This window comes from Polypterus senegalus, chromosome 15, assembly GCF_016835505.1.
Source record: "Polypterus senegalus isolate Bchr_013 chromosome 15, ASM1683550v1, whole genome shotgun sequence".
Lineage (NCBI taxonomy): Eukaryota > Metazoa > Chordata > Cladistia > Polypteriformes > Polypteridae > Polypterus > Polypterus senegalus.
This window is the reverse complement of record NC_053168.1, coordinates 70,700,490-70,772,578: the sequence shown is the minus strand read 5'-3', so window position 1 is coordinate 70,772,578 and position 72,089 is coordinate 70,700,490.

Sequence of the window (72,089 nt, the reverse complement as noted above, 5' to 3'; positions counted from 1 at the left end):
GTTCTTTTTTATTTAATTTTAATATATGTACATTTGTACACTGTTATCAATGTTTCAGTTATTGTTTTTTTTTGACAGAGCATTATTATTTATTATTTATTTACTGGTTTGCTCCCTTAATGAAAATGTTGATGCTATCTTTGTGGCATTCATTATTGGACGTTCGCATGAAAGACAAGCACTTTAGTACTGTACTTTTTTCAGATATTATAGTACTATCTGAAATACTACAGTTACTGCAATAATTACTAGAGAATTATTTATATAAGGATCAGAGAATACACTTCACTTTGTTTTATATTTGGCTTTGGGGCAAAATTATTAGAGTACCTCTCAAATTGCTTCTACAGAAGTACATTCTCAGCATTCTTTAAAAGTGTTACATTAATTTAAAGTACATATGCTCTTCAGAAACACATTTAGCCAATAAGAGGTAAAACAATAAATCTTAATGAGAGAGTAAATAGATAGATAGATAGATATAAGTTCATAGATAAATAAACACACACTATGGCCTAAACACGCACTAGAATGACTAAAAAGAAAAATAAATGAAAGAAAACTCCTGACTTGGCAGTCCCAGTCCTAGTGAGGCATTATTCAGGCATATTGCTGTTTATATAAAAGAGCCCCAGTAGCCTTTCTTGCCACACTTCTGCTGAATAATTCTTTAGCCGAAAGTCCTGTGTGTTAGTGTGTCAGAGAGAGGATGTGCAGCATTGTTTTTAATGGCGCTTAGTTTTGTTTTTATTCTCCTCTTTGCTACTACCTCCATAACTGAGCCTGCCCTTTTAATTGGCTTGTTAATTTGGTGGGCATCTCTTGAACAGATGGTACCAGCCCAGCACACCACAGTGTACAAAATCACACAGGCTACTTTCCACATTAGAGAAATGCAGTTTCCTAAGAAAAGGAGTCTGCTCTACCCTTGCTTATATAGTTCCTCTGTTTTCAGAGACCAGTCCAACCAGTCATTGATATGGACCCCGAAACACTTTAGGAGTAGACCACCTCTACATCCACACCTTGAATATTCACCAGACATAGATACTCTTTGTTGCAGTGAAATTCAATAACCAGTTCTTTGGTTTTACTGATGTTAAGATGCAGACAATTCTATTTGCACCAAGAAACACATTTTTCACTGGACTCCTATACTTTGTCTCATCCCCTTTATCAATACACCCCATAAGTACAAATTCATCTGAGAATTTCTACACATCCGTTCATATAAACATACTGTATCTAATCATTGACAGCTAAGTCAAACATCAGTAATGTGTAACACTAGTTAGGGTTGAATTTAAAAGATATGTAAAAAACAAGAAAGACCAACAGATTTCTTGAAACTTGGCTAATTAAAGCATTTGTTTGAGCAAAAAACAGATAATGTAGACTTTTAAAAGAAGAGAGATATTATTTACTTATATTTTTATAATTTGGTTGATACAGAGGTTTCTAGTTAAACTAAAAGCAGTGGGGATTCTATTTAATATGAAATCATGGCTCTGCAAATGAATAAAAGACAGAAACTTGTAAGTGATTATTGTGTGGGTAGCTTTGTCCTGGGGTGATGGTGCCTTTAGTCATGTTCCTGTTAGGCTTCCTACTGTTCCTTATTCATATAAATGAATAAGAGATGGTTATTGCTAAATAAAATTTTCTGTTTTTTGCTTTGTGTTTAGGACCCTCTACTTTCTTGTGTATAATGAATGCTGCAAATAAATATAGTCAAATGTATTTCCTTTATTTATTTCCTAAGGTAGCGTTGGCCTTTTGAACTTTAGCCTTGTGTGATGGGAAAAAAAAATAATATGTAAACTGCACTATTTCGTAGGGGCTGTAAATAATGAATGCTCTTATTAATTAAAGAATATATGAATTTATTTATTATTTATTTCCATCTGAACCTAATGTGCCCCCTGAGTATATAATAGCTCTGATCTCAGCTCAGTTCAAATCTCTTTTTTAGTTTGCAGATAGTTTTGAAGCTTGGTTACATTAATTGTGAATCAAAATGTAACTACCTCCTGCTTAATGATAGAAAGAATGTAATAAATGATCTGTGTAAAATATGCCTGAAATTTTTCCATGAATCAGTAATTGAATTATTTTGTTGTGCCACCAGATATCCAACACATTATTAGATGTTTATGCTAGACTAAAATCAGTGTTAAAACATGATTTTATATAGCATATAAATCACTTCATAAAATCGAGAGAAATGTATTTATTTGATTAACTGTGGTTAATAAAAACACATACTGTATATGTATTTTTTGCATTAAAAGCTTAATCAGTTTTTTTTCACATTCTGTGAAAGTGTTCTCTCTCTCTTTTTTTTGCTAATTAGTACTTTACTTTCCAACATCATGAGGAGCTAATGCCTGTCCTTCAGCATTAGGTGCAAAAATCAAACTGAAAGGTTCATCACATGCCACACATATGCAAACAACCACGTTAAAAAAAAAGCTAGAGAAGAACAGGCCATTCAGCCAAACAAATCTTGCCAGTCCAATCCATTTAATTCCTCTAAATAAACATCAAGTAGAGTTTTGAAAACCCCTAAAGTCCTATTGTCAGGTAGATCACTGGGTCTGTGTCTGTGGTTCTCTGCGTAAAGAAAAACGTCCTAATGTTTGTGTGAAATTTATCCTTAATAAGTTTCCAACTGTGTTCCCGTGTTCTTGTTGAACTCATTTTAAAGTAACAGTCTTGATCCACTGAACTAATTCACTTCATAATTTTAAACACTTCAATCATGTCTCCTTTTAATCTTCTTTTGTTTAAACTGTAAAGGCTCAGCTCTTTTAATCTTTCCTCAAAATTCATCCCCTGTAGCCCTGGAATCAGCTTATAATAATAATTAATAAATAATAGTTTAACATCCTCATGGCTCATAACGATTTGTTGGTCTCACAACTCACTTGGACTGTCATCGATGATGTTTCAGGTCTAACACAAGTCCTCAGTTGATCCCTGTGATATCTACAAATGGTGAAAACGGTCTTCTCTGCCTTGTAATAGTTGCTTGGGAGGTTATTTGAGACATTAAGAAAAACCTCTAACCATTTAAAATATTCATCAACTACTATCATAAATAAGTTACCTTGAAAAGGAGCTGCAAAATCTATGTGTATTCCTTTCCAGGATTCGCCAGGAAAATCTCAAGAATGCGAGGGTACTTGTCATGGAGATTTCTGTTCTACTTGGCATGCGTCACACACCTTACAAATTTATTCTAATTCAGAGTCAAGCTTTGGCCACCAAACCTATTTCTGAATGAGTGGTTTTATTCTCACTATGACTTGATGACCTGTGTGGACTTCTTTTAATACTCCTCTCCTCGGTTTGGCTGGAGCTATCACTCGCTGTTCAGATTTTCTTCAGTTTGTCCAGGCCAGCCTTCCATGATATACTAATATACTTTAGATAGCTCGCTGTCAGTGCAAGTCACTCAGGGTGCTCAGACAATACAATAGTTTGATAACATAATATCCAAACATTGGATACGTTATTGTCGGAAGGCATTTATGTTTAGCAAATAAGGTCAGCAATGGTCTATGGTCCATCACTGAAGGTCCTACCCCACAAATATTTATTATTTTTTTACACCATAAATTAGCCCTAAAGCTTCCTTTTGAATTTGAGAATGCTTTGTCTGTGCTGGAGAGAGTATCTGGGATGTAATAAGCTTAATTACGGCCCTGATTCCATATGCTCTTGCATCACATGCTGCGGAAAGTAGTAACTTGGGATCATAATGCATTAGTGCTGCATTACTTTTTAAAAGTTCCTTACGTCTTTCAAAAGCATGTTTTTCAGCACTACTCCAATGCCAAGTAGCTTTGTCTTTCAATATAACATACAGTTATGCGAGCACTGTGCTTTGATTTGGCATAAAATGTCTGTAGCAGTTTACAAGACTCATAAACGCTCTGCATTCCCTAACATTTTTTGGTTCTGGAGCCTCCAGGTTGGCTTTTACCTTGTCTTTGGAAGGGTGTTCTCCATTTCCATACAGTACATGTCCCAGGTGCTCTATCTGTACCTTTCCAACTCACATTTGGATCTTTTAACTCAAAGACCAAAGTCATGTAAACATTATAGGACATTGTTTAATTTTCATCTTTACCTCAAATTTACAAATCATCTAAACAGACTACAGCATCCTAGTCTTTCCATAATTCCCTGAAAAATGTAAAGTGCCACACTGATGCCATATGGCTGTCTACTGTAAACAATCAAGCCTCTATGTGTGCTATTATGGTGCGACTCAAACCACCTACACCTGAACACTAGCAAAACCAAGGAGCTGGCGGTGGATTTTAGGAGGCCCAAGCCTCTCATGGACCCTGTGATCATCAGAGGAGACTGTGCAGAGGGTGCAGACCTATAAATACCTGGGAGTGCAGCTGGATGATAAATTGGACTGGACTGCCAATACCGATGCTCTGTGCAAGAGAGGACAGAGCCTACTATACTTCCTTAGAAGGCTGGCGTTCTTCAACATCTGCAATAAGATGCTGCAGATGTTCTATCAGACGGTTGTGGTGAGCGCCCTCTTCTATGCGGTGGTGTGCTGGAGAGGCAGCATAAAGAAGAGGGACACCTCATGCCTGGACAATGGTGAGGAAGGCAGGCTCTATTGTAGGCACAGAGCTGGACAGTTTCACATCTGTGGCGAAGTGACGGGCGCTGAGCAGGCTCCTGTCAATCATGGAGAATCCACTGCATCCACTGAACAGTATCATCTCCAGACAGAGGAGCAGCTTCAGCAACAGACTGCTGTCTCTGTCCTGCTCCACTGACAGTCTGAGGAGATCATTCCTCCCCCACACTATGCGACTCTTCAATTCCACCCCTAGGGGTAAACATTAACATTATGCAAGATTATAGACTGCTACATCTGCCTCTCACTCTCCACCTTGCATTTTTTAACTTGCACTGCATTTTTATCACTATTTAATTAATATTGTTTTTATCATTATGCTGCTGCTGGAGTATGTGATTTTCCCCTTGGGGATTAATAAAGTATCTATCTATCTATTGTGGTGGGTTGCCGGCATTTTACTCCGGCCCTCACCCCCAGGCCGCCAGGAGGAGCTCTCCCGAGAGCATATACGGGCCCCGAATTCCAGCAGGGCTTCATGGACTATGTAGTTTTTATACACAGCCCTGCTGGATACCTTGGGGGCCACTGGGAGTCGCTGTCGGGAAACCAATGGACTCATTTGTGCACCATGACCCGGAAGTTCGTCACAGGAAGAGCGACGGGCTTCCAGGGTGAAGAAAAGTACTGTTTACCCTGACCCGGAAGGAATAAGGACTTGTGGAACTGTTGGGCAGAAACACTTCCGGGTCAGGAGGAATAAAAAGACTCTGGGAACTCCCAGACAACGAGCTGAGCTGGGTGGTAGGAGGGCAACGCGTCTGGGAGTGGAGGATTGTGATTATTGATTTGTTATTGTGCATTGATTTATGAATAGTGTGGAGTGGAGGGTGCTTGGTGCATGTAATTCTTATAATAAAACAAAGAATTGTAGCACTTTTACCAGGTGTTTGGCATGGTACCTGAGGGTTCAAGGGAGCACTACTGCCCCCTACTGCGACACTATCTATCTATCTACAGTATACTTTGGAGTCATTCTCTAACAGCACTTGATGGCATGCTGATGCCAAATCTATTTTAGAACATATCTTATCTCCACACAGTGTAGCTAATATTTCTTCAGTATGCAGTAAAGGGCATATTTCAACATTTGCAACTTTATTAATAGTCACTTTATAATCTCCACACAAACAAATGGACTTGTCTTTTTAACCACTATGCTTCAAAGAATCTTGCTTGAAGCTGTCTAGCTCTTTTGCAACAAGCTCCTTCATAGCAAACGGTAATGGTCTACTTCATTGAAACTTAGGGGGTGCGTCAGAGTTCACCAAAATCATAGCTTTAGCACCTTTTAGTCATCTCTGAACACCTCTGGAAACATGTTGAGCACTTCACCCAAACATAAACTCCTCTGACTTCCTACCAGACTTGAACTTTTAATTTGTTCCTAATTATGCACAATAAAAAAGCAAACTAATATACACAGTGTCTTGACTTGTTGTGATATGAAACTGAAAAAGTGGTAACAAATTGATTGTGTTTCAACACATACACGAAAAATATCAGCAACTCAGCATTTGGAAAAAGCAATTCATCCAGCAACCTTTCTCTTCTCGTACTAAAGTGCCAGGAATTAATAAAAAATGGTTTTGTAAAACCTCACCCATCCTTCCGTGTTAGTGCATTGCAAGTCACTCCAACCACTTGACTCCAAACGTTCAATGTATGCTGACCACAACTCACTGTTGGGTTTAAATTCATCCATCCTTCCTATTATGGCCATGCTGCATGTTATACGATGCTGAATTTTATTTTTGACGGCAGTTATTCTGTGGTATATTAATGAGACAAGCACACATGTACCTTGCTTAGCCAACTCTTTATTATATTCAACCCGGGAAAATGCTTCTCTTCACTTTACACATTGTCACACACGTGCGATTAGGAGGCAGCTGAAGGGCTTAAGTTACTGTAATACTACGCCAGACCAGTGGGTGGAGGTGTGTGCTGTCTCTCTCAGTCTCCTGAAGACCATTCCTGGGAATTCTCACCAGGTTCCTGCATCATTGATGATGTCACTTTCAGTTCCGGAGTCACCGATGGTGTCACTTTCGGTGCCGTCAATGATGTCACTTCCTGTCCCCAGAGACATCACTTCCAGTTCCGCCGTGTATGATATAATTTTCTCTTCTAGCCCTTAAAAACGCCATCTTACCTCCACTTAATCGGTTCTGTTTTCGGCTGTCTTATAAAGAACTCACTTCTCCAAATCTTTTGCAGCCAGGATCATATTATACGGGTGGCTGCCCCAAACCTTTGTGACTGTCTGGAGTCAATTTGTTACAACATGCACACCTGTGGAACATTCTATCTACCGCAAGCATTTTAGTACAATATCCACATGGCCAAACACCATAATAAAATGCCATTAAACAATACACTTCTTCTTCTTCTTTCAGCTACTCCCATTAGGGGTTGTCACAGCGGATCATCTTCTTCCATATCTTCCTGTTCTCAGCATCTTCCATTAAACAATATACTATAATAATATAATCTGCTTGATAGATATTTCATAAAGTTAAAGATAAAGCAATAGGTCAAATCAGAGTTTACAAATAACGTGGTTGTTGCTAAAGTACTTTAGGTTAAAATTAACCTGTCTGCTCCCCTACCTGCATTATCGAAGAACTGTGATTTTCTGGTATTCTCATTTATGGTTACTAAGGGTCTAGCAAGAAGCTGGCACCATTATATAACACAGTCAAGGCCAAAGCTGCAATGGAAATTTATGAGATAGTTCTCTAAAACAAATGATGCCATAACATGTCAGCACTAAGCTTTAATGTGCAGCTGGCAAAGCTGGCTTGTCAGCCTTAGACATACAGAAATGGGGTGAGAAAGGACAGCAGTAAGTGTGATATTTAAGCTTTTAAATGACAGCAGTTAGGAACATAAAAAGGAAAATGGGCTTCTTGACTAAATGTTGGGTGGATGTGGGAAACATAGGTTGAAAAAAGAAAATATTTCACCAGGAAGTACTAATCAGAAAGAATTATGTGGAGCAAAAAGAATGAGAAGAAAAAGCCTTGTTCAAACTTAATATTAGTTATGTTTTTCATCTTTTATTTTATCCCATTGTGTCATTTTTCTTTTGTTACATGTTTGCTTATATGTGCAATTTACACCAGTTTGCAGTTAGCATATATTTGCTTTGAGTTTTCAAGCTGATACAAAGGACACCTGCTACAACTTTTTAAAATGCAATCTATCCAGTATCCTCGACTTTGCCTGACGTGCTGTGCCATTCATTAGCTGAAATTAGAATCTGTAACTTTTTATCGGTCTTCATTCTCCATCTGAGTTATGGCAAGTGGAATATTATTAAGGCTCTAAAACAGTTGGTTATGTGTTGATACTAAATGTAAAAAATCCTTCTATTCATTTGCTGTAATTGCCACTATGCAGATTATTTTCTGTGAAAACATGTTATTCAACATTTCATTGAGAATGTTTGCTCTTTAAAATGAGTTGAAGGAAATGGAAAAATAAAGCAGAGAATGTGCAAAGATGTTCTAGAGAAAAACAGACAAATATCCCTGTATTTAGGCTTAGACTCATGATCTCTATGGGATCAGTCAAAAGATAGAATGGAACAATCGCTGACTCACAGAGACCACTGTATTAACAGAAAAATAAAGCAAAATAAGTTAAAAAGCCAACAGTTTTAAGTTATCACTAGATATATTTAGTGATAAACAAAGTCAACAACACTGCCTTGATGAAGGGATTGACACAACTCCCAAAAGCACAGATTGTATTCTACAGTATATCTGATCATGTATTTGTTTGCAGTTGTCATGTTTTCCCCATGTCCAAGTGAATTTTCTTCAGAATCTCCTACCACATTTTAAAAATTTAAATGATAACGTAATTGTTTTTTCTAAATTGAGCTGCCATTTATCAGTGGAAGCATGTATCTTAATGAGCTTTGCTATGCATTGGCATCCTACTTGGGTCTGCTTTCTCACTTATGGTTCTCCACAATCTTTTACCTGAAAAAATAAAGCTGCACCTTTCCTTCAAGAAGCTCTTCAATCGCAGAATAAATTATGCAGTGCTAAAGGAGGTGAAAAAGAACCCTACAGTAACAGTAAATGATATGTATACATTTCATTAACTTTCCCAAGTCTCAGTTCATGTGTCCACTGTAAGAAAAACATAAAACAATTGGTGAGAATGATATTCATAGCAAGGCCACTATGAAGGAAATCAAAGCCTAATACCCCAACCTCTAAATTAAGCTTTGTACATCATTTGCAAAAGAACAATTGGGTGTGGCAAAATACTTATTGAATAATGTTTTGCAAATGAATAACATAAAAGAATAAGTCTTTGGTGGAAACATGCAATGTCTATCCACTAGGGAAACAAACATCCCTGTAACTTATGGGCCACTTCATTAGATCAATACAAACCCAGCCACAAAAATATACTTTTAATTGTTGAAAGCAGAGGAAAACAAATTTAGGCTGAATAAAACAGTAAGAAACTGGTGGATCGCATTACGTGACACTGTAGGGCACCATATGGGTTTGAATGGTATCATCTGAAATCTGTAAAAGTAAGCTGGTAAACAGAGTTACGTCATAATAAGAAATGCTTCTTGTTTAAAACCAAACAATTGGCACAACAATCCTATGCCAAAGTATACCAAAGATGACATTAATTCTTAAATCATCAGTGGAAGAGGGAATTGGCAAAATGCTGCCTGGTTCATACACGTAGTAGATTATTGTACATTAAGGTTAATCGAGCATCACAGCAAGCTGAATAGAAAAGACTTCTTCTCTTTGTTCTTCTGGCTCACCTTTTCCCCTTGCACAAAATCATTAGCTTATTAATAAAGATATAAAGAGCAACCTAACAGTCCCAGACCCATGCAGAAATAATAATATGCAGTCTTTGAATAGAAATAAATAAATCATAACATTGGGGAATCAAAATGTTTCATTATTATTATGTTAACAGCATAGCATTTTCTCCCAAATTGCAGCAAATTGGCCAGGCACAGTGCTGGTTTAATTTACTTTGCTAAATGAGAAAATAGTTTTTGACTCTAGCAGAGAGGAAGGCAAGTTTCATTTATGGCAGAATACCCATGTACCATTTTTCTAGGTGCTGATAATAAAAAACGTTAACTGCTAGAAACTGTTGATGATTTGACAGGATCGCATCAGTATAGGATCAGGTTCACTATCCTGACCAAATCAGTGTCCTTTTAGCTGCGTGGAGGCTAAAGGGAAAAATGAAGGCAGTGTGGCTTAGTGGTAAGTATTTGGGCTTCATCCCCTGAGGCCATGGGTTCAAGTCTGACACTGTAAGACCATGAGCAAGTCACTCCACCTGTCTATTCTCCATTTAGAAAAACAAAATAAAACAAATGTAACCAATTGTATCTGAAATGTAAGTTGCCTTGGAAAATGGTGTCAACTTAGTCAGTAAAAGTGAAATAGTCATTCCACAAATTAAATAGAACAAATCAGGACAATGATTTGGTCTAATTCATTGGAAGAATGATTATTTTCATTTTTTTTGTTTCAGCCTATTACTACATTTCATGAACAAAGCTGTGTTGCTGCTAACAACTGCACCACTGTTAAACCTCTGGAGTCTGACACCTGAATGCAGTCCACTGCTTACAACCTTTTGATTTTCAAAACAAAAATAACGGCTATATTCGCACTGCAGCTCCATTCCCATTTTTTATTCATATGTGAGTATGTTTAGCGCAGAGCAAAAAGGAATCAAAACTTTTCAGAAAGGTTTTACACTACTCTCGTAGCAACTGTTTAGCATCCAAACTCACCAGTAATGGTCTCACCAGTCCTACCTGATGTCACAATTTGTGAAGCAAGGGTAGCTCTTTCTGGCGAGTAACTTTAGTGATTAAAGCAGGCCTGACCCATCACTTTCAGGCAGAGACTATGTGTAACTAGAGCAGATGCATTGTTCACAGATAGTGGCAAGACTGTGCTATATTGGGCGCTTAAAACAGCCCAGCATAGATACAAATAGCTCAATAGCAACGTGTGGGTGTTTAAGGCCATACCTGGTACTGATCACAAATTGCTCACTGAATATATGAAATATGTGGCTATTTAAAGCTTGTCAGGAAACATCTAGCCAGAAGCCTTAAGAATGAATCCTGCACCCCACCAAAATAGAGCTGTAGGTACTGTTCCAATTGCTTCTTTTTGACCCGAATTTGTATGTATAAATGATTATACTACAATGTATACTGGAAGCAAAAGCTGCATTTTAAAGCAAGTTAAATATATAAATAAACACATCCTTTGTACCATATTTCTCTTGTCTTAGTATTTCCGTCATGATTACTGAAGGGGGATATATGGATGTTCAAGTATGTGTGTCATTCTTAAAAGAAGGAACACGTTCCCAGAGACACAGAGGCAAAAATTAGGATATAGTCTCTTTTAGCTGCAGTGTGAACACGCTTGTCCCGAGAAGAGTTTTTTATGTTCAACAACAGCATCTAAGTAAACATTAAATGTATGAAAATGCTAACTATGGAAATGTTAAATTATTTTTGCAATGAAAATGCTTTTTCAAGGTTACTGTAGTACCCCTCGGCATGTCGTGTTTGACAATAACTCGGGTACATGGGTGGTTGTGAGGACAAGACAAAACCTTTAATTCTGCTGGAATCCAGGCACTTCCAGGCAGGTGGCACAAGTCAATCAATCAATGAACATTTATTTATATAGCACATTTTCATACAAAAAAATGTAGCTCAAAGTGCTTTACAAAATGAATAGAAAAATAGAAGACGCAATAAAAAATAAACACAAGTGGACTGAGAAGGGTGGAGACTACATGGAGAAATTACCTTATCAGTTTTGTTACGGTTTGTTCCATTTTCTGATAAATCTAATTTTCTAACTTTAGCTCGACTCCCCCTTGTACATAAAATACACATATTATCTTGATACATGACACAAAAGGCAATAACTTGCAAGGAAAGGTAAGGAAACTGTAAGAATGTTTTGCTTTTCTTACACTATCCTCATTTTTCAATCCATGAAAGTATTTGGGTTCAGTTATAGCTGATACAGTTAGAGTAGCAAAGAATCTTTGCTTCATTGTGTACTGTTTTATTTGAGCACAAAATGACCCAAATCCTTATTAGTATGATTTAAAAACTTTAGAGGTTTTTACACAAAATAACTTGTAGATTTTAAAGTGCATGTCATATACCATTAGTATTTTTCCTGTAGATTACAACAGATACCAACCTCCAATCAAGAACATAATAGGCAACCACCATTGCTGCTTTATATTACTTCAGTTCAATAACGCATGATGGGTTAAAGCTGCATTGAATCCTCCTGCTATACTTTCATGTTTAGCCTGCCTTTCCTGAACACTCTGGTTTTATCTGATTTTATGACTCTCGCTCTGTTACTTTGAGCCAAAAACTAGCCTCAGGAGACCATAAAAAACTTTATTACAAACGAATACTGTTACTCAGACTGTTCAGGAATTTAATTTCCCATTCTTCAGCCGCGCTAAAAATAAATCAAGATCCAATATTTTTGGTGCCCACAAACCTGCGTAGTTAAAGGATTTTTTGTGGGTCTGTAGAAATAAAGGTAATCTATCATAAAGTAGGTCAAGGACATAGATTAATATTGTCTGCAGTTAAAAGTCATTTGTATGAAAATAATGAGTGAAAGTTTTTAAAATATTAGCTTAATTGGTGTTTGATTTTATCACATATGTCTAAAATTAAGAGCTGGGTGAATTAAATATTCATTGAAAATCCAAACATGCCATAAATGTGGTGGTGAAAATATGAGAAATATACTAAGACAATTAAACAACAAAAGTGTTATAAAATTGCACAAACCCAGAAATATTACTTTAAAGCTGAATCGTTACGTATAAAGTGACCTATGTCAGTACATAATAAATACCAATATTTAATACCAGTCATGAACACAGCCTCCAGGCACAATTTGAAATGGACCTCAAATTTTCACTCCACTATTTACTGCTGTCAAATGAAATAAGTGTCCTTGGGAAAAAATAAAATAAATAATTGTAAGAACACCAAGTAGTAGAATGTACTAAATAATGTATTAGCTAAAATTTAGATGCTGGGTCACATACACAGAGTGACACAAAGCAAAAAATAAATTAAACATTCACATTGCTTAGTGGTCAATTACCTGGGAAAATGTAATCATAAATAATTGATCTAACAAAATGGCATGTAAATTGGCATTTAAATTTCAAAAGCACCAATGATATTTTCTTATTAATGAATATTGTCCTTAGGTTTAACCCCTGTCTTCCAAAATGAAACAGCCAATTAATGGCTATTTGAATTTCAACAATCTTCTTAGACTCGTTTTGATCATTAATCAAAAGTAGTCCCAGCCAAGGTGAAAACTTTTGCTGTACACTGTATTGCGCGTTATATGCATGGATCTTGAAATGCAGGGAGGACTAATGTTCAACTGCATTACTGAGTGTAATGCCAAAAGAGTTTAATCATCATTTAATCACTTTTTAAAAGTAGTGTATAATAGTTACACAAAGCATTGTGGGCCCAATATAAACATTCCCAAAGAGTTTAAACTGCCTGCTTCTGGCTCTGAGTCAAAAGTAACAGACAAAATAAAGGAAAAACTTAAGTAAAAGAGAATACAAACTTACTGACAGCAAATGCATCTAAACAGGAGTGATTATTGAGATAATTAAGCAATAATAATTGAACTTATAATGTACAAATGCTTGACAGAATCACAGCTAATGATGTTGACTTACAAACTGTAAGATGGCGGAAAAAAAACAAGATGAAAACAGATAAATTTGTTGACATTTTACAATAATCAGTGGTGAAGGTGTTCTTCAGGTGGAAAAAATCATCAGCTAAGAAAGATGGTGGAGAAAAGCTCCTTAACAGAGATGCCAGTGCAGTAATTCAAACAGAAAGTTTAGCCAAGAACAGCCCATAAAGAACAGGACAGACAGGATGCATTGTACATCTTCTTACTGTGTTATTAGAATCCATAAATGGAAGGCGTATGACTGTTATTGAAAAGAAGGATGGCTATGTTGGTCACCGATTTTTTTTTTTTTTTGAAATGTAAGAAATGTTTATTTGTAAATTCTGAGTTGTTTATTATTCTCACTTTAACAGATGAAAACAAACAAGTGAGATGGGAAAAATTTCATTTTTCCGTTAGTTGTGTAATAATTCTGCACACTAATAGTTGCCTAATAATTGTGCCCACATATGCATTCCCGAGAAAGTTCACAATCATATTTCCTTTGTAAAACATTCAAGTTACAGGTTTATTAACATTTTGGATTGACTGATAGCACTGTACAGTACTGGGAATTACAAAATTTTCCCTAATGAAAGTAATAGCTCATTATTTAGATATAATGTAGGCAAATCACTAAAAGGAATGGAATGTGCACTGTTACAGCTACAGCTACTAAAGTGGTATTATGCTCTATGTGGTAACAAAATCCTTCGATAATTCTTCTCATGGATAGAGGTTGTAATAACCTTATATGAAACACTTGGCTAGGTTATATCCTGATGCAAACATCATAGAGTAATGTAAAATTTTCAATATCCTGAGTCATGTTCTATCAAATTTGATTTTCAGGGAATTCAGTAGTCTGGGTGTTGCCAGTGGAGTCCTGGCCAGCAGAGCCATAAGCCTAAAGCATGGCAGGGAGTTGTGGGTCTCAGGCTTTCTGATGCTCTGCCATTAAAATGGAGAACTGGATGATCTCTACAAGACCATAGCTCTGAGGGTGTTGATGAGTGGTTTGAGTCTTGTAGATTCTGAGGAGCTACCATAGCTTCTTTGTCAGCTCTGACTTGAATATTTGACCTTCATTACTATGCAGGTTTTCCATTGCTCTAAAATAGCAGAACATCTCTCTGGACAGTGACTTTGCACAGATAAATGCACTCTGATCATTTTCAACCTGATACAGTTTGTAAAATAATCCATGGCCACAAGGACATACTGATTCCAGAGAAGCCAAGTGGAACAGCACTTGTTGAAGTGTTTATCACAAGTAGCAAATATATCTAACGATTCCTCTTGAAGACAGTGAAGCAGTATCTGTTGGTGTTTTGCCAAACTAACTATGCTGCTCTGTTACAAAAATAAGACAGCCATGCTGAAAGTTGCAAATGGGGATGTGTTGGTGGGCATTCAGGTGTCAGAGTATGCCCGACAGTAGTGCTGTTCTTTAACCTTCCTGAACCACATGATGATTGATGTTGAAAAGACACTTTGCTAAAAGACACAGACCTGGTAGGGGCTGGGATGCTGATAGTATGAAGACTGTGCAAATGGCTTGATCCTAGCAAGAGACATTCCTCTCCATTGCAGGCACAATATTCCCGTTTTGAAATCCAGAACCTTTCTATATGTTGATCTGAGCTATGCCCATACCTCCTGATCCATTTCATTCTTTAACTGTGCAAAAAATTCATTATACGAAAAAACACTCATAATCAATGAGCATTTATGTTTTAGTATAAAATTCTTAAAGCTAGTAGAACTCCACGGTTCCAGTTCCCTAGTGACTCAATTTATTTTCAAAATTATTTTCCTGAAAATCGAAGTTGGGAACATGCTATGGAAATCAAAAATGTGAGATCAAATTACAGTTTGGAATTATGAAGTGTACAAATTCAGTACCGGTGGAACCACCATCAATGAGGAAGACCCATGGTTTGAATTTAAGAGGCATTTTCTTAATACTTAAGTATGAGTGCAGAACTAATATAACTTTCTGAATCCATTAGAACTGAGTAGGGAATCCATTCCCGGGCTCCTGGGGATTCCCGGACATTTTTCATTCCTGCATTCCTGGGAATGAAACTGCTGTAATTCCAGGGAAACCGGGAACGGCCAAGCTTGCATATATAGCGTGTAAAAGTGTAAAACTCGATCAAGAAATAACAGAGTACAGTTGAAAATAATTAAGTTGCACGGTTTTTTGGCCCACGGTGTAGTGTGTTGCCGATTAATTCAGTCAACAACTAACCAGCAGCAGTCAATCTCCAGGCTTCCAGTAAGACTGAGCACAGTGGACTAGGAGGAGTCTGCACTCTGCCGCTCACGAATGCTGGGACGGGGCAGACTTCATTAACGTCTGTCAGACAACAGCTTTGAACAGCAACTTGAAATTGCAATGCGTCAGTCTGTTGCATTCGCATTATCTGTGCCAAGAAACTTGCCATCAAAGAACGATGATAAGAAACTGGATGCATCAGTAAAAGCTGAAATGGCGGTGTTTCAGAGCAACGGCAAGCGCGGGCATTGTTTAGAACAAGTGTATCAGTATCTGATGACTGTGCCGCCTACTTCAGTGGTGACAGACCGGTACGCTGGACACATTGTGCTTTCTACGCTCTTATCACAACTAACTAGATACATGTACTTATGTGACACATGAACTGCTTGTAGATAAAGTTAGTCTTTTATGGGTGTCAACATATTGCAGTAGTTTTATTAAAAATAAGTGTCGGCCGTTCTAAAACCGTTCACATGTGAGATGCCCATGTACTGTGTTATCCCCTGGGAGCCTGGGAATGACATGCGGGATTCCTAGATTCCCAGGAATGGATTCCCTAGAGCTGAGGTCTCAAGCTGATCATTTATTTTAATTGGTACCAAAAGTTAATGTTTATCTGATTATTTGATTGGTAAAAGGGTTGAACAGTTCTCCAAAGTTCATCCAGAGCTGCACTGTCAATTCTTGTACATAATCTTGAATTTTAAATTTATCTGAAAAATGACCAAAATTGCCACACTATAAACACAACCCTTATAAAATGCTTCTGTTTCTCTCATTTACTTAATTTGTTGCCTCTAGGTCAATTCAAGGTGTCTTTTTCATACTTGGAAGCCATGACTTTTTCTGTATTACCAGAGCGTGCTACAATTGTGTAAAACAATACACACAATGGAGACACTGACAATAAACAAAATGACACTGTGAAAATAAATAAAACTAATGATAAAAATAAACAAGTCTAAATTAGACAAATATGTGCAAAAATAAAAGGAATAAAATCTCCGAAATACAAAACCACTAAATGACAGCATATATCACACTTATGATTAAGCTGTAGTTGCTATTTTTGTGTATTTAAAAATTACTTATAGAATTCTCTGAAATCACATTTTTTGTCTAGTGCCTCCTGACTTACCGGTACAAGAAAATCTCTGCAAACAATAAGCTGTTTGACTCGTCTTGATGTGTAGTTTTGCAAGGCATAAAGCTTTTTGAAAAGCATTTTTTCCCTCTAAACATGAAAATTCCTTCTTTTTAGGTCATCTTTAGACCATATCTTGAGCAGGAAATTACACCCTTATGATAAAAAATAAACCAACAGATGTCATCAGCAGAAATGATAAGAAGGACTTGAAGTTGTGCATGTCACATTAACCGACCCCAATGGTTCACTCCCTAATAGCATACAAGATATAAAAGTTACTTCACTTTTGATATTAGATTTTTTATTGATTGTCCTAGGCTCCTAGAAAGTTAAAAAAGACAAATTTCAAAATCAAGTATGTATTGTTTTAGACTATATCAATGTCAGTCATTATGAATCTGAAATTACTTTTAATACTTTATTACAGGCCTATTCAAATGGCAGCCAGCGGACCACATATGGCCCAGAAGCAACCTCCGAGTGGCCCAGCCCGTGGTCCCAACAAGGCTCCAGATTGCAAGTAAACTGGTCTGAAATGCAACCAAAAGTAGGTTTTGACGATTATCATTTCTACTTAATTTGACAGTTGCAAATTAAATCATTTAAACTTTAAACTAATTATATTATAGGCCATTTTTTTATTGTTAAGCGGATGTGCCGTTAACATGTGTCAGTACAGGCTCCCCCTTGCATATCTCTGAGCCGCACAAAGGCATTTATATCCCATACTGGATGCGAGGGAGTCAGGGCAAAAATTGCTTCAGATTTGGAGATGCATGTGGGAAAATATTTCCATTTTCACAGTGCTGCTGATGGGACAGCCGTGTATTCCAAATGGTGAATTTCAATGAGAGGCTGGTTACGCTTGTGCCAGAATAATAAACGAAGGGCTGAATATGATGCAACTGGTCATCAAAACAAAAGGTAGGCATGCAAAACATTTGAAATTTCTCTGCCCATCATACAGATCCCCTGATATAAATATATCTGTGCACTGTGGAATTTAGTTGTACAGTACATTCTGATTTGGCACAACACGCTAAGGTGTGATTGTCACTGATCTCCGTGTGTTCATGCATCTTTGCATGCTGTTTCTCTTTTGAATTAACACATACTCCATGGAAAATGCCAACCTGTCCTTCAGTAAACATGTACGAGCAGTTACCTGCCCACTGTTAGTAAAAAAAAATAATAGTAATAATTATTATCAATTCATTACTTGACAACCAGGACCTCTGTACAAAGACATTTTAAAGACAGATCATTAAAATAAATGTACTAGTCCACTTTCACGTCATACGTGGTGCTTTGCTCATAATCATTGACACAGATAATTTTATTTTCGGGTTGGGGAAACAATTTCAACAGGAAAGGATTTTAACCTCTGAGTGGTTACAACCTTGTGAATGAAATAGTTTAAGGTCTATGAAAAAAAATTTTTTGCCTGTCATGTCCACCCATTTAAATTAGGGAAGGATCTCATATTTCTAAAGGGAAACAAATATTACTGCTAATACTGTGTACTTTTTGATGCCTGGGTCAGATGTGAGCAGTTATAGCTCTGTTACAGCTTTTTTGTTGTTCTTGTTATACACTTTTGATGTGCATGTGTCAAATGTAATCAAATGTAAAAAGGAAACAATGAATAAACATTACTTGTTTTTAAATACTTTAATTGGTGTTGATTTAAAAGTTATCATTACCTGCTGCTTACCAGCTGCTGAAAATGTCTGGCCCAGCTAAATTTCTTGGTATTGGTTTCTAGCCCAACTGAAATTGTAACTGAATAGCCCTGCTTTATTGGGTCTCCAGGCCATTGAGGACCTCTATCAGATGGTGAAAAAATACACATTTCTATTACAATTTAGAATATTTAGACTTTAAACATTTAAATTGAAGCAAACAGTTTAATATTTCAAAAATCTGACACTAGTTCAGTTTATTATGTATGTCTGCCTTATTAAATAAATCATTACTTTCCTTATAAACACTCTGAATTGGAGTGGAGGGGTGCATACGCTAATTCAGACTTTTCATATTGCATTTGGTGCGGTCTTTTTTTTTTTTGGATGGACTGCTGTTGTAGTGTTATTGCTAGATTATCCCAGGTCTTTTCTATTGTTTATCTCTTTCCCATCTTCTGAAATGATAGTTGATTTCAGTTACTTTGATAAGGTTAACACACCTAGCCTTGGAACTGGAAATGCATAAAATATTAAAGCATTACATTTACATTTATTTTCTTGGCAAAGATTTTATCCAAAGCAACTTACAAAAGAGGCAAACATAATCAAATAACATTAGGCTCGGGCCTGTTTCTTCGCAGATGACACCACAGTGATTGGACGCATCACTGGTGGGGATGAGGTGTCCTACAGGAGGGAGTTGGACAGTCTATCGTCATGGTGTGAGGACAACAACCTCACCCTCAACGAAGGAGATGACAGTGGACATGAGGAAGGAGGGGAGATCTCACTGGCCACTCTTCATCCGAGGGCTTGAAGTGGAGTGGGTGAGCAGCATTAAATACCTGGGTGTCTACATCAGTGAGGACCACACTTGGACACTTAACACCACACAGCTGGCCAAGAGGGCTCAACAGCGGCTGTGCTTTCTGAGGAGGTTGAGGAAGTTTGGTATGTCGACTAAGATCCTCGGCAACATTTACAGCTGCATTGTTGAGAGCATCTTGACCAGCTGCATCACCATGTGGTACGGCAACACTACTGCTATGGAACACAAACGCCTGCAGAGGGTGGTAAAGACTGCTGAGAAGATCACCAGGACCCCACTGCCCTCTCTGCAGAGCATCTACAACTGCAGAGTCCGAAAGAGAACTGCCTTGATCCTCAGGGAAACCCCCAACACGAACTGTTCACACTTCTACCCTCAGGCAGGAGGTATAGAAGTATGAAATGCAGGACTTTCAGGCTAAAGAACTCTTTCTTTCCCAAGGCCATTAGACTCCTAAATAACTGACTGGAGTTTATAACAATGGTTCACCTCATTCTATCTACCTCTCACAACTGTATTTGACTTGTCCATCACACACCTACCTGCACATTACACTTTATACTTCTATTCTGTTTTTATATTTTATGCTGTCTCTGTTACTTATTATCTATCTGCTGCTTATTATTTATGTTTATATTTATACATTGATTTTGTCATTTGGTGTGGACAGCAAAGAAAGAATTTCATTGTACAGGGAAACACGTTTCCTTACTGTGCACATGACAATAAACTGAATTGGAACTTGACAGGTAACAAAAGTTGATTGCCACATGGGAAAAGATGCAAAAACTAATACATTTACAATTACTGATTACAAATCAATAAAGTCATTAAACTTAATTAAGCAACAATATAAAATTTTACAAAGCAAAGTTTTTTTTTTCTCTATCAGTTAGATATTTACAGAACAAATGGATTTTCAATTGCTTCTTAAATACAATGATGGAGTTAGTGGTTCAGATGGCGGTTCCATCAACTTGGAACTACACAGGAAAACAGTCTGGATTGAGACTTAATACCATGCATAGGCAGCATCACCAGACGCTGTTCACAGAAAGACATGAGTGGGCAGGAAGGAGTACAGGACTTAACCAGCATCTCCATATCCTCAGGGGCTGACCCATTGTTTACTCTGTAGGCAAGCATCAGGAATTTGAAGTCAATGCATGCTCACATTTTGGCATATTCCAGTGACTGAATATTTTGTGATTTAAGGAACATCACATGGAATTTTCCATGTCATGGTATAGTTAATAATAATAATAATAATAATAATAATCTATAAAACACATTCCCTATGCTTAAAGCACTTGTAGAGTTCAAAGAAAGGGGAAAGTTGGTAATTATTTTTTTAAATAGATTTTGACAGGTGGCTTTTCCTATGGATTGCCATCTGCTGGAATTTTTTTTTATGTGCTATCTTTAGGATCCTGTAATAACAATTACAATGCAACTTTATTAATCTGTTATTGTCTATACACATATGCTGCTTGTTTATATGCATATAAAATACATTTCTGTACTGTTCTGCATTTTCTGACTACTGTTTTATTCTTATAAATCTGGGACGTGCTCTGGGTCTGCCTACAGAGATGTGTGTTATTAAAAAATAAATTAAGATTTATTATCTTGTGAATGTTTTTTTCAACTACATTACTGTGATTCTGACACATCTTTTTTCTTGCTATTGAATTCAAATTAGTAATCTAGGGAAATATGATGAACATGATGTAGGATTTTTAATGCCTTAATTAAAATCCCCTTTTTGTATGCTTCTTCAGACTCTAGGGACCTGCTGTAATTCTTTTAACTAGTCCTCACAGCTTACAACATTTATCCCTGGCTTTATCAGAACTGGCAATCTTTGCTCTCCTTGTATTAGTTTTGCATAAAAAAGACATAACTTTTAATGTAGGCAGCCTTGTTAAGATGTCAAAAATTGTTTAAAATGATATCCATATATTTTTGATTAAATGCAAAAACACAGGTACTAATTTGTAAGTTAAATGTACTATAAAATGTTTTTGTGGAATAAATGAAGGCAAATTCAGAGAATCAGATCACAAATGTCTTAAGAAACAATACATTTTTTTATTAGACAGTATTAAGAACCTTATAATTTTGAAATGTTTGAAGTAGAATGGGACTACAATTAAAAAATAATGCTAAATTGCAACAATGTGCATGTGCACACACCACTAACTGACGTGAAAATCGCTGGTCAGTTGGTGTAACTGCTATTTAAAATTGAGGGGTTGCAGATGCATTCCGTCTGACCTATTATTAAAGTTGAAAGGACAGATCCATATTCAGAAAAGAATTAAAAGTAATCACTTAATTATTTCCATGTTTCTTTTTTAATTGTAACACTTTTTAATACTGTATTATGCAGAACATTTGAACACACCTGAAGTAATTGAATGAAGTAATTAAATTCAGTTTCAACAGCATACCTACTCATCATCAGGAGAGCTATGAGATCTGATAACCTCTAGATATTTCACTATCCTTGAGTGACAACAGAGGCCAAGCATTCTTATTTCAGATCAACATCAATTGATTCTTGCCGTGATAAATAATATTTAGTTTGGTTTTACTCTGTTAAAATTTAAAAAGCAGCTTTTAATGTATGAGAGTTTTAAATAGTGTTGTTTGGTTATTGTGTTATTAATTCTTAATTTGTAAAGAACCTAAGGATGACTATGTTACTTTAGCCGGCTAAATCATTGTTTTTTTTACTTAGTTATTATTGTTATCTTTTATATTTTAAGCAAGCCTTAGACAGTTACTTGATTAAAAAATGTTATTTTAAGAAGAATGAGGAATTTTTTGCTGCATGGTATAGCTCAGAAATTTTCAACCTGTTTTTCTCATGGCACATATAATCTACTTACTAAAATTCCGCGATACACTTAGTAATCTGACAAAAAACAAAAAATAGGTATCATTTTGATTGGTTTATAATAATAATAATAATATAATAATAATAATTACCTACCCGTTTTGCTCCAAAAGTTGCTTTTTTAAAAAAATAATTTTGAAACTATTTATGATACTTAAAATAATTCTTAAAATTATTTAAAACAATTTTTACTTATTATTTTCCCTAATTTATTTTCATTTTAAAATATTTAATGAGATATCTGAGTTTGAGGTTGTTTTACAACAAGAGTTCCCAAACTTTTTTTCGGCCGCAGACCCCTTTACCAAAACCTTTTAAAACCGTCGACCCCCTAGTCATTAACTTTACTTACTCAAAATAATAAATCTAAAGAAACTTTTTACTATTTTACTACTTGACATGGATTTTTACACTCCGAGTATCGCCTATCCAAGTAGTCAGCTTAAAGCACTGAGAAGAAATGCTTATGCCAGTGTGGTTCCGTATTTATCTGACGAGGTAAGAAGACGATATCGGGGCAGCCGAGCCGGCGCAAAGATAAAAGATAAGATTAAATCGAGACAACTTGAGAGAAAATGGCGTTATAAACCGTCGGTGCCTTCTGTGATCCTGGTAAATGTGAACTCACTACCAAATAAGATCGAAGAACTGGCTGTGCTGGTGAAAAATGTCAGAACCTACAGAGAATGCAGCTTGCTGTGTTTTAGTGAAACGTGGCTAACTTTTGTCACTGTCCTGCTCCACTGACAGACTGAGGAGATCATTTCTCCCCCACACTATGCGACTCTTCAATTCCACCCGGGGGAGTAAATGCTAACATTACTCAAGTTATTGTCTGCTTTTTTTTTTTTTTTCATTTTTATTATTATTTAACTTAATATTGTTTCTTTGTATCGGTATACTGCTGCTGGATTATGTGAATTTCCCCTTGGGATTAATAAAGTATCTATCTATCTATCTATCTAATAAAAACTTTTATTAAAAAACAATTTCGACAGCCCCTTTGATAAAAAAAAACTCAATAAAGTATGTACTTACTTAAAACAGAAGACTTTTGTTCAAACTCAAATAAATAAACTGTGTCCTCTGATTTTCTTTTTCATAGTACTGCTCCTCAATAAATAATTATATTCAAAGTTCAAATCACAAATAAGTACATGTCACATCAAACGAACCAATTTATAGTGTTTTATGAAAGCATGACCGTACAAGCCTGATAGATTCTGCTAATATCAAACATCCATCGTCTCGTCCCATTGTGAGCAAGTGCGGACATGCAACGGTTTTTCATGTCTGCACTTGCTTTGATACGTTCGATAAGACAATGCACAGAAAATGTTTGTGCTACATGTATTTTAATACATTCTTATGTGTGACTCTTTTAATGACACAATTTACCTTTTCGTTCATAAGTTTGGTATGTAATATGTTTTTATCAAAAAAGAGTCTTTTTGAATTATTTTACTTCTTAATTAGGTACCTATTGGAATCATAGATATTTTGAAGTAACAAATAGCAGTAGCAAGGGGGTCTATTTTTGCTGTTGTCGACCCCCAAATTTTTTTATTGAAACTATTGACCCCTAGAAAGTTCGAATCGACCCCAGGGAGTCAATATCAACCACTTTGGGAACTCTTGTTTTAGAATGTCTTTTGTGCTACGCCGAATTTTGGACAGGCATACTCTTAAACCTTCCAGGGTTTCCAGCTGCAGTCTATTTTTGTTCTTAATATTATTCTTGCAAAAAAGCTTGATTCACCGAAATATGACATGAAGAAAGGAAGAAGTCTTTTATTGCTTTTATTGTAATATTGGGAAATTCATATTTAACCAGAATGTAGTAGTATCTGTTTTTGAATGTATTAACTTTTAATCCTGTCTTTTCTTATCTCTGTTAACTCCTCCTCTTCTCTAGTCTTTGTATTTATCACACGCACTTAAGGCAAACAAATCTCTTATTCAATCCAAGGATGATATGTCAAGTGAGGGAAAATATTTTTCAACATTTGCACTAAGTATCTTAAAGTATGTAAAATCAGATCTATAAGATTTCCATCCTATTTGCACCTTTTCTTTAGCTCAAACATTTCTACAGCATTTTCTCTTCCAATTCTTTCTTCCCCAAGCATTAGATTTTTTTTAAAGCATTAATTGTGTTAGTGGAAGTAAGAATATTTTCATAGTCTTTTTGCATAGTTTTAAGTGTGTTCAAAGACTGAAGCAAGTCAACAAGAAATGCAACCTTATTGCATCAAAGCACATCACTGAAAAAATCAACTAACTCAGGTTGCTGAGTTGTCAAAAAAGAACTTTGTCTTTTAGGATTGACCACGAGATAACCACCTAACTTCTGTATGTAATAATAACTGTGTGTGAGAAGCTTCCATTGAGGAACAGAGTGCAGCAAACAAATTTGATAGCAATGGCCTGCTATTTATATAATTGACAATTTTGACAGTCTCATCTAGTAATTTTTTTACAGCTTATGGACCAATTATTTTGTAGCAGGCAGGCACATCGATCCTACAGGATTCTCAAAGCAGCTTTCTGCCACATGTAGATAGTAACCAGAGACTCTGTGACATCACTTTCCAACTTTGATCGCACTGCGTCCCCCGACTTTTTGCTGGTGTATGGCAACTCGTGGACACGTCGCGTTAATTTCTGAGGACGTGCTCAGAGGACGTGTCAAATGAATGCTGGGAACGCGAAGCAGCCATTATGTGTGCACATATGCGTTCTGAGTGTGAAGTATAAATGAGCCCTAATGCCACAAAAATTCCATATATTGTAAACTTTGAAAATTTAAAGATTGGAAAAAGATGATTGCCATGAGCAGGTGTAACTGATAGTAAAATGTCAAACTTTATGTGTCTTCAACACTGGTGCCACATTCTGAGTGAGTCTTGAAATACAGAATTCCTGCTTATCTGATGTTAGTAGCATTAAATTCATGAACGATAAAGTATAAACAGGAGTTTAAAAAAAAAACTTTTCCAAAGCAAGCCAAGCTCGTTCAATTTAAGTTTCTGTCTGCTTTCTTATTTAGTGTTAAAAATGTATTTATTTATAGCCCAGCATTAGAATTTTAAGTTAAGTAGTGTCATGCCCCACTCTCCTTTACGTCTTTGTAGAATTAATTTTTATATCTGTAAGATCTTTGCACTCCAAATAAACAGAATTATAATACTGCCTGCTATTTTAAATGAAGTTAATATAATAATAGTTTAAATCTTCCAAATAGGTTTCAAAAATTTGATTCTAAAGTATTTGAACTGTTAGAGAAAACCAATTCAATATAAGCTATAAGTTAAAGAGCATTGACTAGTATATATTCTATTTCCAAGTTCATAAACCTAATGAATTTTATGAAGTTTCTCCAATATGCTTAAAGCACTTCATAATGATGAATATAAGGGGTGATAAAAAGTACCATGTCATCTGCACAAAGAACTTGTTCAAGTTCCTTTTTTACAATCTGCAGAATATGTGATTGCTTATGAATATGAATTGTGAGAGGTTCAAAGAAATGTCAAAAAGAATTGGAGGCAGATGGCAGCTCTCTCTGGATTTACTCTTTACAGTTAAATAACTTGAAGCCTCTGTTATTCACATAAGCAGATGCAAGTGCTGGCCTAAATTATAGTAATCTATGGGCATGAGTTGGGTCCATATCTAGCTAATACAGCAATGTACAGTGTGACGAACGGATGGCTGGGACCCATGCCTGGCCGGGACGCCCATTTGGCACTGAATCCGGGGGAACAGCCATGGGCTGCACACTACATACTCTTGTTGGCAGCCCCCCTGGGTTGTATCGGGGCCAAAATCTAATTATAATCATTTCCAATCACATTTTTGGGGGCAGTCCCTCCCCTTTTTCCAAATAGCTTATTAACTCAGATGTCGGTTTTGTCCATGGTATGCAAAAGTCATCTGTCCAGCTGTTACCAGTGGTGCCAGAGTCTACTCCACCTCTACTAATATACGAACAACATGAACTTGACAAAGACAGTTCAGAGATGGTTTGAATAACCACAAGGATGGGGTTATTCACCTTTAAAAACATGAAAAAGGTTAACTGACATAGCCATCAAAGGCATTTACAAAGATTAAAAAAGATACAGAATTTTATTTTTTTTATAACTTTGGTACAATGTGTTAGGTATTGGCTCAAAGGGTACAGTGGGAAAAGGATCTCTCACTCAACATCTCAGAAAAGGAGTGGAAAGTAGCAATGCACAGAATTCACTTGAGCTCTATATGTGCAAAGCATACAATTATTCAACTCAAAATTATATATCGAGCACATCTCTCTCGTTTAAAACATGTCCAAAATGTTTCCAGGACAAGATCCAACCTGCGAACGCTGCAATCAAGTTCCAGCCTCACTGGGTCACATGTTTTGGGTCACATGTTCTGGGCCTGCACCAAATTAACATTATTCTGGACCAAAATTTTTAATGACCTCTCAGACAGCCTTGGACTCACAATCCCTCCTAACCCATTGACAGCTGTGTTTGGGGTTCTTCCAGAGGGGCTTAAAGTGGAGAAAGACAAACAAATTGTGATTGCATTCACTACACTGTTGGCACGCAGACTCATTCTGATAAACTGGAAGAACACAAACTCTCCTCTTTTAAGTCAGTGGGAAACCGATGTGTTATATTATTTGAAATTGGAAAAAATCAAATACTCAGTTAGAGGATCTGTACAGACCTTTTTCAAAACATGGCAGGATCTAATCAGTAATATTTTAAAATAAGTTTATAAAGCACAGAGAATTTATTAACTTAGGTATGTTTACAAGCCTTAAATCTTACGCCGTTTGGCTTGCTCTCTCTCTCTCAGGGGTGGGGATCGATCTGTTCTTAACATAATTCTTTTTTTTGTAAAAACTTGATTTCTATGTATGGATTGTAATAAAATTAATAAAATAAAAAAAAACCTTTTTTTTGGTATTTATATGGAATGCTATTTGATTTTAATAAAATAAAAAAAACTGCACTGACAAATATAAACATTACTAATAAAATCAGAATGTACTGCAATTACCCAAAGTTAACAAAGTTCTGCAGCTTTAGTTTGCTTCATGGGATTCTGGCAATAGCTTGACACGTTGAAATGATTCCACAAACAAAATATCGTTTTTAAAAGCTTTAGTAAAATTTCAAAATAAAACAGTTCACAAAGAAATAGAGAAAAGTCGATATAGCAAACAAAAGAAAAGTTCCTGTTCAAGAAAAGTTCTGTTTAAAGCTTTCATATCTTGTTTCATTCTTTAAATTTGCTCATACATTTGAACCATTTCTAAATGGACAGAAAACTGTATGTCTATCATATTTACAAACTGTAAATGGGTCTTTCAGTCCATGTTAGCAATGGGAATATTCCAAACACACATCACAGATATAGCTAAGAAGGTTCTATCTCATGTCAACTTTACAGGGGGTAAAAAGCTATACCGGGGTCCTCAATCACGGTCCTGGAGGGCCGCAGGTTTTTGCTCCAACCCAGTTGCTTAATAAGAAGCACTTATTGCTCAAGTAACACTTCTGCTTCACTTTAGTTGTCTCGCTCGTAAAGATTTTGAACCCTTATTGCGTATACATACATATATTGCAGCTGTACTCTTGGTTTTTAATTGCTCCTAATTAGCAGTAACATGCAAATAACCAAATAGACCAGCATTTCTCCATTTAGCTTGTTACCATTTACACCTGTGTCTATGTATCATGCACTATTGAGTTTAATTAAATACTTGGAAGGAAAGTGAAGGACTGAGAATTACTCATCCATTTTAGCCTTCAGATCATTTGGATATCATTAAAAAGTGGAAGAAAATCCAGGATATGAGAATGACTTGACATAGCGGAGTTAAAGCACTAACAAGCCACAAAATTAAATTATTGTCAAGAATTGCTCTCTAATTAAGCAACTGGGTTAGAACAAAACCTGCAGCCACTGCGGCCCTCCAGGACTGTGATTGAGTACCCCTGAGCTATACCATAATCTATAGCTATGAGAGAAAAGTTAAGCAAACACTAATATGAGTTTAACTTAAACCATTAACTTTCTATGATTGGCTCTTACAGAGAGTGAAATATGACATCCAAGAATTGCCCAAACAAAGATTACCATGAATAGAATCTACCACAAAAGAGGAATAATACTCACTTATAACTAAATTGCTAGAAATCACCTTCCGTACTTGAACTGCTGAACAGTTCTTCCTCTTTTATGTACTTGACATCTTCTGCATGCTGTACTCCCATATCCAGAATCTTCTCTACAATAACTTTTAAATCATCATTACTCAAACTTGGGAAAACTGATATGATAAAAGCATGCAACTGGGTGCAATTTCTGTTCCATTCTATATTTGTAACTTTAAAGAAAGGTATGTTTGGTAATCTGTCAAAAAATCCATTGACAAAAAGTATAAACAGTACATTATATATCCCAGGTGTGGTTTTAAACAGACATCAAACTGAAAGTGGCATGTGTTTTAGGTAATGATAGAAATTCTATAACTTCTGTAAAGTGTAAAAGTCACCAAGATACTCAAACAGGACAGATTGTGTACACTTTGAGTCTGAATATATCTGAAACAGGCCAAGATGTAGTAAAATGACAGAGTAATATTTTCTAACAAGGAAATGCATGTTCTTACTATCTTTGATTTCCATTTATCAATGAACATTGCAAAAAATGAAAATCAGTGTAGGCTAATTGAAATGAAAGTAATAAGCAAGAAACTTAACTTTTGCTCACAAAAAGCCCTGCATTATGAAAGTCTCATTTTAACGTTGAATCTTAACTCCTTTATCTTTATATTTTTTCAAAGTGTGTTATGCAAGCATGACTGAATATTTTTGGGAGAATGTAAGTTAGAAGCTTAGGACCAGGACCTGAAAGGTTGAAAAAATAAATGGGTAAACTAAAAATGCTGTCAATGAACACAAGAATACACAGTCACTGACAAAAAAGAAAACCTCATTAAAATAACAAAGTAAAGTCCCTATGACTGTTTACTAATCTTTTCCTAACATAATATAGTAAATGTGATTGCTTTAGGATTTTGAAATACAAAATCTTGGAAGCCATGAGTTGTAAATTGAAGCTTTGTTAGTATTATTTTATTGCCAGTTGTTTTGAGGAGATATGTACGTAAGAATTTCATTGTATTGACTGTGTATATTGACTCAGCAGAGACATATAATAAAAACAAATTATGACTGGAAGATGTGGAGGTCAGGGTCAGGCCAAGGTCAATACCAAAAGTGACAGTCGATCTCTCACCAAAATTGGAGCGTGACCAAGAAAAAGTTAAAGTTCAAAGCAAGGCTTTATTAACCAAGTGTAATCAATAAGATTCTTTTAGCAAAGTGGTTACTAGATTTATGCGTTAGCTCAAATACTGAAGGAACACTGTATGTGATTTTTATACCACATTCTGAATCACATCACAGAGAATTTTGGGAATAGTTTCCAAGTCAGTGAGTAAAACAGCTTATCTCAAACTGGTGTTGTGGCAAAAGTAACAACAAAGTTAAACTTTTGATACAAGCAGTATATGTCAAAATAGACTTCAAATTCACAGTTCTGGTATTTAAAAACCCCATATTTTATTGTTAAAAGGTACAAATGTATACAAATCATAACAGAGTGCACATCACAGTTATCTCGACTTGACTTGATAAACCACAGTCACGTTACTGGCAACAGATGTTGTCAATGATAACAAAATGGTGGAAATCAGATGAAGATTATCCAAAAATTTGATGCCTATGAGAAAAACAATCAACAAAATATAATGATGAGGACAGTATAAATGAAATAATACATTTTATTAACATGAGAAAAAAAAATCTAAATTAAAAGTAATTATCAAAAATGATTAATAATCAAGATGAACAAGACTGATGACAGGGAAGTGGTCTGCAAGATAAGAGTTATCGTATCTAAGCAAAGTTAAATTTAAATCACTGAAAATTTTAGTCTTTGTTTTATTGTGTTGTTACTTGTTATATGAACATTTTAGTCATTGTTTTATCGTGCTAATTATCTGTGATATGCACATAACAGGAAAGGTACCAGCTAACCTTTTAGTATTTTTCTTGAAGAGGGGTCGGAAGAAATGTCAAAACAATCTGTATGTCTGTTACCTGTAATCTCTTACCTGTGTCACTGTCCGTGCTGCACTCCATATGTTTCACCTTAGAGACCTTTATGGCTCGTTGAATAGGACTGTCTTTACTTTCAAAACTTATTTCAGCCTTGTTTACCAACAGCAAAAGACTTCAAAAAGGCATCCAATTGTGCTCTAAAAGGGTCACATATAGACAAAGATTGAGCAATCTAACCTCCTGGTCCATAATATGACAGTGAAATTGGCTTTAAGGTTTCACTCACCAACTATATTTATTTGCATCAAAACCAATAACAGCAAGTATAAAATCACACAACCTAGGTCATTTAAATCTTCATGTAGACCAGTTTGCAACAACAAGATTCTGGTGAATTTTCGCAGACAGGTCCCTTTCTTGGTTGCTGATTATATCTTCTTTATCAAAAATAAAGCAAAAAAATTCCTTCTGAGTAAGACTGAGAGAGAGAGGTGAGGCTCATCGAAAAGTGTTTGTTTTTAAAAGACATGCAGATCCCCCTCCCTTCATGCCCAATGGGCTATTAAAATAAGACATCCTGGCTCACTTAGCAGCAGGTTCTCTTAATGGCTAGAAGAGTATGCTAACATCGTACAGTTTCTTAAAACACATTGAAAGTAGGCCACAAAAAATACAAATAAATTGCAGAAAATGTTACAGTACTTCTCTGGCTTAGGCTAAATGCCTATTATCAGATATTTAGCATTATTTAGTTGAAAAGTTTCAAATATCCCCTATAGATTCTTTTATACTTACTTAGTTTTAATAGTATACTATCTGACATCTGTGCTCCCAAATAAGCTTCCTAACTGCTAGGGAAGGAAATGGTTTAAAAAAAAAAACACTACAGAGCAGTCTGTTAGGCTTGCATTTTGACATAGTGACTTGTATCCAATATTCCATGCTCTGCTCCTTTTAATTTATATTGATTGTTTTCCACCTCTGACTTTCTTTTAACAATACTTCAAAACTTAGTCTCTTTGCCAACCAACCAGTCTCTGTTACTGAGCTGGATTCTCTTTTAAATCCACTTTCACATCTGACTTGGCAAAGGCTGTCCCTTAATTCCATGCAGCCTTTGACACATGCTGTTTCTGCTACATCAGTGTTATCGAACTGCCTGCCATTACATTATCTTCAAGGACAAAGGGTTATTGTGGATCACTGGCTGAGATAAAGGACTTCAAAATGCAAATCAAGGAATGTTGGATTTGAATGTTAGTACACATAAGAAATCAAACGTAACACAGAATTTATGGTAACAAGTGAGTAAGTCCCCTTAAGTATAATAATAGGGTGACCTTAACTGCTCTGTGAACAAATTATTATAATGTTTAATGTCATAATATCTCATTTAATAACTCACAAGCTAGCAAAATATCTTATTTTAATTAACTTTCATCTGTAAAAATTCTAACATTTTAGAATTCCACACCATCCTTAACCCAAACTAATTAAAATAGGTGCTGATTACACTGAGCAACAGTAACCTCTCCTGCCATCTTATCAACCTGTGATTATTAGAGCACTTTATTTGCTTTTTACACTTTTAAGGGTGGATATGGCTGATCTGAATGACAAAACTTTGTATGAACATTCATTTTAAACATATGTGGGGCTCTGTTTAAATAATTGGTTACTAAAGAAATATCCAATTGTACTGTTTATGTTTTTTTTCTCTTAGCATGGCTTGAGTAGAAGAAAGCCATCCTGGCTCTTTATTGTAGCCTGGAGCCTTTCAAGTTAAAGTGGAGCTACTGTGGAAACCTACCAAAGTCATGTTAGTATACCAATGTGGGTGTTACTTGAAACTTGTGAAATGTATGTCAGTACAATTTTCTGATTTGAGAAAAATACATCCACAAATATTACAATTACTTCCTTTATTTTAATATTTTATCATTCAATTGTGTAAAATATGTGCAGGTACAAAATTTGTCATTTCCTTATGGCATTTATACATCTGTTTCTCACATAGTTTCCATGTGTACCTCTTAAAGACAGTTTTGTTGGTAAAAGGCAGGGATGTCCCAGCGAGACTTCCATTTTTCCATCAATAGTCTTCACCTAAATCTGAGAATGTAAATTGAAAGGACATCAACATCATCATTATCATGTGGCCCAATAAGTGTAGTATAGTTACTATTGCACCTGACTGTTAATAAAGCTTCACCTCCTCGCCCACTGTTGGTGTTGGTTAACTGTTATAATAGGAAGAGCCAGTGAATCCATTAAGTGAATTAGGCCTGGGGCACCATCATCTGAGGGGAGCCATTTATGAAAATTAAGTTGACACAGAGGGGGACGTCCAGTCACCCCTCCTAGGGCTCCAATTGGGCTTTGACCAGCACTGATTATAAGCTCTGAAAATATTGAATTAATCCTCTATTAGCCTACAATGCAAAAGACTTGAATAGCCTCTATTCAGATTCTAATGTCCCAAACCTTAAATAGAGATGACTGTTAGACATTTCTCAGACACCCAGAGTATCTATTTGTTTTCCAGATCTGTTCAGTCCATAAACGCCAAACATCTTAATTTGAACAAACACTAGTTGTGTAGCATCCAGTTGCTGACTTTTATCACTGCAAACTGCTGAAGGATCTCAGGTTCCACAACAGAACAAATAAAGGCCTAAAATTCACAGGCAAAAGTCCTTCTCTAAAAAGCAGGCACAGGCCAAAGACAGTGAGAAGGGAAATCTTTAGTAAAAAAACAAAGGACAAAGGAAATAGTCAAGAACCTGAAACAGATCAACTGTCTTTAGTTTTCGTCTTTCTAACTCATGAAAGGCTTTTTGAATGTGTCATTTTGAACTAACAACAGTGGGTACAGCCATTTTATAGAGAAAGCCTGTTGCTGTACAATCCTGGCCACAAAAAAGGCAACTTAAACATAATTATGAAATGTTTAAGCATCACCAAATAGTCTTCACCAGGATAGATTTACCTGATTTACATAAAATAATCTTGCAAGTGAAACTCTCCACCTGTGTCCTTGACCCAATACCAACAAGTTTCTTCAAAGAAATATCGGGCGTGCTAATTGATAATATTCTTGACATTGTAAACTCGTCATTAGATATGGGGGTCTTCCCAGACTGTCTTAAGACTGCTGTAGTTAAACCCCTACTCAAGAAAAATAATCTTGACCCCTCTGCTTTTGAAAAATTTAGACCCATCTCTAACCTGCCCTTCTTAAGTAAAATTCCAGAGAAGGCAGTCATTTTGCAATTAAATGACCACCTCAATAAACATGCTATTCTTGATAAATTTCAGTCAGGTTTTAGAACAAATCACAGCACAGAAACTGCACTTGTTAAAGTAGTAAATGACTTGCGGGTAAATGCAGACAGAGGCCATTTATCTGTTCTGATCCTCCTAGATCTGAGTGCTGCATTTGACACCATTGATCACAATATTCTTAGAAATCACCTTAGTCAATGGGTGGACCTCTCTGGCAGTGTCTTAAATTGGTTTGAATTCTACCTGGCAGGGAGAAAATTCTTTATTAGTTGTGGTAATTATAACTCAAAGACGCATGGTATTCTATACGGTGTTCCACAAGGCTCTATCCTGGGTCCGCTGCTCTTCTCAATCTATATGTTTCCGTTAGATAGATAGATAGATAGATAGATAGATAGATAGATAGATAGATACTTTATTAATCCCAAAGGGGAAATTCACATAATCCAGCAGCAGTATACTGATACAAAAAATATATATATATTAAATTAAAGAGTAATAAAAAATGCATGTAAAAGCAGACAAAATCACTTTGAGTAATGTTAGCATTTACTCCCCTGGGTGGAACTGAAGAGTCGCATAGTTTGGGGTAGGAACGATCTCCTCAGTCTGTCAGTGAAGCAAGACAGTGACAAAAGTCTGTCACTGAAGCTACTCCTCTGCCTGGAGATGACACAGTTAAGTGGATGCAGTGGATTCTTCATGATTGACAGGAGTTTGCTTAATGCCCGTCGCTCTGGTCAGATTATCTCAGGGCACAACGTTAGCTACCACAGCTATGCTGATGACACATAGCTTTACTTATCAATAGCACCTGATGACACCGACTCTCTCGATTCACTAACACAATGTCTTACTTGTATTTCTGAATGGATGAATAGTAATTTTCTCAAGCTAAATAAAGAGAAAACTGAAATTTTATTGATTGGCAATAAAGGATTCATTAAGGTTATCAGAAATAAACTTGATGCATTAGGATTAAAAGTCAAGACGGAAGTAAAAAACTTAGGGGTAACTGTTGACTGTAACCTAAATTTTAAATTGCATATTCATCAGACCACTTGGACAGCATTTTTTCACTTAAGAAGCATTGAAAGATGCTGAGAAATTAATTCACGCTTTTGTTTTCAGTTGACTAGATTACTGTAACACACTCCTCTTAGGACTACCCAAAAAAGACGTAAATCGTTTGCAACTAGTGCAGAATGCAGCTGCTAGAATCCTAACTAGGAAAAGAAAATCCGAACACATTTCTCCAGTTCTGATGTCACTACACTGGTTACCTGTGTTATTCAGAATTGACTTTAAAATTCTGTTTATGGTTTATAAAGCCTTAAATAATCTCGCCCCATCTTATATATCGGAATGCCTGACACGTTATATTCCAAATCGTAACCTTAGATCCTCAAATGAGTGTCTCCTTAGAATTCCAAAAGCAAAAGTTAAAAGAAGTGGTGAGGCGGCCTTCTGCTGTTATGCACCTAAAATCTGGAATAGCCTGCCAATAGGAATTCACCAGGCAAATACAGTAGAGCACTTTAAAACACTGCTGAAAACACATCACTTTAACATGGCCTTTTCATAACCTCACTTTAATTTAATCCTGATACTAGAGTAACTATTCATGGTGGCTCTAAAATCTGTACTAACCACAACTCTCCTGTTTCTTTTTCCGGTTTCTTTGTGGTGGCGGCCTGCCCCACCACCATCTACTCAAAGGATCATGATGCTCCAACATTGATGGACTAAAAGCTAGAAGTCTACATGACCATCATCATCAAAGTCCTTCCGTGAGAACACTAAATACAAAGAGGACTGTTTCATTCATGTGAAGTAGAATGCCCAGAGGGGACTGAGCGGTCTCATGTTCTGGAATCCCTGCAGATTTTATTTTTTTCTTCAGCCGTCTGGAGTTTTTTTTTGTTTTTTCTGTCCTCCCAGGCCATCGGACCTTAGTCTTATTCTATGTTAATTAATGTTGACTTATTTTATTTTCTTACTGTGTCTTTTATTGTTTTATTCTTCATTATGTAAAGCACTTTGAGCTACGTTTTCTGTATGAAAATGTGCTATATAAATAAATGATGTTGTTGTTGTTGTTGTTTTGAACTAACAACTCTGAATACTGCCATTTTACAGAGAAAGCCTCTTATTGTAGGCGGACCACAAAATGACAGCCTAAACATAATTATAATATACTAGCAAAATACCCGCGCTTCGCAGCGGAGAAGTAGTGTGTTAAAGAAGCAATGAAAAAGAAAAGGAAACATTTTGAAAATAACGTAACATGAATGTCAATGTAATTTTTTTGTCACTGTTGTGAGTGATGAGTGTTGTTGTCATATATATATATATATATACATATATATATATATACACATATATATACACATATATATATTTATTTATTTACACACACACAAACATATATATATATATACATATCTATACATATACACATATATACATACACATATATATATATCTACATATATACACATACATATGCATACACACATACATACATACACACATATATACACACAAATACATATATATACATATACATACACACACACATATATAAACATATATATACATATACATACATATCTACATATATACACACACAGCTGTTTCGTATCAGTGCAATACGCTGCTTGTTAAAACGGATAACTCCCGCTCTTACGTGCAAGTCTGCGTGGATATTATGAACTATCGTATTTGTTCAAGTTCTTTTTAAATTTTAAATAGAAGGAATTTTTATTTAGTCGACAGAAATATCTTTGGTAGTAATGGTAAAAACAGACAGGAATATTATTCGTGAATAAATCAACTCAAACCTTAAACAACTTATAATATTTTGCTCTCCATAAAAATATACCCTGTCTAAATTATCCATCCATCCATTTTCTAACCCGCTGAATCCGAATACAGGGTCACGGGGGTCTGCTGGAGCCAATCCCAGCCAACACAGGGCACAAGGCAGGAACCAATCCTGGGCAGGGTGCCAACCCACCGCAGGACTGTCTAAATTATACAAGTTAGAAATAAAGTAAACGTTAAAAGAACAAACATTCAAATTTCTTTTCTCTTATGTAATTTAATATAAAAAATAAACTTAGATTTTAAATATCCCAAAAGATTTTGCTCTCCATAAAAATATATCCTGTCAAAATTATACAAATTCAAATATGAACATGCTGCATAACAAAACCTGGAAATATAAATAAAATGTGTTCCTTTCAGCAATAACAAATCAAATCATTCAGTTGTCTTTGCTCATATGTCATTTTAGAGCTGGACGCCTGGCATCTTTTTTTGGCAACAAGTTCGTTTATGTTTGGTGTGAAGTTCTGTGTTGTGGAGATTCTCAGGATGGACTGCAGGTGCTCATCAGTGAGGCGACTCCTGTGTGCTGTTTTGTTAGTCTTTATCACTGAGAAGAGCTTCTCACACAGATATGTGCTACCAAACATGCACAAGGTTCGAGCTGCATGTAGACGGACTTTTTTTGTTCTTCAAAGTCACCAAAGCGCCATGCAAACTCAGTGCGCAGTGCGCTCAGTTTATCAGCAAAGTGCGTATTTGGGAACACCGTAGTGACGACTTGGTTTAACATTACTTGGCAACAGGGAAAGTGGGGCAAATTGCACTGCTGCATTTGTGTCTCCCATAAAAGCAGCTTCACTTGAAATCACTTTGTGATTGTGCACGGTAAAACGTCCGCTGAAGTGTCAGATTCTTATTTAATTCTTCTGCTTTCTGTATCTTCTGCATTGCATTCAGGTTACCCTGTATTTTGTCTCATAGTGCCGTCTTAGATTAAATTCTGTAATTACAGCCACATTAGCTCCACAAATGAGACACACGGGTTCAGTAAACATATACTCAGCCTCCCATCGGTTTTTAAAGGCTCTATTTTCAGAATCAACTTTTCTCTTCAGCATCGTGTGAGCTAGCTTCGCAATAACTTGCAGCATCCTAAGCTAGACTTGATTAACGTGGTAAGTGCTCGGCAAGGCAGCTGAAGCGTTGCATTGCATTATGGGATCTGTAGTTTATTGTGTTACCAGCGCTTCATATACCCGGGCCCTTAATAACAATAATACAGTATATAAAATGATCTCGCGGGCCGGATGTGGCCCGCGGCCCTTGAGTTTGACACATATGGAGTAAATAGAACTTAAAAAGATATATTTTTCAAATGTGATCGCGCAATTCAGATAGAGTTGACGCGAACTACAGCCTGCATGCCTCAATGAGTCATCCTCCCCTCGCTCTTACTTTTTTACCGTTCATCTAATGAATACACTGAGTATGGCTTTACCAAAACAATCATTGATGGCGAATAAAGTATCCATTATTCGAGTATGTAGTTCGGGATATATATATACATATATATATATACCCGCGTATCGCAGCGGAGAAGTAGTGTGTTAAAAAAGCTAGAAAAAGAAAAGGGAACATTTTAAAAATAACGTAACATGACTGTCAATATACAGTATTTGTTTTGTGAGTGTTACTGAGTGTTGCTGTCATCAAGGATTTGATTATCATTATTTCTTTCAATCAGGTTCGTATTTGTAGGATGTGTTGTGTTCAAGTTACATTCCGTGTTTGTCAATCGTTGTAAAGATGACAGGTTTCTTTCATCGATTTGTTTCTTACTGCATCAATAAACAGCTCGTCTTCTTCTTTATCTGAGACCTGACACACTGCATGCACGGGTTTTTTTTACACTGTCTTCCTTTAGCGGGACATTGACTTTTTCCACCGTGTGCTTTGTTTCCGCAGTAGCTGGATTTATGAATATGCTTATATGTATCAGGCGCTTCATATTTTTGCTGCCTTTTCAATTGTGTAATTCGGTTTTTGTTCAGCGCTCTTTGGAACTGTTGCTTTTATCTGTGCACTGCGTCAGTTCATGTGAGCCACTCGGTGTACATGCATCGAAGGTTCCCAGCTGTGCTGGTGCCATCTCGTGCTATGTCCATGGCTGTATTTAATGTTACCTTAGTCCTTTCTCTCGCAGTTTCGCTGAGTTTGTGTCAAACACCCCCCTGACCATCTCATCTTCCTCTCCATAAGCACAGTCCTTCGCCCGTGAATATTTAGTGGGAGTTTGCTATTGGATTGCCGCTGACGGACGGCCTTATATGGGCAGGCACTAAATTACAAACGCCAGCGAAGCCTGTCTATGAACTTAATTTAAAGTGTAGGTTTACATCGTGCTTTGTTTCCGAAGTAGCAGAAATCATGAATATGGTTGTATATGTCACTCGCTCGCTTCTTATTGTTTCGCTGCCTTCTCGATTATATAATGCATGTCTTCCTGGTTTTCTATGTACTGCGTGATTACGTGGAAGGCGTGATGATGTCACACGAAACTCCGCCCCCACGGCGTTCAAGATCATCTCCATTACAATAAATGGAGAAAAACAGCTTCCAGTTATGACCATTACGCGTAGAATTTCGATATAAAACCTGCCCAACTTTTGTAAGGAAGCTGTAAGGAATGAACCTGCCAAATTTCAGCCTTCTACCTACACGGGAAGTTTGAGAATTAGTGATGAGTGAGTGAGTGAGTGAGTGAGTGAGGGCTTTGCCTTTTATTAGTATAGACTAGCAAAATACCCGCGCTTCGCAGCGGAGAAGTAGTGTGTTAAAGAAGCAATGAAAAAGAAAAGGAAACATTTTGAAAATAACATAACATGATTGTCAATGTAATTGTTTTGTCACTGTTGTGAGCGATGAGTGTTGTTGTCATATATATATACAGTATATATATATATATATATATATTTACACACACACACATAAACATATATATATATACACTAGCAAAATACCCGCGCTTCGCAGCGGAGAAGTAGTGTGTTAAAGAAGCAATGAAAAGAAAAGGAAACATTTTGAAAATAACGTAACCTGATTGTCAATGTAATTGTTTTGTCACTGTTGTGAGTGATGAGTGTTGTTGTCATATATATATATATATATATATATATATATATATATATATATATATACACACACATAAACATATATATATACATATCTATACATTGTGGAAGACTGCCGGCTTCCGAGGCCGGTCCGCACCCCCAGGCCGACAGGAGGAGCTCTCCCGACAGCGGGATCATGCCCCGAGGTCCAGCAGGGCCTTATGGACTCTGTGGTGTTTATACACAGCCCTGCTGGATACCTTGGGCGCCACCAGGAGTCGCTGTATTGGGACTTATGGGCTCTGTTGTGCCTTATGACCCGGGAGTACGTCACGGTCACGTGACAGGAAGGTATGGCGTGCTCCCGGGTTGATCTAATGGACTGATTGCCCTGACCCGGAAGGAATAAGGAACTGTGGACTGCTGGGACAGGAACACCTCCGGGTCAGGGGCTATAAAAGGACGCTGCCTCAGTCCAGACACTGAGCTGTGCTGGGTGGGAGAGGAGCAAAGTGTCTGGGCGAGGAGGAAAGGTTATTGTGGTTATTAAGAGTGTGTTTATTTGTGAAGAGTGTGGAAGGTGCTTGGTGCACTGTAAGAAAATAAAAAGAGTCTTGGACTATTACCTGGTCTCGGGAGTCGTACCTGAGGGTTCGAGGGTGCACTACTGCCCCCTACTGCCACAACATATACACATATATACATACATATATATATATACATATATACACACACATATATACACACACATACATACATACACACACATATATACACACAAATACATATATACTGTATATATACATACATATCTACATATATACACACACAGCTATTTCGTATCAGTGCAATACGCTGTTTGTTAAAACGGTTGACTCCCGCTCTTACGTGCAATAACAAATCAAATCATTCAGTTGTCTTTGCTCATATGTCATTTTAGAGCTGGACGCCTGGCATCTTTTTTTGGCCACAAGTTCGTTTCTGTTTGCTGTGAGGTTCTGTGTTGTGGAGATTCTCAGGATGGATTGCAGGTGCTCATCAGTGAGGCGACTCCTGTGTGCTGTTTTGTTAGTCTTTATCACTGAGAAGAGCTTCTCACACAGATATGTGCTACCAAACATGCACAAGGTTCGAGCCGCATGTAGACGGACTTTTTTTGTTCTTCAAAGTCACCAAAGCGCCGTGCAAACTCAGTGTGCAATAACTCTAGCTTCGCGAAGCGCTGCATTATGGGATCTGTAGTTTATTGTGTTACCAGCGCTTCATATACCCGGGCCATTAATAACAATAATACAGTATATAAAATGATCTCGCGGCGGATATAATTACGCCGGGCGGATGTGGCCCGCCCTTGAGTTTGACACATATGGACTAAATAGAACTTGAAAAGATATATTTTTTCAAATGTGATCGCGCAATTCAGATAGAGTTGACGCACTACAGCCTGCATGCCTCAATAAGTCATCCTCCCCTTGCCCTTACTTTTTACCGTTCATCTAATGAATACACTGAGTATGGCTTTACCAAAACAATCATTGATGGCGAATAAAGTATCCATTATTCGAGTATGTAGAGCGGGATATATATATATATATATATATACCCGTATCGTGCGGAGAAGTAGTGTGTTAAAAAGCTAGAAAAGAAAAGGGAACATTTTAAAAATAACGTAACATGACTGTCAATATACAGTATTTGTTTTGTGAGTGTTACTGAGTGTTGCTGTCATCAAGGATTTGATTATCATTATTTCTTTCAATCAGGTTCGTATTTGTAGGATGTGTTGTGTTCAACTTACATTCCGTGTTTGTCAATCGTTGTAAAGATGACAGGTTTCATTCATCGATTCGTTTCTTACTGCATCAATAAACAGCTCGTCTTCTTCTTTATCTGAGACCTGACACACTGCATGCACGGGTTTTTTTTACACTGTCTTCCTTTAGCGGGACATTGACTTTTTCCAATGTGTGCTTTGTTTCCGCAGTAGTTGGATTTATGAATATGCTTGTATGTATCAGACGCTTCATATTTTTTGCTGCCTTTTCAATTGTGTAATTCGGTTTTGTTCAGCTCTTTGGAACTGTTGCCTTTTATCTGTGCACTGCGTCAGTTCACGTGAGCCACTCGGTGTACTTGCATCGAAGGTTCCCAGCTGTGCTGGTGCCATCTCGTGCTATGTCCATAGCTTTATTTAATGTTACCTTAGTCCTGGCACTTAAAACTTTCTCTCGCAGTTTCGCTGAGTTTGTGTCAAACACCACCCTGACCATCTCATCTTCCTCTCCATAAGCACAGTCCTTCACCCGTGAATATTTACCCGTGGCAGTTTGCTATTGGATTGCCGCTGACGGACGGCCTTATATGGGCAGGCACTAAATTACAAACGCCAGCGGCAGCCTGTCTATGAACTTAATTTAAAGTGTAGGTTTACATCGTGCTTTGTTTCCGAAGTAGCAGAACTCATCAATATGGTTGTATATGTCACTCGCTCGCTTCTTATTGTTTCGCTGCCTTCTCAATTATATAATGCATGTTTTCTTCAGCGCTTTTTGAGGTCTTCCTGGTTTTCTATGTACTGCGTGATTACGTGTGAGGCGTGATGATGTCACACGAAACTCCGCCCCCACGGTGTTGAAGCTCATCTCCATTACAGTAAATGGAGAAAAACTGCTTCCAGTTATGACCATTACGCGTAGAATTTCGATATAAAACCTGCCCAACTTTTGTAAGGAAGCTGTAAGGAATGAACCTGCCAAATTTCAGCCTTCCACCCACACGGGAAGTTGGAGAATTAGTGATGAGTCAGTGAGTGAGTGAGTGAGTGAGTGAGTGAGTGAATGAGTGAGTGAGTGAGTGAGGGCTTTGCCTTTTATTAGTATAGAAGATTTAAGCGTCAAAAAGAAAAATTGAAAAGATGTAAAAAATCAAAATCTCAAACTCTGATTCCTGAGGCAATGCTGCACATAGAAACAAGTTAAGATAAATCTTGTTCTGTTCAGCTCCTGGTCTACTTCCAGTTCCTTTGTGCTAATGATCTTGTTTCCATGTTTCATGAACCAGTTCATCTGGCTCCTTGCTTCTTTTATTGTTCAGCTTTGTGGATCCCTTCTTACCAGCTTTCCCATTGGCCTAAATGATTTTCTGAAGCTCCCAACAACATAGCAGTAATGATCATTGACACATAGAAGCTCCTCCATTACACTAAACGTCCAGTCCTCTGAGAGTTGCATTTTTGTCATTTGTTTTCATTTATCTTGTCATTAATTTTTTAAAACATTTCGGATTAAATCTCTGCAGGACTTCCTACTAGTCTGTTGAATGAGACATTTTTTTAGTTGTCTAGGTGTCAATAAGTGAAATCTGAAATCTTTTTAATGTTCTTTTAGTTTGTACATTTTCCTGAACATAAATGTTTTAGAGAAAATAATAGGAGACAGATGGCATCCTAACACTATTATGTGGCTAAGATTTCAACAAAACACTGTTACATTTTGCTCTTTCTAATCTATGTAATGTTTAGAAAATTAATGTTTACACTGTCATCTCCTAAGACCTTCAATTTCTATTTCAATTTTTTTTATTAATTCCATCATAAGTATTTTATAATTGACTGTTATGTTTTATTCAATATGTATACAAACAGTAAATAATTTTTCCTTTCCATCTCTCCATTAATTACAAGAAAACTACCGCATAACCCTCAGTCGTACAATGATGACAAATTTGCACTTATATATGTAGTGTACTGTTTTTCTGCAGTATTTACTGTTGTGATTTAATGTATCCATTATTTATACTCCTATAAAATGCAATCCTAAACCTAAGGAATAATTTAAGTGTTAGAGATTAGTGGGACTACAGTTTATGTCATCCATAATTTTAGTTAAATTATATGTGAATTTAAGGGACAAATTATTAAAATGAATTATCAAAGTGATGTAAATTTATCCTTATAAATCCCTATCCGTATAGAGTAGATTCTAGGAAGCAAGGAGCATAAGACCTAAGCTGTGTGACCTGCCAGATAATGAGGGCTCACTAAGCACTGGAGTTTACCATTAACATATAAGCAGCATATAGCCAGTATATTCATACAAATAGGAATTTCTTCCAAAAGTAGACATTATTTCTGCAGAAGTGGAGCAGGGGTCTGTGGTGATATTATGAGTTTCAGAATAACTGCTTAGTGTCCCAGCAGGGACTCTTTTTTTCCCCACAGCAAAATAAAAATTATGAATTCTCTGCAACAGTGGGTGTATATTTTTTTGGACAACACAACAAGCCAATACAGACTTACAGAACATAGTCGATCCCAGGGGGTGTTCTGAAAAACTGATAGAATGGCATCTCTTGCTGTCCTTATTAATGCATATTTATAGTTATGCAATATTATTCTAACAAACTTTATCAAAACAGTAAAATCATTGACATTTTATGCCAGTTATTTACAATGTTCTAAACATAAGCACATAACACAAATAGCAAAATTTTCTGTATATCATTGTCCTCTGTTTTTGTAAAGATTGTTATTATAGCCCTCAATCAACTTCTCCAAAAAGTACTAAAACTAAATATTAGAAGAGAAAGAATAGTAAAGAGGTTTAAAATAAAAATATTTATTACATACAGGTTATAATGTGTGAAACTGCCATTCATTTGAGTCCTTCAGAAAACTAAGACTGCTTAATCAATAACCAAAAATAATGTCTGCACCTAAAGGAAAGGATATTGAATATTTTTCTGGATGCTTCCTGTATGACTCAGGTTTTTCTTTCAGTTAACAATAACAAAATGCTAGCTTCTTTTAAAAACCTGAGCTATTTAAAAATGTAACAGCACCTAAGATGAAACTCTTCTTCTTTTAGGTTCTTTAAATAGCCTTAAAATTACATGTTAAAGTCCATAATAAAAGTCTCCCTGCTTTGAGTTGTAACAACACACAGTTTGTTAAAGTATGTGCTCTCACAAATATAAAATGTTGACCTTAAAACAAGGTAACAGTTGCCTTAACTGACATTGTAAATTCCTGCATTCATTGATTGCTAAATTCAATTCAAATGGCCATTTTAAATTTTGTCTAACGTTTGTATGATATACGAGACATGTGTCCATACAGTATAAGCAAGAATAGATGGATTAAAATCTATTAAAAATTGTTTTGTTACTCAAACTGCCATGCCATCTTAACTCATGCGACTTAACAAGACAAAGACTTTTACTTAAATACTTTTATATATTTTCCCTTAATATGGAGTACAAAATCCATAGCTCACTGTAGCGGATAGTTTTGTTCTTTCATAATGTTTATAATACACAGCTCATAATGGATCTTCTCTTCTTCTCCACCTAAAGTTAATGCTTCCCAGTGCAAGGAGTCATTTATGAGCACAAGAAGCTTTAGCCAAATATAGAACCTGTAAAGGGCTGGTTGGATGTTATATAAATGACAATATTAGCTGGAGGATAAGGATACATGATTGAAACTAAAAATGTCAGAAACCATTCAGCTAAAATAAATAAATAAAATAAGTACAGGGCTGCAGGTACAGGTGTAGCGATAAACAGAGAGAGAGAGAGGTTCGGAGCATGTGCTAATAGCATGTTGTTGCACCCACCACAACACAGAAAAATAGGTAAAAAATACAGCACATTCATAATGGCACTTGGTTTTGTTTTATTTCTTTCCTTTGCTACTACTTTCTGGGGGTCCTTAGTGTGTCTTATTAATGAGCCTACCGTTTTAATTAGCTTTTTGATTCTCTTAAAGTTACCAACGCAGCATACCACAGTGTAGATCAGTAGTTCCCAAAGTGTGGATCAAGGCAAGATTTCTAAAATAAAACAAAAAACAGCTTAAAGGGTAGATGTTGACTTTTGTTGACAAGAAGGGTTGAGGGTGGATGTCGACTTGGGTGATAATAAGCTGTAAACACACGAAAAAAAAACTCACTGTTACCGTTAAATTACACTCTCCTTGCTTGGAGGAATGTTAGACTAGATTATATATTGACGTCTAAAATGGCAACAGCATCTGGCGAGAGAGGGAAGCAAATGTGCAAAGCAAAATACTCAGTGGGTGACATTTCGCTTATTTTCGCTGAATCTGGCTCCGATTTTGGTTCTAGTAATCTGGAGATCGAGATCGAAAATGAAAGTGAGGTACCAGCATCAGCTGATTGCTCCACAGCTGATCACGGTGCTGAACACGTTCATGTAGCTGACGTATCTATGGCATTATCCGCCACTATCAATGACAAGAGGTACAAACCAGATTACGTAGCACTGTGACCACCACCAGAGTTGGAAATATCTGTGAATTCGTCCATCTGTAATGAGAAGTACCTGCACTTAATATTTTCAGTAACTTTTGTTTGAATATCTTCTGACATATCATGTATTCTTCTTTGGATCGTATTATTGGGAAGAGGTATTGTTTCGAGCTTGTCTACCTCTTTTTCACCATCCATTACTTGCACCATATCAACAGCTGTCAGTAAAATCATATTTTCAGGAATTGTGTGCGGCTTACTGGCTTTTGCAATACGAAATGCACTCGATAACTTGCTAGTAATGATTTTATGTTAGTGGAGGTTGCCAAAGTAAAAATGGCTTGCTTCTTGTATAGATATGTTAGTTTTCTTTCAAAGAATCCCACAGGCTTGTTTATTTGTCTGGATGTTTGGTAAATAAATGTCAAAGTAGCTTTGATGGCTTCATACTTTCTTTTGACAACACTTTGACAAACTACACACTGGGGTGTATTGGAAATAAAGATAAAACTATATTTGAGATATTCATTGCCATGCAATTTATTTTTCTTTTTATTCTTGTCACTGCCAGACATAAAATATTTCAATGATCTTTTTAAAAGTGTATCAACTTTAACAAAACGGGTATAGCTCATACCTAACATTGAATATTCAATATTGTACCTGTCACTCACCAGTACAGCTTGGAAATGTTTCCTGATCACGCTTTGCTGTTTATATAAATAAAGCCGAATTGAAATTTCCAGAAAACTCCAGTGCCATTGAGCAACATCTGCATACCAGATGGCACTAGTATTTGTATTATTTGATAACTATTTTACCGCCAGTCAGTTTGTTTGATTATGAATAGAGTTGAGTAAGCGGGTGGTGTGGGGTGTTGCAAGCTAAATTCTCACCCAAAAGTTAAAAAAGTTTGGGTTCCACTGGGTATAGTTTGTACTTATTGTTGAATTTTCAATATTGAACTTGTCACCAGCACAGCGTACAGCTTGGTAATGATCCCACTCACACTTTCCTGCTTATATAAATAAAGCCGAACTAAAATTGCCATTGAGCAACGATGAACCAATTTAAAATAATTAGCACATGCTTTCTCAAACATGGTGGGATGTCCAGGAAACACGAAGAACAAAGGCAGATTACTGGGTAACCGATGGTGCCATTATTTCTATTATTTGATAACTGTTTTACTGCCAATCAGCTGCTGTTTGTTCATGAATGAGGGTTGTACCTTAAAAAGTTTGGGAACCAATGGCATAGACAACTACACTAGCCATCACAGAGCTATAGAAGATGTGAATGATGACAGGTAAAATCATCTTATGAAAATAAGTAATGAAAGCAAAAATTCATAAGCTGTGTTAATGAATAGCAAAACATTGGAAACAAGGGATATTCATAGATATCACATAACACTGTAAAACTCTGAGGAATGCAATGAACTCAGATGGATTGTATTTATAACTGCCAGTTGGTTTGACTTATTACCTTATTCTTTTTCTTTAAACCCTTAAAAATGTTGCGACTCAAACCACCTACAACTGAACACCAGCAAAACCAAGGAGCTGGTGGTGGATTTTAGGAGGCCCAGGCCCCTCATGGACCCCATGATCATCAGAGGTGACTGTATGCAGAGGGTGCAGACCTATAAATACCTGGGAGTGCAGATGGATGATAAATTGGACTGTACTGCCAATACTGATGCTCTGTGCAAAAGAGGACAGAGACGACTATACTTCCTTAGAAGGCTGGCATCTTTCAACATCTGCAATAAGATGCTGCAGATGTTCTATCAGACGGTTGTGGCGAGTGCCCTCTTCTACGCGGTGGTGTGCTGGGGAGGCAGCATAAACAAGAGGGATGCCTCATGCCTGAACAAACTGGTGAGGAAGGCAGGCTCTATTGTAGGCACGTAGCTGGACAGTTTGACATCCGTGGCAGAGCGACGGGCGCTGAGCAGGCTTCTATCAATCATGAAGAATCCACTGCATCAACTGAACAGTATCATCTCCAGACAGAAGAGCAGCTTCAGTGAGGCCACAATACAAAAAACTTTTAAACTAGTCAACTTTCATATATTGCTGACTTGTTAAAAGTGTTTTCATAATAAATTAATTTTGAGTTGTTGTTTCAAACCCTGGAGTGATTTCTTCATAGTCAATAGACTTGAACATGCCAGCCGCAGTCTGGAGTAGACCAAACAAAATCAACTAAGACCCTTTAGAAACAGGATCATGTTGCCAAGTTAACCCTGGAGTGGTTTGTATGAGGTATGAATGTGACCCAACATGAGACTGATCTACCTAGAGAAAATATTGTGGAAAATATTGTGCCTTCTGAGTGAAGTTTGTATATGTTGTGGCAGTTATGCTATTCTATTGTTGCATGTAATTAGACAATCCCACCATAATCACAAGTAAATAAATTACACAAGTACTAGTCAATCATAGCAACTATAACCTCTTTCAGGCTCAAAGTCTATCAGTCTCTCATGCAATCAGATATCAGTTGACCATCTTAGAAAAAGTTGTAAATTCATCTGGGATCAGGCCAATCAGACCACATACAGGGGTGGCGAGAGATAAATAGTCACAGGAGTCATGTGCGTGGGGCATCATTTCACTGCGATCTCTTTTCATGCACAATGCGGACACTGAAGGCACATCAACTTTCATGCTAATTAAATGTTCCAAAATAAGCATCATTAATAAAATTTATAGGCCTTAAGATAATGGACATGTGATTTTAAGATACACAAATGTCTGTGTGAATGCACATTGCAATGGACTTAGTGCCCTGTTCAGAGTTTGTGCACAGTGGTGCTGCTGGTATGATCTCCAGCAACTTGTGATCCTGAATTGAATTAAGTAGTCTTAGAAATTGATAGATATTAAAGACAGTGCCATGATAAGACTCTCTTGTGTAAGTTAACCAAAATATAACAATTTACAAAAATATACAGAACCACCTAATGATAATGCTTAATAATTACATACATTATAAACGAGTGCCATGGCTATTCAAAAAGTATAACTATTTTCTTTTACCTTCATGCAATATACTGCTGGGATATTTGACTCTCTTATTATATGCATTGTAAGTGCCACATGGGATGGATGGGCAACCCTACCAGGAGAGGGGAATGTTCCTTACCCGGACGGGAGGCAACAACTGGATGGATTTCCCAACTGAGAGAGAGAAAGGTGATTTACCAGAGTCAAGTGGATGGATGGACATCCCAGTCAATAGAAGGAATGACTTCTTACCCGGACGGGAAACTCTGAGCAAATGGACAAGGCGCCCCAACCAGGCACATGTGTAATATCTTCCCTGGACGGTATAAAAGAAGAGGACAGGGAAGGACCATCTCTGGAGGGTGTTAATTCCCCCCCATTTGGTAGATGGCAGCGGCCCTCGATATCGGCACCCGGAAATACTCCCAGATCCTCAATAGAAGGAACTGCACTCCCCTGTCCAGGTGAGTTGGAGCTGGGAGGAAGGAAGGCAACACTCAACTTGGAGTGCATTATTTAATTAAAGTAATTTATTATTGAGTGTGTGTGATTTTGTTTTGCAAAAGTAATACATTTTTCGGGAGATTTTTGAATTTTTTGAAGGCTTTGGACTTCAGACCCTGAGGTTGTGGATTCAAATTCCACCACTGACACTGTGTAACCCCGAGTAAGTCATTTCACCTGCTTTTATTCCAATTGGAAAAAACAAAAGAAATGTAACCAGTTGTATCTCAAAATGTAAGTTGCTTTGGATAAAGGCGCTGACCAAATTAATAAATAAAAGTAAAGTATTATTTTATCTTCTGAGCTCAAGTAAAAACCCAACCAATAATAGAAATCCATATATTAGATGTCAGTTTTTTTTTATTAGTGTTTTTTGGTTATTGGCTCTTAACTATTCCATTTACTTTCTGCACTATTCTCAGTAAATAGTAATTTCATTTTCTGGCACCCAGTCTATGACACGCAGTGTCCTGATATTTATTTGTAGTGTTTCTTTGGTCCTTCTGGTCAAATTCACTCAAAAAAACAACATATGCTCGAATGCATTCTGAAATGGACCTGATTAGCTTTATCCTCATTTCTTTAATGTCAATTCTCACTGGCATTTCAGATATTCACACTCAGTATTTTGACATACTCAACACCCAGAATAAATGCCAAGGAGGCTAATATTATACAAAATTGTGTCTTTATTATGAATGCATCTCATTGTGATGCATGAGTACAGATGAAACTTAAAAGTACAAAATGAACAAATGCCCTACCATCTGATAGCTCCTGAGCCTTCTGCAAACCAGGTCTTAAAAGCAGCCTTGGGGTTTCTTTACTTAAAAGAGCAGCTCCTTTAATACTCTTTCCACTCAGAGACAGTACACATCTGCTGTCCAGTAGCAGCCAGATGTTATTTCAATTCTCCACCAACCCTCTGAGATATTATTTTGTCTCTACATAGAACGAAAGGCATCTGTAACATCTAAAATGGTTGCCTCTCTTCTGGTATCCTGGAGGAACATTAGCTCCTTTCTTCCAGGACACTCTGATTTCTCCTTATCTCTTTCCACACTAATCTCTCCTTCTTTAGTTCCCCTGCTTGTTGACATTTAGAGCAATCCAGCACTCACACTTGGCTTATTGTCCTCAAGCAGTGCTCATCTTTCTGCACTGTCATGAACATGCCTGGACTCAGCCAGAGTCAGACAGCAGTTAGGCTAGTACATGTCAGTGGCTTGGGCCTGAAAGACATGGGCTTTAAGACTGGAAGTCCCATTTGTTTAATTGTTGCCATGAAACTAGCTATTTCACATATAACTGAGTTTGAAAGAAATTAAGAGGATTTTCTTGAAAGCCATGTAATCCTACCCTTTAAGGACAGAAAGTTATGGAAGAATACTCAACTGGTAGAAGGAAGACAGAGGCCAGAGTCCAAAGAAAACTGATGAAGGGAATGCCTTGCATGGCACTTTCAATTGGATATATGGGCAGACCATCTCACATGCTAGACTGGAGTCCTTCCCTTTGTTAAGGAAATACTTAGTCTGCCCAGTCTAACACCAAGTCAATTAAGCTTTAGGTATCTCAATTTGTCCAGTTCGGAAGCATAAGTGATTATAAATCAACTTCATCTGCTTTGGTACAAATGAAAGTGAAAACAGCTGCACTGGAGGGGCAACAGCAAAGACAACCCCCAAAAAAGGGAATGGTTTTGCAGGTGGTGGCCTCCTGATCCTTCCTGACTGATTCTTCTCTAGTTTTGCATTTAGCTAGTGTCCTTATCATTACTGGTAGCATGAGGCGGTACCTACAGCCGATTCAGCACAGCACAGGTAGTCCAGCTACTCCAGGATGTCACATTCATATGTGTAGTCACAAGAAGGTTTGCTGTGTCTCCCAGCACATTCTCAAGAGCAAAGAAGAGATACCAGTTGACAGGCTGTTAAACGATGAGAGCTAGACAGAGCCCAGCAGCAGGACTGGTATCTGCTCCTTTCTATTAGTAGGAACAAAAGGAGCACTGCCTGATCCCTCCAAAATTACCTCCAGTGGACTACTGGTGTGCATGTTTTTGACCAGATTGTCAGAAAGACTCCATGAGGGTAGTATGAGGGCCTGACGTACTGTAGTGGGAGCTGAACTTACAGCTCATCACCATGCAGCTCAATTGGCATTCACCAGAGAATACCACAGTTGGCATCACCGCCATTGGTGCCCCATTCTCTTCAAAGATGAGAGCAGGTTCACACTGAGCACATGTGACAGATGTGAAGGAGTCTGGAGATGCTGTAGTGAATGTTGTGCAGTTTCCAAAATCATCCATCATTTCCAGTTTGGTGATCAGTAAAGGTCTGGGGAGGCATATTCTTAGAGGATCACAGACACCTCCATGTGCTAGGCTACAGTACCCTGATTAGGTTAGGTGCCAGAATGAAAATCCTCAGAGACATTGTCAGTCCTTATGCTGGTGCAAAGGGCCCTGAATACCCAGGACAAAGCCCAGCCTCATGTGGCCAGAGTGTGTTTGCAGTTCCTGGATGACGAAGGCATTGAGTTGTCCACACATCCCCTAGGACACTAGCAAAAAGCAAAACTAGAGAAGAATAGGTCAGGAAGGATAAAGAGAGAGTAATTGTCTGTGGCCACCACCTGCAATACCATTCCCATTTTGGGAGTGATTTGCTGTTGCCTCTCCAGTGCACCTGTTGTCACTTTATTTACACCAAAGTAGGTGAAGTGGATTCATAATCGGTTCGGTTCTGCTTCCTAACTGGACAGATTGATATCTCTGAAGTTTAACTGACTTTGTGTTAGACGGGGATGATGAAGTGTTCTCTTAATTTATTGAGCAGGATATTAATGTGTGTTTAAATTTTTTATTGCTGTTTCTGAAATATTATTTTTTATATTTTAATATATTTTCCATGATGTTTGTGATTATATACTGCTTCATTAAATGTCCTGATATTCCTTGTGTCTTGTGGGTGGAGCCTAAAGAGGCGGGGTCACCCTGAAATAACCACAGCTGAGAGAGCTCAGATCAGATCATTGTGTTTGTGTTTGTATTGTTATTTTCATTAGATTTTCTTGTTTTTGTAACTTTCTTGCTTCTGTTTAAGGATTTTTGTCTGCATTGTGGTTTAGACTTGTATGCTTAGGAATGCCTTTTTTCCTATTTGTAATTAATTGAGCTCACTTTGCAGAGAACTGTTTTCAGTTTAATGTTAAAGAGTCTTTTTTCTGTCAATCAGTGTCAAAAAATCCAAATTGAATCCAATGTGATTCTTTGTTGTATAATAATCAAATGTGACAACATCCAGGGAGGTGAATATTTTTTATAGGAACAATATTTGTTTTCTTTTTTTATTCCTCCAATTATATTAAGTGTGTTTGCTAACTTTGTGTTAAACTGACAGAGGTTCAAAAAGGTTTAGGTTACCAAAAACTGACAAATAATATAATATTCAGAGTTTAACAAGGAAACAAAAAATGTTTAACAACCTACTGCTTTTCATCTGTAATGGAAGTTAATTAAGCTTTGATGCAAACAGTCCCCATCGGTCCCAGCTTTTGTTGATGACTTAAGTAATAAATTTCTTTTAATGATTTTCAATGCTAGCAGACTCTTTAAACAGAGATTGTGGGCACAAAAATCCATTCCCCAATTTAATATTTTTCTTTGTTCATGTTGAATTACGAGACTTATAGGTGGTTGCATACTTCTTACAGGCTTATTGGTGAAATTTAAAATGCAATAGCAAGGTAAACAAGAGTTAAATGCCAACATGTGTAAATAAAGTAATACAAGTCAATCTGTTTTGGAATAAGTTGTATTGTCATGCATGCTGGGCACAGAAATTCTTATGTTTATAGCTGTTTGGAGTCATGATAAATAAGAATGTGTTAAAATACATAACATCATTGTACTTGACATACAGCATTAAGGGCATGGAGGAATATTTCAGACAAAATAAATATGCAAATAAATCTTATGAAATGTGACAATAAATAAATTACAACAAATTGATAAGCGCACAAAAAATTGTGTCTCAAAATGTATGTATTTAATACATTTATTTATTTCAGTGACACTATGGACAATATTAAATACGACTTGAATTGAAAACTGTGATTTTCTCCTGTGAATGTTAAGAGAGTGAGCTCTAGCAAGTACTGTTTTTTGACTGGTGAATCATCTTAAGAGTGGAGGTAAATTTCTGTCCATTAAGGGACACATCTACAGATGAAGACTTTTGAAAGTATGATGAATTTAGAGTTTCTTGAATTGGAGTAGCGACTTCATGCGGTAATTATAAGCAACGTTTTATCACAATTATATCTAGTGTATTATAATTTGGAGTCAGAACTGTATACGGAAAGCAGTGTGAGGTCTCCAGTAGGTCTTACTTGTCATGGGTCTGTCTGATTGTATTCTTGGTTCTCTGTTTAAATTCCCTTTTTATATGTCCTCTTTGTGCAATTTAAAGTATGTTCATCCATCCATCCATTATCCAAGGGTCACGGGGGTCTGCTGGAGCCAATCCCAGCCAACACAGGGTGCAAGGCAGAAACAAATCCTGGGCAGGGTGCCAACCCACTGCAGCATTAAAGTATGTTTCCTATGTTTATCATGTTTGTTTATATTTTGCAAATGTTTTTATAGGCACTGCACTTGTTTTTTTATTCCTCCATTCACATTAAGTGAGTTTGCAAGTTTGTGTCAAACTGCCATAGGTAAAAAAAAAAAAAAAAAGTTTAGGTTACCAAAAAGTGAAAAATAATTTGCAGAGTTGAACAAAAAGTTCTATGAAGTGTGAAAGGGTTTATGCTTCATAATAACCTGAAATGTTACAAAATTTTAAATTTAAGGAATCTTTGGCTTACAGAGACCAGTTCACAAAGCAATCTTTATAAATAGAGATTTATTAACAGGAATGAAAAATGCTTAAAAAGAGCAAAAAAGCAGTCATCTTAAAGGCAATCTAAAGTGAACAAAATCCCAAAAGGCAATCCGAAAGAGTAATCCTATGACAGCGTGAAAAATAACTAAAAATCCAGAGCATCCGAATAGAAAATATAATACTCACTTGACTGCACAAACCTTCAATGTGCCAATCCTGAGCTTCTATCTGTTGCAGTTAAGTGTGTAATTTTCAAATTGTCTTTAGCTTCTGATTTACTGTACTCTCATATGTTCACAGTGAATTTCATGCAGTGTGAGGCGTCCTTGAAATAAATAAATGAAGAAATAATAAAATAAATACATTAAGAAACAAGCAACAAAATAGACTTATTTTTAACCCTTTTAACTATTTATTCTCGCTTAACATTTATTGTCACATTCCACAATACATTATTTATTTATGAATTCATTTATTTAATCTTGTCTAAAATATTTCCCCACAGAGGGCAGTCGTCTTGAGAGTCCTCTTTCAGTTCCGCAAAATTGAAGATGTGAAACTGTAATGCTCTTCAATGTGATATAATTTTATTAAACTGTAAACATATTGAGATTTGCTTGGTATATCAGTTTATTTTGCATAAAATATTTAACATTATTTTGTCAAAGTTAATTGAATTTATGCTAATTAATCAAACTCCACTAAATTATTTCACTGGCCTAATATTGCTTTACAACATTGATAATGTTCTTGTGCTCATGCCCTTGCTGTGCTTTTATAAAGAACATGGTAAGTTATGCTTCAAGCGTGTAATCATTTATCCAGACTTAATATGTATTGTAATTTGTTCAGTTACTGTCACTTTGGGGCAGTGATATAGCATCAAATTTTGGTGTGTCAGCCCTTAAATAGCTGCTTAAGAAAATTAAAAAATTAACCTTAGATGCCTCCATAATCCCAGTTGCTTGTTTGGTAATTAATATTATAAAATTATAAGACAGTCGCATTATAGAAAGTTCCTTTATCATTATAATTAATTTTAAAGCAGATTGACATTTTGTTAAAAAATGTCAGTGAAAAATTGCAGTGTGTAGAAGTAGCTAAGGGTTTGGACTTCAAACCGTGAGGATGTGGTTTGAAATCCCACAAGTGACACTGTGTGACCATGAGCAAGTCACTTCACCTGCCTGTGCTCCAATTGGAAAAACAAAACAGATGTAGCCAGTAGTATCTCAGATAAGTCGCCTTGGATAAAGGCATCATACAGATAGTGTATGTGAATAATAAAAAATGTGTCTGGAATATTGGTTTGTCTACTGGGTTACAAATGAACATCATTCTTTTGTGTACAAATAGAAATTTGATAACCATTAAGGTAAATTTTCTGTTTGCATTGTTCTTATATTTGTGCCCCATTATTCATTATTAGGATATATAGACATAAACTATATAATGTGTAAAGCCTGAAGTGCAAAGATCAAATAAACACTTTCACAAAAAGTTCAAGAATGATACAACAGTTTCCGTGGCGCAGCGGTAAGAATTGCTGACTTATAGTCAAGAGTCCCCCGGTTCGATCCTGCCTCGTAGATTTACCGTTTTGAATAATGAGCTGCTCGTATTGTTAACATTACACAATAAAAACATACGTTTGATGTGCGTCTGTAACACATTATATAGTTTATGTCTACATTTTGTCATTTATTACTAAAATATGAAAAACGTTTCTGTTTTAACGATGTGTTTACACATATTATTGTAGAAACTGAACACACATGAAATGCAGGTGCTCCAAATAATGATCTATTATTTCCATTCTAAAACTCCAGCACATCACTCCCAGATAATGAAGGCTGGAACAGGGATTATTAAGGTGGTCACCTACCAGATAACACTTGTGGTTGGTCAGCCAGTCGGCAAATGTCCGCCACATTGTCTCAGTTGCGAGAAGCAGCTCATAAAAATGTGACAGCAGTATCTGCTAAACAATACCAAACACGTGTTTCGCCATTATTGGAGATTGTCAGGTCTGTGCACTTTTGAGTCCATCCATCTTCTAAAAATGCTTATGCAGGTGAGGGTGCAACTGGAGCCTATTCCATCAAGCAACAGGTCTAAATTTTGTCATTTATTATTAAAATATGAAAAACATTTCTGTTTTAATGATGTGTTTACACAGATTTTTGTAGAAACTGAACACACATGAAGTGCAAGTGTTCCAAATGATGATCTATTATTTCCATTCTAAAACTCCAGCACTTCACTCCCAGATAATTAAGGTTGGAATAGGAAGAACTTTGTGGGGTTCTGTAGCGGTAGGGGGATGGAATAGTAGGCTGCTTGTCTTGGTCGGCACATTTACAAGACAAAAGACGCTGACTGAGAAGTGAGAAGGGATTTAAGGTGGGCTGGATTTACAAGTTTTTTCGTAGGCATTGGTAATTCTAGTGTTAAGTCTGAATCATAATCTTATTATTAGGTGGTTACCTACTAGATAACATTTGTGGTGGGTCAGTCAGTCGGCAAACGTCTGCCACATCCTCTCAGTTGCGAGAAGCAGCTCATAAAAATGTGACAGCACTATCTGCCAAACAATACCAAGAGTACACAACACATGTTTCACCATTATTGGAGCTTGTTAGGTCTGTGCACTTTTGCATCCATCCATCTTCTAAAAATGCTTATGCAGGTGCGGGTGCAACTGGAGCTTATTCCAACAAGCAAAAGGTCTGGACAGAGCATCAGCCCACTGCAAGGCAAATGCACATCAGGGGACAATTTAAAATCAAAAATAAACCAAACCTGCTTGTCTTTGGGCTGTGGGTTGAAGCTGGAGCAAACCCATGCAGACCCACATGCAAAATGCAAGCACTGGGGCATAACTCCTGGGCTCTTTACTATGATACAGTGGTACTACCACTACATCACCATGCACCTAATTTGATTATTAATATATTTAAATTAAATGAGGCCAAAACTATACCCATATTAATAATACCTCAAATTCACATTCACTGGAGTTTAATTTCTCCTATTCTCCCAGGGTTTGTAGTAAAAATGTCTCACAGGAACATGGCCATATTTATTATGTATGGTGATTATATCATGAATATTCAAAAAAGACATTCTATAAGTTATATGCTGTATGGTTACTGGCGGGAGATGAAGGGGAGTCGCTAAAAGCATGTGGTTTGAGAGTTATAAAGGAACATAGCAAGGCACGTGGCATAGGTATAGTTTTATGAACCCTGTGTTTTTGTGTGTATGCTGTTTTTTCTTTTTGTGTGTTGGAAAAATTTAAGTATGGAATCTGTGCAAGGTTTTATACATGAGGCCCCAGGTTATTAGTGACATTTTCGATTGCCTCCCCTTACATTTGGTTCTCAGAATTGGTTGTATCCTCCCCAGCAAAGGTGTACATCACTTCTTAAACTGAGGGCTCATCAGATGACCAAGGAACGTCCTCACTATTACCTGTCCGCACACATCGCTGTATCTTTACTTAAGGCAGCTGAGATGCATGCTCGAGCTCTTGTTAACACCTTCACCTCAGGCCATCAGAAATGTCACCAAAAACATATCCCACATCTAACTGCACTCCACAAGGCCTGGTAGTGGCATGCGCCAACCCAAAGAAGATCCCAGAGGCACCCACAGCCTCACCGACTCCTGAAGTGAATCACACCATTAACATCAGAATGCCTCCCCTTCATTGAAAGTTGCCAACCGACTTTAGCAAAGGTCTTTAAAAAAACAAACAAAACTTTGAGACTGGAATGCAATCAGCTTTCTTTATTTGTCAGTATGTTTCCTTATCTGAATGCATGGGAGTATGGTTTGTAGAACCACATGCCATTTTAAATTTAAACAAATCTTTTCTGCCTGCATTTTTCAAGATGAATGTTTTTAACTCTTTGGTCAAGCAGTACCCATGTGAAGAAGTGTTGTTATTTAACTTTAAAATGTTTTGTAGTTACCAGCAATGTCCATATTTGTGTCTAACATAATCATAAGAGCCTAGGATAAGGAGAGATGCTTCAAGCTACACTGAATTTTTTGAGCAATTTTCATACCAATTAAAGTATCTGATGGATTCAAAAAATAAGAGTCTATCCCAAAAGCCAAGGACAAAAAAAAGTTGTATATAATGTATTTTAAAAGGTGATTTTTTTATGATATTAAAAATGTTAAAAAAGCATGGTACTTGACAGCATGCAACTACACCTAAGCGCTGAACCTGGAGTATTCTGTACAGGGTTTAATACTGACAGCATTCAATGCTAAGCAGACATTCCATTAGGTACCATAAACATTCTTAGAAATTCTGACATGCATTTTATAGTACTGATATATTATGCAGTGAAATGCAAAACATATTTTCTTATACTTATCCCATCATAAGCTTCCTCTTTAAATTTCAAACTTGTCATGATAATTTTCATGATCTGCTCTAATGTCACCTACACCACTTACTTTCCTTTAATGGTAATAGCACTTGTCACCAAGAGCTGCATTATAGCATGACTAATTCAAAGGCAATAACCTAGCAGATTAATACACTGCATGCTTGGTAACCAAAAATACATATTTTTGTACAAAAATATATTTTAAAGTTTAATAGTTCTAGAAGTTTTTTTTTATCACTATGACCTTTTTACTCTTCACACTTTCCTCCATTAGTACAATCTGATAAATGTACTACGTTCTATTTCAGTAAATGGAAGGTGTAAAAAATATTAATAGAAATATTTCAGTGGGTAAATGCAAAGTGAAATGATTCTAAACTAACATATTTTATGTGTGTATATGTATATTTACAGCACATACAGTGTATGTAAAATATATGCAGTATACACATAGACATACTATGCACCTGCAAGTCATTTTGCCTTTCTGTTAGAATGAAAAACACAGTCCATACAGTATAGCAAGGTTCTTCAACCTTTTTTTCACTAATTTTCCAACTTCCCGTGTAGGTAGAACGCTGGAATTTGGCAGGCTCATTCCTTACAGCTTACTTACAAAAGTTGGGCAGGTTTCATTTCAAAATTCTATGCATAATGGTCATAACTGGAACCTATTTTTTCGTCCATATACTATAATAGACTTCTGCTCGATGCCCGTGGGAGGTGGAGTTACGCCTCCCACGTAACTTAGTGCCTGCCCATATAAGGCCATCCGTCAGCGGCAATCCAATAGAAACACTGCCACTAAATATTCACGGGTGAAGGACTGTGCTTAGGCAGAGGAAGATGAGATGGTCAGGGTGGTGTTTGGCACAAACTCAGTGAAACTGCGAGAGAAACTTTTAAGTGCCGGGTCTTAGCTAACATTAAATACAGCCGTGGACATCGCACGGGAGGGCACCAGCACAGCTGGGAACCTTCGATGCATGTACACCAAGCGGCTCACGTGAAAAGACGAGCTGTTTATTGATGCAGTAAGAAACGAATCGATGAATGAAACCTGTTATCTTTACAACGATTGACAAACACGGAATGTAACTTGAACACAACACATCGTACAAATACGACCCTGATTGAAACAAATAATGATAATCAAATCCTTAATGACCGCAACACTCAATAACACTCACAAAACAATTACTGCCGACAGTGGCAGCCTTGCAGTGTGTATATTCCTCTTGGTCTAAGTCACAGTATAGTGTATGTTTTCTGCCCCCAGTATACTTGGGGGGAGTTGTGGTTGTAGCGGATGCCACATGTGCTATTATTCTTTGGGCGGTTGCTGCCTCTTTGGGTGCATGTGGTGTTATGGGTCCACAGCTCGTTGAGCAAAGGCCATTCATTTTAAATAATCACCGCACCCGAGGCGGCTTCGTGAGGGGGCGTTGTTGTAGCGAGCCGCGGGGCAGTCGTTGATGTGGGCGTTTCTCACCGTGTGCACAGGTGAGGAACTGCCCACATTCGTGATTGCTCCCGTGGCTAATGCTACAGCTGTGATGGCCCCTCACGTTTTAAAAAGAAGCACGAGTCGGTTGTGGAGGGGGGGAGGTGAAAAAGAAACGATCGGTGGGTGAAAAGGAAAGGAAACGAATGGAGAGAGGAGAAAGGAGATGAGGATAGAGGACAGAGGTTACAGGGAGCGAGGAAGCATGCGGAGCAAGAGAGACGGACAGGCGGTGCGTGTGTGTGGTGAGCGCACGATCGAGGGCAGCTGTAAGGAAGCTGGGTGTTAGGCCAACACCCAGACGTTTGAGTTGATGTTGCTCCCGCTAAGTGACCAGGTGAAAGCGACGAGCCGCAGAAGGCCGCGGAAAGGCAGCGGAAGTCGGGAGGCTTGGTGGTGGAGTCCCCAGTGTGTGCGTCCTGGTCATTGGTGGACATCAAATCTCGGGGACTGGGATGAGTGCCAGACCGAAGCCAGGGATCGGGAGGTCTCCAGTCTCGCGTGTGTTGTAGGAGGGCAGCTGCAGAGAGCGTCTTGCCTGCTGCTTGGCCCAAACGGGATAAGCAGGTGAGACACTAATAAACGATGCACAGGATTTGTTGTTGTTTTAAAGACTGCTTCCATGAGAAGATTTTAACCTCTGGTTTTAAAGGATTGTGTTTTTTTTTTCTATTGTTTTAACCTCCACGTTTTCATTTTATGGATTATTTATTTAATGAAGAACTTTTGAATGGACTGCACTATTTATGAACACTGTTTATTTTGTTTTGATGGACAATTTTTAATAAAAGCACTGTTTGCACTTTTAACCATCCCCTTGTTCAGATGCTCAACAATTTGCCTCCATTGACTAGCTCACTCGGTTTCATTATCGACGGTGTTGGGTTCAAGGGTTCAAAAACATCAAAGGGAGTGTGGAGCCAGAACCCACATCGTCACAGTGCATTGCTGTAAATACACCTTTAAGGGGGCGGTCATAACTCGGTCAGGGTGGTTGGTGTTGAAAGCTTAAAAACCGGAAAAGAAAGGGAGACATCTTGTGGTGGAGCAAAGAGAAGTGACAAGGTAGCGCCAAGAAAAGTATCTACTGGAATAAGTTCTTTTTTTTTTGAAGACTCAGCAACACAAGGGAAACGCGTCTCTGAAGACGGACTCTTTTTCTTTGATTTCGCTGACAAATATCTTGGACCAGTAGGATTAAACTTTGTTGTTATCGGCTCGACAGCCGGCGTATTCCAGTAGGGTTTCTCTTTGCCCTGAACAATAAGGACAGTAAACCCATTTGGACAGTCTGGTTTTTCTTATTTATGAACATCGCGTGTTTAAACCAGAGAGGGGGGGTTTTGATTGCTATGTATTTGTTTGTTTGTTTTTCTTTATATATGTAAAATAATATATTTGTTCTTTTGCTTCTTCTTTATTTGGTGATATGGCTTGTTGTTAATGCTAAGCTGGGACTGGTGGTGGGGGTCAATAAAAGGACGAGCGTTGGTCATGTTGCCCGATAGATTTTAGATATTGAACTGCTTTATACTAGCAGTTTTCTAATCGTGCCTTAACTCGGGGTTTAGTTGTTTGCCCGGGGTTAGCGGTACATGGTTAACTCAGTGAAGGCTTCTATGAGAAATCTTGCTATGCAATAAATTATTTTCTTACATATAGGGTCCCAAATCAAGGATGCATACAACCAGATTGTAATGAATGTTTAGGGATAAAGGTGGACCCACTTAAAAGCAGTGTCGTCATCACCTCAGTCCTACTCCCAGAGACTAATTCATGGACATCAACAGATAAGCAGGTACACCCTGTCGATTCTAGACATTCACATTCTATGGAATTAAGTCAGAAAGTTTTGCTATTTTTCCCTTTTTTATTAATTTTTCAAATAATATGCCTTCTGGAAAGAATAAGGGAGCATTGCCTCACACTCTACACAACAAACCACCTGGACTGGCACCCGAGTGCAGTGGGTGACATCTCAGCACCACACTGGAAGTGTGTGAGGTTTTTGTATGGTGGTTGGAATGGCAATCCTGCCACCAGCCCCCAGGTTTTCCCTATAAATTGGAGGACATGCTTGCAGGGCTGGATACATAACAGTATCATACCCAGGATAAAGCAATTGCAGGTTAACCTTCTAGAAACAGAACCAATTTAAATCCAAGATAGGCCAGACGGAAGTGGGATTTTGAAAACCAACAACAGCAAAAAAACAGTCTGAAACTGCACTTTGAAAGTTACAGTTCTTTGCAGCTACATAATAGAGGGTGACATATTGACAGGCAAGACAAGAATATCTCTGATTCCCAATATTTTTCTATTCTCTTTAAAAAGTCTACAGTTTCCTGTTTGGTTCTGCTTTGCTTTGTGTATAAATAAATCACGACATTGATTATGTACAGGCTTTGATTTAAGAACAGACTGTTTTTGTCAGGTGCCATGTGTAGCTTTATGTTGCAGGCTCTCGGCTGTCGACAGGTCTTTGCTTACATGCGCTCCACAAAATAAAACAAAAAATTTTGTTTGTAAGGAAGCAAACACTTGACATAAACTTGGCCGTTTATTCACTTCTGATGACCGTGATATAAATGACAATATATTTTATTATTTCAGTTTAATTGTAATGTTTCCAATAACATAATATTGGCACTGCAGTATAAAACAGAATAAGTATTTATGTATTTATTAAAGAAATTAAATCAAATGCTGTTCATTCTTGTACAATTTTGAAGTACTAATCTACCTGTCATCTACTCAGCTAGTATGACAATAAAACTGACTTGACATGATGATTATTTAATCTGCAATATGGTGGCAGTTTGCTCAGTCTTATTTCACAAGTGTTTAAAGTAGTGCAAGAAACAGCTTTTTGAACTGTGTTGAATAAGAAATTGCAATGAAGAGACTGTCATTAATGTACTGTATGTCTCTCTCTACCCCTCTGTCATTTTAGATGACTTGTTGAGAATATGTTTATATTGATAAAAATGGCTTTAGTTTTAACAAGAAGAAAGAAGGAGAAAGAATATCACTACTCAGCAAGCTACAGTCAATGTTCCAGGTCTTTATGGAGGCAACATTACCATCTGTGCTATAATTTCAATCAATGGGCTGTTGGCTGACAGTGCTGTCTAGGGATCATGTAATACGGTAAGACTCTTCAATGTATTAAATGCCCAGAATGACACTCTTATTCCCACAAGAAGAGCAAAGTCTGGGCCAGGTAAGACAGAGTCCGGTTGTAGTGGTTTGGGACAATATCTAATTCCACCATTCAGCACTAGTATGTGAGTGGTTTTAAAGCCACCAGCATATAGTGGTGATGTTTCTTCCACCATACTGTCCTTTCTGCCCTTGACTACGAAGTGATAATTCTCCAGACCTTTAAGGAGGTCTTTGGAAACATTGAAGCTAATGCATGCCAGATGTGTATTCTGCATTCACTCAGTTTTTTTCCTTATATGAATAGCTCAAGAAAATATACTGTGTGATGTTTATGAAAGTCTCTGGCCTGTTAGAAATGAAATGCTTTATGAATACAGTAATCCCTCCTCGATCGTGGGGGTTGCGTTCCAGAACCCCCCGCGACAGGTGAAAATCCACGAAGTAGAAACCATATGTTTATATATATATATATATGTTATATATTTTAAGCCCTTATAAACTCTCCCACACTGTTAACATTATTAGAGCCCTCTAGACATGAAGTAACACCCTTTAGTCAAAAGTTTAAACTGTGCTCCATGACAAAACAGAGATGACAGTTCTTTCTCACAATTAAAAGAATGCAAACATATCTTCTCTTCAAAGAAGCGCCGTCAGGAGCAGAGAATGTCAGAGAGAGAGAGAGAGAGAAAAGCAAACAATCAAAAAATCAATACGTGCTGTTGGGCTTTTAAGTATGCGCACCGCGATAAAGCAGCTGCAAAGAAGGGAGCAATGTGAAGGTAGTCTTTCAGCATTTGTTAGAGGAGCGTCCGTATCTTCTAAGCAAACAGCCCCTCTGCTCACACCCCCTCCGTCAGGCGCAGAGAATGTCAGAGAGAGTGAGAGAGACAGAGAAAAGCAAACAATCAAGCACCGCGCGGGAAGCATATCGTATATCATTGAGGAGTTTTATTTAATACGTAATACATGCTCTGATTGGGTAGCTTCTAAGCCATCCGCCAATAGCGTCCCTTGTATGAAATCAACTGGGCAAACAAACTGAGGAAGCATGTACTTTAAATTAAAAGACCCATTGTCCACAGAAATCTGCGAACCAGCAAAAAAAATCTGTGATATATATTTAGATATGCTTACATTTAAAATCTGCAATGGAGTGAAGCCGCGAGGGATCACTGTAAATATTTTTTTAAAACAGTTAACTTATACTAAAAAGAACCCACTTTTGTAAGTTGTAAATTTTAGTTTTGTTTTTTCTTTGTGTTGTTTGTGATGTGTTCGCGTGGGCTCTCGGGTACAGCCAGGCCATTATATGATTATTGGTTTCAGCAGTGTCTTGGTGCTCCACACTTTCTGATTGGTCAGCTTCCTCAGCTTCAAGGGTCAGTTTGGGGGTCAGTTCAATTAACTCTGGATTAAATATGGCCTGTTTTGATTGTCCTCTGCTTTATTTCCTCAATATGCTCTGAATAGTTGGTGCTTATAAATTACATAATTAAAAATAATGGCATTATGATTGTATTTTTAATACATAAACAAGACAGATTTTTTAAATATAATGATATTTATTCATATTCAATGTAACAACCTTTTTAATGGAGTTCAATTGCATAATATACTTGTAGGCAACTTGTGATCCCAGATGCTAACTGCCAGTTCTTTCATACATGGGAACAAAAAGGTCCCATACCCAAACATTTTACATTGCATCTCATGAGATCCTAAATTCAATGCATACCTCTAATGTACATCTCCCTTCACTTGCCCTCTCATTTTCCATGTATGTGGTGTAGCAATTCCACAGCTCAAGTCATCTGGGCTGCATTATTCAATTGCTTACTTGCAAATAAAGGTTTTACTTAATTTATTTTCAATTGTATTTTTTTATTTTTTTCATTCTTTTATAGATTGGAAGTGTTGTTCAGTCACTAAAGAGAATGATCACAAACAGTTCCTCACAGTGGGTTTGTGCTGAAGCACATTAAGGTCCATAGAATGCTGCGATAAGGGCACAGTGGGTGAGCGCGCGGCTGAGGAGGTGGGCAGCAGTTGAGTGTTCAGTGTGGCAGTGAGCTGATCATTTAATCAGGTCAGATACCCTGCACCAGCACTGCACAGATTGCAATTAAGGTGGTGTGCCCACAGGTTTTAAAAGGAAGAGCCTGAATTAATATAGAATTGGTGGAGATCGAGCCAGCAGGGTGATGGGAAAAAGGCAGTCAGCTGCCCAGTGGTGGAGAAAGCGAGCAGTTGACCAACACTCCAAGGGCTCATTGGCCCACGTTGAGTACTACAAGTTATGGGGGGATTAACAAGGAACCCTCACAGTGATCCAATATGCAGCAGTAGGCTGTGAGGAATACGGAGGGTCTGGCTCAGAGTGTCATGGAAGATGGTGATGGGCAGTCATGGTGAGGGCCAGAGTTTGTGGCAATGGCTGCTAGCATCTGCGCTGGCTAGGAGACCTGAGCAGGGTGAGATAGGGAAACAGTGGAAGATGAGCTGAAAAAGAGAAGCCTAATGTCTGCACAGTTTTAATAGAAGTTATTTTTATGACTGATTTTAACTTTCTCGGAAGAGCACCTGTTTTAACAGATTATTTATTTAATGACTTTCTTTATTGACTGCTCTACACATTTTGTATTGTTTGAGACTGAAAAAGAAAGATGCACTTTACACCTGCTTCTTGAATGTGTGTGTTCTCATAACCTGAAACATCCTCAGATATGTTATCGACTGTTCTGGGTTCAAGCTGCCAGGAGCTGTGGAGCCAATCCAGACCATCACAAGGTTATACAGATTTTACCTTGGAGATGATTAGTTGCCACTCTGTACTCTGCATTGTCTGATATGATATAAGGCATCACAGTAATGGGAAAAAAGTACCATCAGTGCATCTCTAACGCCATATGAGATGTTAGAGTGTGCCATAATTTACAACATAATAGTAATGTCTCCTATAAAAGCCACAATAAGGAACTTAGCATATGGTAAATTTGGCGTCCGAGTTGGTATCAAGTATTTTAAACCGTCTGGAGTCAGAAGTCACAACTTATAACTGCTATGAACAATGGATGAAGTTTAAGGGATGGCCCCCTAACTGATGCACTATGTTATTAAACTAAGCCTCAAACAAAGGGTATTTTTTCCTCTGTTTTTTATGTAAATATGTTAATAATCAAGGAATAAGTGCATGCTGACACAGTGATTGTGCATACTACCTTGTAGTAAGAATTCCTGCAGTCACACCCAATGGGGCTGCTACATGGAGTTTGCATGCGGGTCCCTGTGGGTTTGCTCTGCTTTCCACCCACAGCCCAAAGACATGCAGTTTAGGCCGACTGATGATGCCAAATTATCCCTTGATGTGTCCAGGGGTTGTTTCTGTGTGCGCCCATTGCTTGCTGGCATAGGCTGTAGCTGCTCACTGCCCGGGTTAGGATTGATGGATCAGCAAAAACTATAATCCTTCCTGCCCAAAGCTACTCTCTCTTGCACATCACCTACCCTTTAAACAGAAATAACATTGAACAGTTTCACTTTCAGATGAGTTTATTGTTTCAGATTTAGCTTCAGAGGGGTTATTTTAATTTGTAGATTTTCTATACATCCAATAGCTGCTCCTGTTGGTAAAACAAATCCTCAGGATAAATCCTCAGCACAAGAAACTGAAACTGGTGTGATAAAATCCTCATCACATGTCACACATACCACTGTGATCAAAAATGTATAAAAAAAATTGATATCTGTCTCTTTGAAGCACTCCAACCTTTAGAGTAGTTAACTTTGTTGCACCTGAATGCTGTCTTATGCTAGGGGAAAGCTATGGAAGGAGAGGCAAGGCCACTTTCTAATGTTTTTATTTGATTTATGCTAATCATCAATTGTCAATTAATGTTATTCCTCATGCTGTAAACTTCAAGGGTGAAGTAATGGATTATTGCTGACCTATCCAGTTGTTTCCATGCCCGCCAACTTAATGCAGTGGTGAGGTCTCACCTGTAGTACTGTGTGCAGTTTTGCTCTCCAGGCTACAAAAAGGACATAACAGCACTAGAAAAAGGCCAGAGAAGAGCAGCTAGGCTGATTCCAGGGCTACAGGGGATGAGTTGTATGAAAAGATTAAAGGAGCTAAGCCTTTTTAGTTTAAGCAAAAGAAGTTTAAGAAGAAACATGATTGAAGTGTTTAAAATTATGAAAGGAATTAGTACAGTGGATCAAGGCTGCTATTTTAAAATGAGTTCATCAGGAACACAGGGATACAGTTGGAAACATATTAAGGGTAAGTTTCACACAAACATTAGGAAGTGTTTCTTTACGCAGAGAACCAGAGACACTTGGAATAAGCTACCAAGTAATGTGGTAGACAGTAGGACTGTAGGGACTATCAAAGCTAAACTTGACATTATTTTAGAAGAATTAAGTCAATAAGACTGGTGAGCTTTGTTGGGATGTTTGCCCTAATCTCATCTAGATTGTTCTAATGTTCTAATTTAGAAATTTCTTTGGTGCTGTGTTGTGCATACATTTTCTAACTTGTTAAAATAACCAAAAGTGTTTATTTTGCCACAATTAAAATATAAACTAAAAAAGGAACATTTTTGTCATATAAATATCATTAACCATTTTTGTGTACTTTTTTATAATTTCAAAGTAAAGACTTACTTCATATGGTAAATTTACAGTATTTTATAAACAATTTACCATATTTAACATGGGATGTGATATATACATGTAGGAGTACAGTTAAGACTCAGACCATGCTATGAATCTGCACACATTCATGTTTATTTTTTTTTTTTTGATGCTTAGATAATACATCAAGCTATTAGAAAAATTAAATGCTACAAAATGTACAATCTACAGTACTGACTGTATAGCTGTCCTTAGGCATAGTGTCATGATGAATTGTAATAAGCTCTTTTAACATTTTGGGCAATAACATATCTTCTTGTAAGTAATCTTTCCAATATTATCCCACCTCATCATTTTACATTTTACATTTTTTAAAATGCTTTGCAGAATGTTTGTTTTATCAGCGTTTCCACTAATATATTGAAGTCTGAACCTCAGCTTAATAAAAAGCATAATAAGAGTTTCAAAGATAAAGAATGAAGAAAACTGCACTGAAGCTAAGCTATACAAACTGTTAATATTGAAGCCAAATTACTCTGACTACTGGGAGATTACTGTGCATTGTGTTACTAGCACAACAAAAAAAATAAAAAGTCGGTAATTTCTTATTCTTTCTAGGAGTAAATCGCTTCATCCAAAACTTAAAACTCCTAGAATTGTATAGACTGGCACTGAAAGTGTTTCTTTCTGATAAGCCCACCAGCAATTTGACTATGTGGAATGTTTAAGCACAAAAGAGTGTAAAATACGTTTTTAGGTTGATCATCATGAGCCACACTGATGCACAATGAAGCCGGCGAGAATTAGGAAATGAAAACAAAATATAAAGAAATATGAACTTGATCAGGAGGTTTTTAATTTTAAAGCCACTTATGCAGAAGTTTGCACACAGTAAGTAAGCTGATGCTTACTGTAAAATAGTCATGCATGCAGTAGTAGAACAACAGGAAGTAAATATGGTGACACTACAGGTAATTTTCCATATTCAAAATTAATCCAGTTTATTGCAGACAGGAAACTGGAACTTATTCCAGCAACAGAACTTCATAATCCCAGAAGAATAAGCGGGAGTTCTTTTTTATAGATACATCATCGTGGTGAATAATTGCTCATTGGGAATGATTCATACTGTACAGATTTACTCACATAATTTATTAGCATAGTTCAAAATAAAATGATCTCTTATCAAAAATTGTACATTAAAAAATCTAATTCAGATCCAACTTCTGATGCAATTTGCATTTAAAAAAAGAAATATACAATCTTTGCATTTTAAATTCTGTATTTACCATGTGAATTATGTATTTCCCTTAATCTTAACTGCTAAACTAAATATGCTACCTTTCATAAGTGTAATATGCTAGACTTTTCAAAGAGCTGAAGTAAAAAAAACAAAATAAAATGCCTGAATAAACTGTCTTACAAAGTTTTACCATATTTTGTTCCTCGTCTAATTCTAATAGATTCTTTTGGCATACAGGCATTCAGTAAAAACACATACAACATGATTATTTTGAAACTGAGAATGTAATTCTATTATATTACGCATGGCTGGTGCCAGCAGCAGAAAGCCATCAATAACTTAAAAATTCATACAAGGGTCAAGGGAATATTTCCAATGACAAACGGAGACAAAAGTCTAGTAGCCTAAAACTGTCAAATTCGGTTATTCAGTTCTACTCCCTCTCTATAATTGAAACCAAATATTCCTTTAGGACTTCCTTCTCTATCTGACCTCATAGCCCTTACACAATCAGGAAAGGCAGAATTCAATAATGGTTCTTTCAGTGTATGCATTGTAAAGCAGAAAAAGATTCTAAGGTCAACGATTTTAGAAATATGACTTGACTATAATAAGATTGGTTGATTTCTAAATATCTTTACAATTGTGAAGCTTACCTTCCTCAGCTAAAAAATATAGCAGTATTCATAAATATTTTTTCTTTCTACATAAGTGCATATATGAGTTGATAATCATTTTTAAAATACCTGAGGTTTAAATAATATTGCAAGAAAAAATAAAATAAAGCAATTTGGGCTTGTTTGATCTGATAAACCATTTGAAAAGGTCTTACCACTTCATTAAAGCTTAAAAAATACCACTTGTTCAATATCCTTTTTGCAGAAGTGTATGGCCTTTGAAGTAATAATAAGCTAAGAACTGAACCATTGGCACCCTCCTTCCTTTTCTTACTAAGAGGCAGATGCGTGGGCGGCACAGAAGGTTCAGGAAAGGGATGCAAAGAATGTTTTAAAGTGATTATGTCATATACAGAGTACAGAGTGTGGAAGTGCAGGTTTTATGTGATTTGCTTTCTTAAAGGCAAATCATAAATGAATTAGGAATGCAGAAGTGACAAGAAAGATAAAAATTAGAAAACTCGATTGAGAAGAGATCTTTAAAATGAATAATTCAAACAAGTACCAGACAGACTTCTGTTTTGTAACATAAACACTGATTAAAATTCCCAGTGAATCTCATGCAAAGCTGACATAACATTATCCTTTAAGCTCGTTTGAATTATTGTATTACACTAGATATTATAGATGATATAAATCTTTATCTTGGAAGAAATATTATCTAATTGAAAGGATTTTTAACAAGAAATCAGCATTGGCTAAATACTCTACACAAATAACCCATCTTATAACCTGTTTATCCAGAGCAAGACTGTGGAGAAGCTGGACTATCCCAGCAAGCTTTGGGTGCAGGTCAGGAAGTCAGCAGATACACACATACACTCATACTCACTCAATGAGGATATTCTTAGGAATACTATACTAATACTGGGTGGGCCTCCTTTTGCTCTCAAAACAGCCTCACTCACTTTGCGTCCTGGATTCCAAAAAATGTTGGAAGCATTATTCTGAAGTTCTGGATCCATGTTGACATGTTTGCTTTAAGCATCTTCTTCAGATTTGTCAGCTACAGATTCATGCTATGAATCTCCTGTTCTACCACATCCCAAAGATGTTCTGTTGGATTCAGATCTGTGACTGGGAAGGCCACTAAACAACACTGAACTCAATATTATGCTCAAGAAATTCGTTTTTTTGTGAGATGGTGCATTAACATGCTGGAAGTATCCTTTAGAAGATAGGTAAATTTTGGCTATGAAGGGATGCACATGGTCAGCAACAATACTCAAATAGGCTGTGGCATTCAAGCAATGATTGATTGGTAGAAATAGGCTGTGATGGAACCAGGGAAAACACAAAGACACAAGCATAGTCATGGATGGATGATTTATTATCCACAATACCTCCACAGAGCACCAAGCACAAGTCATCTCTCTTCCACAGTCCACCTCTCCTCTCACCACTGCACTTGCCCTCCTCCAATCAAGTGTTGCTGTCCATCCACCCCGCTCTGACTCGTCTGGACAAGGGAGTGCAGTCGCTTTTAATGAGGTCCCAGAAGTATTTCCGGTGCCAGGGCTGCTGCCTGTTGAAAGTCCAATATAGCAGGGAGTACAACCCCCTGCACTGCCTTCTTGCAGCACTGACAGACCCCAGCAGGGCTGTGCTGCTGGACTACAAATCCTGGAATCCCCTGCTGGTTCCCAAATGGGTGCCGATATGAAGGGCTGCTGCCATCTTGCGACTGGAGAGAATAAACACTCCTCAGAGACAGTCCTTACCTGTCCTCTCTTATCCTGACCAATGAAGGTATTAAGCGCATGTCGGACAGAACACCTGTACATTTCTTTGTGGCTTCCCCCCCGGTATGAAACCATCTTATCTGGCTGGGATGTCCATCCATCAGGGCCTTGTCTGGGTGCAAAATCCTTCCCTGTCTTGGATGGGATGCCTTTTTGTTCATTCGGGTCCTCCCATCTGGGTAAGGGATCTTCCCAACTTCTTGCCGGGATGCCTGTCCATCCCGTGTGCTTCCTACAAAGTGTGACAATAAAACATTCCCCACATCATGACACCACAAGCACCAGCCTACTCTGTTGACATGAGACAAGTTGGGTACATGGATTCATACTGTTGGCACCAAATTATGACATTACCATCTGTGTGCCTT